This window comes from Benincasa hispida, chromosome 9 (genome assembly GCF_027475165.1).
Source record: "Benincasa hispida cultivar pf3 chromosome 9, pf3_genome.v1.1, whole genome shotgun sequence".
NCBI lineage: Eukaryota > Viridiplantae > Streptophyta > Magnoliopsida > Cucurbitales > Cucurbitaceae > Benincasa > Benincasa hispida.
This window is the reverse complement of record NC_143486.1, coordinates 85,668,904-85,740,992: the sequence shown is the minus strand read 5'-3', so window position 1 is coordinate 85,740,992 and position 72,089 is coordinate 85,668,904. Positions and strand designations below refer to the sequence as shown.

Here is a 72,089-nt window from a genome sequence, read left to right as displayed (position 1 = left end):
AATTTTAATGAATTACTAGACATAATATATATCTTTTAATTTCAAAATGTAATAGTTATAAATTCAAATTATAAAAAAGAACAATGATTAGATATACCTACTTATATGTTCTATACTTCTTTACCACATAAAAAAGAAATTAGTAAGAGAGCATCCAATTTTTTTCTCGAGAAAAAAAAAATATGTGTCAGTGTGGTAGAGGTGTTCATGAGTTGGGCTGGGTTAGGTTGAAAGACTTTTTAGACTCAACCTAATTGTTCCTAAATTTTTTCAACCCAAATAACCCTTATTAAAAAATGAATACAACCCAACCCAATCATGAAATATTTGGGTTGGGTTGGTTCAGATTAATCAGGTTATTTATTTAAAATTTTGTTCTAAAAAGAAACAAAGGTAAATATGTAAAAATATAATTTAATTATTTCTATATATTTAATTAAGATTAACGACTCAATTTCAATTTATATAGTGAAATTTTTCTTTCTAAAATGTAAAGAAACTACTTGTAAAAGTTATTGAAGAATAAATTATTCAAAAAATATTGAAATTAAATAAAATAAAATCAATATACGTATAAATAGTTATGTTATAAGTAATAAAAAAAAATTAAAAGTTAATAATAAATTCGGATTAGTTTGGGTTATATTAGGCGAACCATGAACCAACCCAACCCATAAAATTTTCATTTATTTGAACACAACTCAACCCAAATGAGTTGGTAATCCAACTCAAATCGCACGGATTGGATTGGATTGATCGATTTTTTTAGATCATCAGATTTTTTTAACACCCAACGCGTGGAATTGCAAGGAAAGTAAGAAAGATGTAGAAAATCACGACTATTCATGTTTGATTTGATGGGTTTGAATCCTTTTTGACATCATGTTGTTAGTGCTCACATCCTTCGATATTTGGAAGACAAAGGACAATAATATATTCAACGTTATGACCATCCAAGCGTGAGAAACCTAAAAGCGTAGGCTTTAATTCGGATCTTATTGAAGAAGTTAATGGGAGCCATGGGAAATGTCCCACACGTTGGGGTCCACTCTAAAGAGATTTGAAGAGTTATGATTATCCGTAACGTAATAAAGAGGGGAAGGTCAATTTATAAACATTGTTCCTAAACCTTACAATACTTAGTCTATAAACTTTTCTTAATAAGGCGATCAGGACAAGGATTGAACTTTCGACTTTTAGAAGTAAATGTCATGTCAACTAACTAAGATCACTATTATATATGGTGTATAAACTTTTAAAAATATCTACTAGGTTCATGAAATTTTTAATTTTGTGTGTAATAAGTCACTAAATTTTTAATATTAGGTTTAATAAGTTTCTAATCTTTCAATTCGGTTCTTAATAGGTTCTTTATATATTCAACATTTTAAAAAAACCAATCTATTTATATATTCAACATTTAAAAAAAACCAATCATATTAGATAGATCTAGTGAAATCAGAAATTTTGTTTTATGTTTAGTATTTTTTTAATTTTATTTTTGTTTTTAATTATTTTTTTAAAAAGGATAAATCAATGACTTGGTAATACAAAATTGAGAGACTTATTAAACACTCTTAGATGTTTAAAGACCGTGTACATACAAATCTAAACCTAAAAATTGTAAATAATCGTTTTAAATATTTAGGATATGTAAACCCTGGAACTTGAGTTTCTAAGCGCTTATACTTTGAAGTTAACTCTGGCGTTTGTATAATTTAAAATGCATAGTAACTTTAATCTTTGTTGTATAGGTGTGAAGCTTAGTAAAGAAGGATAAAAGAATGAATTCTTTCTAAGTGTTAAGCATGAGAAAATCTAAGTAAATTTTGAAAGAAGACTTAAGGTGGTTAAATGTTCTAAACATTTAGGAAAATTTTGAGGATGACTTGAAGGAAAGGAGATTAGTTGTCAGCTAAGGAAAACTTGTGGTGTAAGCCTTAAGTCCTTACTACTTCTGAGTTTAAAGTTAAGCTTTAATGTCTCATTTGAGGATTGGATAACCTAAGAATCTTCAATGAATTTTAGGATTGAATTAAAGGAGTTCTATAGTGTGATTAATTGTGTTGAATCAAATGGAAGGAAATATTATTGGGTGCTAACTTGAAAACTCGAAATTGTCCAAGTGTTGGAATTAAGTTGGGAAAATGTGTAAATGTCAAGGGGAGAATTTTCTAGGTATTACTATTTGGTCAAGTGGATTGAAGATTAAATTTGGCCAAGTACTTGGAGGATTGAAATGATTAAATAAGAATGAAATGTGAAATTTAAAAGGAAATTTTATGACCGATAAAATTGATTTTTAAGGAAATTCAAGTAAAGATAATTATGTATTTTAAAATAAAGGAAAATTAAAGGAAAATAGATAATTAAGAGTAGTAAGATTGAGTGGTTGTAAAAAGATGTGGCAATAAGTGAGTGGTTGTTGGAAGGTGCAATCGGTGAGGGTCTTAAACTGAATTGAGGGGTTGGCATTTTCAATTCCCTCATGTCATTCTCCATTTTCTTCGACCTAAATTCAGAGAGGTGTATTTGGAAGATGCTCGAAGGCTATCAGAGCAATTGGAGTGCAAGAAGATGGTGTTTTTTTAAATGAAAAATGGAAGGTTGTTAAAAAAATCTGTGAGTTTTGGGCACTTGAGCTAGGGAAGTTGATTTTGGAGGATCCAAGGGACTTTAATGCTCCAAATCTTCAAGTTAGTAGTTAAGACATGGATTTAAAGTTTTATGGAAGAAAAATGAGGTAATATGGTTAAGAATGGATGAAATTAAAGCTAAAATGGTGTAGATATGTTGCTGTTGAAGAATAGGGAAACCACTAGCTGAAGGTTGAAGAATGTCTTGGCCATCGAGCGCGCTTGCCCTGCCACCCTCGCTACCCTTGCACACGCACACGCGCCTCGGCAACCCATTTCGTGTGCCCCTCGCACACGTCAGCCCCATCCCCAACGCTCACTCGCGTGCCTCCATATTCCCAGACACACCCATATGCGTGGTTTGCTGTTTTAGTTGATGTTATGAAGCTCAAGGTGAGCTAGGTATTAACCAAGAGTTATTAATTTATTTTACAGGCCAAACATGTTAGCTTTTTGATTCTTAATTTCAAATTAATTAATTAATTAATATTTTGATGATAACAAACCTAAATTTATTTACTAACAATTTGAATATTTTGAAGTATCTATTGCGTAGAGTTCAGAACAATGATTCCAACGCAATTTAAATCACTCAAATCGGAGTTTAAATGAAGAAGATATATCGGAAACAAGCCTAATAGAAAAATCCTGAGTTAATGATATGGCAAAATCTTTCTCATCAAAATGAACCAATTAAAATGTGTCACTTGGACCAATGGAGAAATGACACATGATGGACTTTTGATTTTTGGATTGGTTTTAGAAAGAAAATGAATTTAAAAATAAAATGAATTTAATATTATTTTACGTTTGTGTCTTACAGCTTTGGACACATGGTAGACATTTGTTTTTTGTTAGGTTTTAAAAGAAATGATTTTAATAGATATACATCATTGTATTACTTTTTGTTTATGTGGCTAGATGAATTTCAAATCTCCACCATTGATTTTTCTTTTTTAAGATCCAATGGCCCAAATTAAATGTGGTTTTTCAACAATTTTTCTTCTTTATTTAAACTCATCTTCTTCTCCAAATCATAAGAACAATTACATATTTTTACAAATTCTTAACGCCACTATTGTTATTCTCTCAAAGCTCATTTTTTTCTTTTCATCTTATTCTTAAGAGATTTATTGTATTGTGAGGATCAATTTGTTGAGTGCTACAAATTGTAAATCCACTCTTTTAGAGAAATTTTCCCATATTGTTCTTCATTTATTGTAAAAGATTACTCTTGAACCCATAACAAGAGTATTGTAACGATTTGATCCTCAATCATAGAAAGGATCGGGTTTGTTCTTACACCTAGAAAAAGAATCTTATAGCGGTTCAACTCTAAGCCGTGGAAAGGGTCAAATTTGTAGAGGAGCTTGGAAAGTGGATGTAGGCCGGTTGTGTTGAACCACTATAAAATTTTCGGTTTAACGTCTCTATCCCTCTCCTACTCTAATTTTACAATTAATTTGTTGTGATATTTTATTGCATTAAATTAATTGCAATATTTGTTCCTTAAATTAATTGCTTAAATGTTTAATTAGGTTGGTTGAATTGATATTTACATATCTCATACCAATCTTTTTATTAAAATCAAATTGGGTGCTTACAAGTGTTAGGATTATTAACTTCTTGATTATTTTGAGTTAATTTATTGTTTAAATTACTTGTTAATAAAAAGTTTGTCGATTTATTTAATTGGGCTCATATTAGGAAAAAAAAATTTAATTAGTTTTAAATTAACCCGATTCACCCTCCTCTAAGATTGCCATACCAATCCTACACTTGGTATCAAGGTGGGTAGCTCTTCTGAATAGATCATTTTTCAAATATTCTATTGATTTTGAAGTATCTTATTCATATTTTGAAAAATTATTTGAAAGCTTAATTGCTAGAGCTATGACAACTTTAAAATGTCAATGTGTTGATACACCTCCTTTCTTTAATGGTAAAAATTTTTATGTTTGGAAAAAGAAAATGAAGACATGTTTTCTTGCTATTGATTTTAATATCTTGTACGTTTGTGAACATAATTTGTCAAAATTAAAATTGAATGATAAATTACTCTCTTTTAATGCTCAAACCATAAATATCATATGTAATGCTTTAGATAGTAAATTATGTGATAAAATTGTACAATTTGATTATGCATATAATATTTGAATTTTTTTTTGATAATATATAGTGTAGAAAATTATCCTTGTAATATTAATGATTTATTTGATGTGAAGGAGAACTATAATTCTCAAAAGGAAGAAAAAATCTATGAAGTGGAAAAAGAAAAATGCAATGGATCCTCCTTATGCATGATGACCCATTCAGATAAAGTTCTAGTGATGAGAGTGGTAAAAATGAGGTAATTCATAAATTCCTTTCTTATGAAGAATTATATGATGTGTTTGAAGATATGCAACATGATTTAGAAAAACTTAGCTCTAAATATGTTAAATTATCAAAGAAGTTTAAGGCATTGTCTCTTGAAAATAGATTTTTGATAGATGAAAACGATTATTTGAAAAATAGAGCTACTAATGTATTGTTGCATAATGAAATTGATGATTGTTGTAATGAGAAAAATGCATTGAATGAAAATTTTCTTTTCTTGAAAAAAGAATGATGAACTCAAATCTTTATCGTGTGAATTGAAACTTGAAGTGAATGACTTGAGAAATAAAAATAAGGAAGTTGAATTTTCCTCTTTGAAATTAAATAATGAATTTGCTAGTTTGAAAAATAAAATTATTGAATTGGAAGCTAGTAATACTTCTCTTAAAAAAGATAAATTTTCTCTTGTTCATAAAATTAAATTTCTTGAGCATGATATTTTTTTTTTTTATAGAAATGAACTTGTTAAAGCTCTAATAGAAAAAGAGTTAACTCTTGTGAATGAGCTTGAATGAGCTAAAGAAAATATAAAGAATTTGACTATAGGTGCACACAAATTAGATAAAATTGTTGAATCGGATATAAAAAGGTATTAGGCTATGTGAGTGAAAATTATTCATCTACTTCTAAGAGCGTTACTTTTGTTAAGGCCACATCTACGTCTCAAAATATCTTATCCAATATGCCTAATTTTATTAAGTAAAAAATTGTGCATATAAACAGAATCATGTTAGATCAAAATGTATTCCTAATGTGAATTTTATGTCTAAGCATGAAAGAGGTAGGTCTATGTACGAAAAATCAAAGTATGTGGTCAAACATTGTTTTGCTAAATCTAAATGCATTCCTAGTGAAAAATGTATGCCTAGACATGTGAATGTTAGAAATGTGCATAGAAAATCATTGTGTCTAATTGTCATTATTGTGGAGTTAAAGGTCATATTAGACCAAACTGTGTTAAATTGAAAAATGTACAAACAAGAATTTCTTAAATAAACATAAGGTGCAAAATTAATTGATTAAAAATAAATTCTTGTCTAATGTGACTTGTTATTCATATGGCAAAATTGATCATAAATCCAGTACTTGTTATTTGTCAAAGTAATGTTGGAACTAATCTTAAAGTCCATGTTTCCTAAGTATGCTAAAAGTGTGAGTTTCTCTCTTGTAAGCTATATGTATCAATGTTTTTAAAAGTATGTTTAATTATGGATTTCTTCAATGATTCCAAGTGTTAAAAGAATGGATTTCTCTTAAATAGCTTAATGTGCTATCCTTTTAAATGGCATGTTTCAAGCGTGATTTCAATAGGCATTCCGAATATGTTATTTAAAGTATCATGTTTGTGTTTATCTATTTCAATGCTAAGTTATTTATGGAATACCCGGTGAATTTATGTTCAAAATATGATTTGTAAATGAATGTTTCATGTACCCTAATTCTCGATGCTCAAGGAGATGAAGGTATCGGGACCTTGATACTCAATGAGATGAAAGTATTAAAGGAATTCATTGTTAACGTATACATGATGGTCTTTGGGACCCACTTTAGTATACATATGGGATTTGGGCAGTGTCTTAGGGTGTTTTAGCCTTTTGGGGGCATTTCTACGTACATATATGATAATTATCAATGCTAATTGTATTGAGAGTACTCTACATTGTTGGAGTATACTAGCATATAGCGGAAGCAACAATGATCAATAAGCATTGTAATTCGTTAATTTTTGCTATAAATTAAACATGCTCATAAATTAATCAGAAGGTTTCAAGACATACCTTTGTAAAACCACTTGAAACTCGAATTCAGCTACAAATCTTCTCCAAATCTTGTTGTGAACCACCTCAAGGTCTTCTCCACTATTCTCTTGGAGCCTTAGATTGAGTTGTGAGACTCAAAATAAGCTTGAGTAAAGGAAATTTAGAGAACAAAAAGACTGCTGCAACTTGAAGAACACATTCTTCAACCTCTTAAGTTTTTCAGCAAAAACTCATGAATTGCAGTAGTTTGCATGCCCGATTTTCACTTCAATATTCTCTATTTATTGCAGGACCATCATGCAAAATAGATAGTTGCATGAAGAGCAGCTTATGCTTTGGAAATTTGACTCAAGATGAAGGTTGGAAATGAGTGAGCTACTACATTGTGATAGTGGAGTTCTCCCACTTTTTCCATTTTCAATTTTTCAATTTTTGAATTTTCAAATTGATTTCCAAAATCAATTTTGTTTTCAAAATTGAAAAAATATTATTAATTTTACAAAATCAATTCATTAATTAATTTTTTCTAAATTAATAATAAATAATTAATTAAACAATTTAATTAGTTCTAATTAATTCAATATCAAATATTAAATTAATTTTACACAAATTCCACCATCATGAATCTCTTTTCATGAACTTAATATTTAAATCATATTTAAATATTAATTGATTCTCCAATTTCGTTTAATTCCAAAATTAAACGAGTAATTAGATCACATATAATTACTAGTTCCCTTAATTTTAATTTGAACGTTTCAAATTAACTTATCACGCTACTCTAAGGCTAATCCATTTACGAGCTAGTAGAGGGACCTCATTGACCTATAAATCACGGGCTCCAACGAACCAAGATTAATTCGTTGAACTCTTTTAATGGGTCACTCCACTAAAGCCCATAGTTGCACTCCCTCATTGTAGATATATTATGTCCACTCGATATAACCATGATTAGTAAGTTAACCTTTCACAGGTTGTTCGTAATAACGGCTGAGCCGAATGTCTGTTTTACCCCCGAGATTACCTCATGTTTCTTAAGTCTTATTGATCCTCTAATGAACAATTGGTTTGTGATCCGATCAATAAATCGAGTCCTTCTCAGGCCAATGAGAGGGTGGAACCCCTTGTTCAAGACCCAGAGTCAGCACTTACGGGAAAACCCTCTCTACTATCCCTGAAAGCGGGTAAGAGTGAGTTCCATCTTGCACCCTATGTCCCCAGCTATTTACCCATTGTTACCCCTGAAATGGAGGTTTATTGAGTCGGTATTGTTGAGCCAACCCTCACCTATAAAAATCTAAGGATAATCCCAAATAAACAGGAGTTCATAGTTAGCTCAGGATTAAGGTCAAGTTACCTAGATCATTGCTTTGAAATAGTCAGTCTTAAACAGCAAACAACGTTATAAAGTAAGAGTGATTTTTTCATGGTTTGATCTTGTACAAACCCATTGCACAAGATGCCCTCACTCCTCATGTCATAACATGTACGGATTAGGATGACATCGTCTTTAGCACTTTACAACTCTAATAACAACTACAGAGTGGGCCGCATCCAATAGTCTTACCAGAATAAGGCATTCGACCTTATTCATATACAATAGATCATTTTCACTATTTACTCGAACCTGATCAACTTTTATGTCTCCACATAAAGTTGAAGTACTCATGTAATAGTCATGGATCTTCTAATTTATTGGATTTATTTCTAAAACGAAATAAGCAATTCATATATTCAATAACAACTTATTGAATTTTTAAAATAAGTTTTATTGTTTACAAACCACGAGCTTTAAGACATAAAACCCAACAAGCTCTCACTTGGACTAAAACTCCATTGGTAACTTATATATCTGAATATATAATACTGAGTTTTTGAGTTTTACAGAGAAATATAATAAACTAGAGCATCACATACCCATGGTTTACCATTTGGTATTCCATACCTGGTTTTTCTCCCACTTGCCCTAGGTTATATTCCTGGTATTCTTAGTCTTACTAGGAGATTCTTATACACTTTAGTTGAGAGAATTGCAACTTGTTACTGTATAATAGACTTCTTATTAAACTATATGGGAAATGCATCTTATTTTTACAACACTTGTTTCTCAATAATGGCTAGGAAATTATACATTTCTCCCACTACATCGAGATACTCTCAACTCTTTGAGTAAAATGCAACTAACCTGTCTAAACAACTTTTGTTTACAGTGTTAGATTCAATCAATAACTCTTTATCGATATATGGAAACAAATAATACAAGGTGACCTCAAATAATATTCCAATAATTGGAATGATGTTTGGGAAAAACAATTAAGGCAATTAGAAAGTTTTCATTGGATTTCATGTTCTATCAAATAGACCTAGAAATCATAAACTTTCTATATTTTGATCCAATCAAAATATTTCGGTTTTATTTTACCTAACAAGTTTTGTACATTTTTAACTTTTCAAGTATTCTAAACTTATCACTTAGGTTTAAATAACTACTTGCCTTTATTGATTTCTAGCCGTTTTAAATATCTGAATATTTGTAAATGACTTTTAACTAGGTTGGTTCTTAACAAAAGTTTCTATGCAGTAGAACAAACATAATTTTCGCTAATGAACATTTCATTTACAAAAATATATACATTTTGTTCTTTACAACAAGATAACATAACAAAAACAGATAAAATTATCTTCAGACAGCAACATCTCCCACTGGTCAATTTGAGGATAGCAAGCAATTTTTAGGAAGTAGTTTGCTTGTTTTGCTTTCTCTGCTCTCTTTTCAACAAGGTACTGAGGCAGTTTCTCTTCCAATGCTCTTCCTCGTTGTAGTGGAAACACTTTCCTTTGTCTGCAGCATTAGCCTTACCTTTTCTACTAGCGGTTTACTTCTTCCCTTTCCTCTTGTTCTTTTTAATATGAATACTCTTTTTTTGTAAAGAAAAAACAACATTATACTTTTTGGAGGACATTCCTCTCTTTTCAGCGGTAGTAACGTGTACTTCCGGTTCCAAACTTTTAGCTCTCATCATAGTCTGGTAAGCCTGTAGCTCATTTAGAAGAGCAGTCAAGCTGTATTCTATTTTATTCATAAGCGCGTTCGTGCAGAACTGCAGAAAACTTTTCGGAAGAGATTCTATAATAAAACTGACTTGACTTCTCTCGTCAACGACATCGTCATTTACTTCCGCCACATGAAATGGACCATCATGTCCAGGACATGTTCGTTAACAGAGGCTTCTTCTTTTATACAGAAGTTGTAAACGTATTTAATAGCATCATGCCTTAGAAGAAAAACGGTTGTCCGAACATCCCATGAAGAGATTCCATAATCTTTTTAGCAGTACCTATAGTATCATGTTTCTTTGCCAAGATATTAGATATGCTGACAAGGATATAGGCACGAGCTTTGTCATTCGACCTTATCTATCTGTCATATGCATCTCGAACAGTTCGGTTTGCATTTGAGCCAGGAATGGGAGGACAATTCTCTGTTAAAACGAACCGTAAATCATCTATCACCAGTATAGTATTCAAGTTTGATTTCCAAGTCGCATAATTATCCCTAATCAGTTTATCAGAGGCCAACAATTGTACTAGTGAACTTGTCATTCTGAAAAATATAAATAAATTTTATCAGTGAATTGCTTTTTAAACCCAATCAAGTTTTAACAAAGTAATAATATATCCGAGATTATTTTTGCAATGATACTACAACACGATATTCTGGACTAAATACTATCTCCAGAATAACTCATATTCCGATTGTCATTTAGCTACCGTTTTTTGTCAAAAATTACTATCTCTTTAATAATTCTGTAAGTGTAACCCTCTATTTTTAGACCTTAAAAGTCGACCCCAACGATGCTCCCGAAGTTGAAAAGTGAAAGTTGAAATCGACTTTTGAAATCCTATCAATTTCTGGAGTTTTAGTTGTTCCGAATCCTATGTTAAAACCCTATGAGTGGATAGCCATTGTTAAACGACTAGCGAGGCCGACTTAAAGACGACAAGTAGGCGCAACATAGGAATCTCATGGTTCAAACCAATAGAAGAGACTGTAGGATATGTTGATACATATCCTTCACCCACTTACTATGAACTACTTCTTCCATTCGCTTTGGTCTTGATCTTATGAAGAACACTTTCCAAATGGAGGTCACTCCCAGGGTGACACGAAGTGCTGCATAGATCTCACGACGGGAATTATCTAGGGATGTGAGAATTGAAATCAATATATCATATATTTTATTTTCCATTGAACAGCTTCCCCTCATTCACCATGATCAATTCACACAAACACTTTCCGAATGAAGGTCACTTCTAGGATGACATGAAGTTTTGCGTGAATAATTTGGTGTGAACATCTTGAGAACGTGAAAATTTAAAATCAAAACGTCACATTTGATTTTAAGGTGAAAAACTTTCCCCATTCACCAAAATCTCGATTCATGTAAACATTTTCTGAATGGAGGTCACTCCCAGAGTGACACAAAGTGTCACATGAATTTCGATCGTGAACTCTTAGGGACGTGAGAGCTAAAAATAATCATATCATACATGTTTATTAATCTCCTACTGAAGCATTCTAACATATCATATACGTTATTTGATTTTCTCTAAAGTGTTCTAATAGCATATCATGTATGATATTAAACTTCTACCGAAGTGTTCTAACGTTAAACGAGGCATACATTTTCTTAGGCTTATTTTAGCTAATTAAACAACCAAAATCTAGGTGTTTATCTAAATATAACATTTATATTTGGATATAACCTACGATATCTAGGTGATAAACTAGTTTCAAAACCTCACATCGCTCACGTATTACCCATAAAACCGGTTAAACACTCGACTATTCGGTCATAATCCCCAGATAAGAGGTGTTCCATAGACCGTCAACTTAAATACCTCCAGCCTTCGATAGGATTATATACTAGTTGAGTTTGTAACCCGAGTTTTACAAGTTTAACGACTTATTTTAACTATTAAAACGAGTAATTGACCTACAATTAACCTACATGAGCATGCATCTATTCTTTGTTATGGATTTTTAAATGTCTTAACCTAATTTTATAACAACTTACAAAATTTTAGACATGCTAAAAATCAACAACATACATCAAAGGCATTTAAAATTTAATATAACATTTGTATTAAATAAAGAAACCCTAAACATGCATACTATATATTATAACACTTTATAACATACTTTCAATGCATGTAACATGCTTTCTATGATAGGATTTAAAATCTAAATGGCATACTGTATGCACATACAAGATTTATTTAATTATAACATACATCACATGTATAAATAATTAAACACATTGATTTGGTTTTAGTTTTGGCATTTTCAAGCAAACAACGCTTAATTATTAAAAAAAACAGCTCCAAAACTCTTTCGGACCGCTCAAACAGCTCCAAACCAGACCTAAACAGCTTGAACCGAACTTGAACCACTTGAACCAAATCAACCAAAACCCTTTTGAAGCTGAATCGGATTGGACAAGAAGAGAACCGGTCGAACTGGCTCAAAACTCACTCACTTGATCGTTAAACTAGACCAGAACTCGCTTCCTGCTCGGTCAACGCTCGTCAAGTTAGTCAAACTCGTCTGGTTCAGTTGAAACTCGATCCTCGACGGCTGGTAGAAAGAAAAACTCGATCCTCGCTCCACCATAAGCAGCGTCACGACGCTCAAGGGCAGCGTTGCAACGCTGCCTGAACAGAAGTTCACGATCCAGTTTTTTGCAACTCGGCTTTCTTCACTTCTTTCTTCAATTACAACTTAATTTCAACTCTAATGACTCCAAATAAATTACAGACTCTTGAACACACATATAAGCTCATTAAACAAGAGCCAATTACAAATTTAACTAAGAAATCAAAGAGAATTAAATGCCAAATCTCAAAAAACCATATCAGTGCACCATTTTCATATAACTCATGAAAAAACACCCAAGCTATGGAATCGATCGAGCCTGTTCCTAGAGAAGAACAATCAAAATCAAAGTCTAGGTTGGTTGGTGTGAGCCCCCCACCCGTTTACGCTTCTTACCAACAACCCGGCGTACCCATTCCCTTGGTCTATCACTTGTAAAGCATCCCAGGTAGTTCCGCGGATGGTGGTCATGGTAAGTTCGAGGATTTTATGCGGTGGCACTAATACTAATCAAAGACGAAAAGCGAAAGTCAGAATTCTAAATTTTTCGATAAATATTTGTACTCGAAGGAAAGCTCTTCACTACCATTGCTATCCATCTGTCTACAATTATCATTCTTTTCGGCGGCATCCTTCCTCATTGGCGGCACTTTTTTTACCTCTAAAGTCTTACTATACACCACAATATCATCTTGAGCTAGCTTCCTTGAAGAGGCTTGATGGGAAAGACCAACCTGGGAACGGAATCGAATCCGCCCTTAGCAGTGGAAATGTTATCGCCGTACCAGAAAGTAGAATCCCTAAAGAAAGAAGAAATAGGGTTCTTTTCACCTTTCCCTCGGGTTCAATCCGTCCCCTTTTAGACGAGAGAAGGGCTACCCTTTGAGCGATGATATAAGAAGAATTTGGATTCCACCGCGGAAAGTGCCACCCGGGTTTATAGACCAATCAACCAGGGAAAGATTTCGTTGCAGTGTCAGAAATTTAGAAATTTCCCAGTCGAAAAGATGCTTTTTTTTTTAACTTTTTATTCAACTCCTGGATCCCTCTTTAAGGTTCGTCGATCCTCTCGACGTTTCTTATCCCGTTGCTTCAATCAAAATGTCGAGAAATTTCTCCCTATTCATCCGGTCAAAGAGTTAGGCCGATCGCCTTGGCTAAAAAAGAATGAATCTTAGTCAATGCCAACTAGCTCAAATAGAGAGAACGAGGCTTTTCAAACACACCAAAATTAAGCCAAATTGAATGTTAAATGATGCTCTGATACCAATTGTTTTATCATGCAGCAGAAGTAACAAGAATCAATAAGCATTCTAATTCATTAATTTTGGCTATAAATTAAACATGATCATAAATTAATAAGAGGGTTTCAAGACATACCTTTGTAGAATCACTTGAAACTCGAATTCACCTGCAATTCTTCCCCAAATCTTGTTGTGAACCACCTCAAGACCTTCTCTACTATTCTTTTAGAACCTTAGATTGAGTTGTTGGACTCAAAATAAGCTTGAATAAAGGGAATTTGGAGAATAAGCAGACTGTTGCAATTTGAAGAAACCTTCTTCAACCTCTCAAGTTTTTCAACAAAAACTCATGAATTGGATTAGTTTGCATGCTCGATTTCTACTTCAATCTTCTATATTTATTGCAGAACCATCATGCAAAATAGATAGTTCCATGAAGAGCAGCTCATGCTTTGAAAATTTGACTCGAGATGAAGGTGAAAAATGAGTGAGCTACTACATGGTGAAAATGGAGTTCTCCCACTTTTTCCATTTTCAAATTGATTTCTAAAATCAATTTTGTTTTCAAAATTAGAAAATTTTATTAATTTTATAATAAATAATTAATTAAACAATTTAGTTAATTCTAATTAATTTAATATCAAATATTAAATTAATTTTATACAAACTTCACCATCATGAATCCTTTTTCATGAATTTAATATTTAAATCATATTTAAGTATTAATTGATTCTCCAATTTTGTTTAATTTCAAAATTAAATGTTTAATTATATCACATATAATCACTAATTCTCTTAATTCTAATTTGAACGTTTCAAATTAACTTATCATGCTACTCTAAGGCTAATCCATTTACGAGCTAATAGAGGAACCTCGTGGACCTACAGATAACTGACTCCAACGATCCAAGATTAATTGGCTAAACTGTTACACCGAATTAACCCTCATTCATTAACTAATGGGTCACTCCACTAAAGCTCATAGTTGTTTTTCCTTCATTGAAATATATTATGTCCACTCGATATAACCATGATTAGTAAGTTAACCCTTCACAGGTTGTTCGTAATAACAGTTAGGCCAAATGTCTGTTTTACTCCCAAGATTACCTCTTATTCCTTAAGTCCCATTGATCCTCTAATGAACAATTGGTTTGTGATCCGATCAACAAGGCCAATGAGAGGGTAGAGCTTCTTGTTCAAGACCCAGAGTCAGCACATAAGGGAACAACCTCTCTACTGTCTCTGAAAGCGGGTAGAAGTGAATTTCATCTTGCACTCTATGTCCCCAACTATCTACCTGTTCTTACCCCTGTAATAGAGGTTTATTGAGCCGACACTCCCTCACCCATGCAAATCTAAGGATAATCCCGAATAAACAGGAGTTCATAGTTAGCTCAGAATTAAGGTCAAGTTACCTAGGTCATCGCTTTAAAATAGTCAATCTTAAACAATAAACATCGTTATAAAGTAAGAGTGACTGATTTCGTGGTCCGATCTTGTACAAATTCATTGCACAGAACGCCCCCACTCCTCATGTCATAGCATGTACGGATTAGGATCATATCGTCTGTAGCACTTTACAACTCCTTGTAACAACTACAGAATGGGTTGCATCCAATGGTATTACCAGAATAAGGCACCAACCTTATTAATATACTATAGATCATTTTGACCATTTACTCGAACTTGATTCACTTTTATGTCTCCACATAAAGTTCAAGTACTCATGTAATAGTCATGGATCTTTTAGTTTATTGGATTTATTTCTAAAAATAAATAAGCAATTCATATATTCTATAATAACTTATTGAATTTTCTGAATAATTTTTATTGTTTACAAGCCACGAGTTTTAGAACATAAAACCCAAAACTACATCAGTTAAGGTTATCGACATTGAGTCTATCGAGCTTGTTCTACCTCAACTAATGTAAAAAGGGTACAAGCTATGTATTGATGTTTTATGAGGTTTTCATAAGTCATGCTATGATTTCAAGGTTTTGCTTATATTTCCACGTGATGTTTTAAGGTTACAAAATTCTTAAATTTCAAAGCATGTTTATAACTCTGAAGTATTGAAAATATTTATGATTTAACATAGTTCACTTAATTAAAGATAAACTTGTGTTGATCTATATTAAATTAATCACTCACTAGGCTTCCTAGCTCAAGATTTTAAAATGTTTTTCCTCCCTAGGTAGCGATCGAGTTCCTGGTGACAGTTTACTGCTATCAGTTTGCCACACCACTGCTAAAAGATTTCAGATAGACCAAGAAGTTTTTTTTTTATCTATATTAAGTTTGAAATATTTTGTAACCATGTACATATTAGTTGGGGGAAAGGGTAGAACCCAAGTCTGTAATTAAGTTTTTGAACCTTGATATGTATATATGCACGTAAAGTTTGTGATGTGTTAAAACGAATTCAATTGTTATCTAAAGTTCTTGATGCCTTATATATAAATAGGAATATATATACATATTTTGGGTTATGTGTCCTAAAACTCGTAGTTTATAAACTTTAAACATATTCCTATTTATAATAAAGATGTTATTGAGATTATTTCAATAAAATTGTTATTGAATATATAAATTACATTCATAAATTCCTAAATCCAATAAACTAATGAACCCATGGCTATAACTGCTAGGGTTGACACCCTAAATCTCGTAGTGTCCTCTAGTTTGTAATTGTATTGTAGAAACATTTTATTTATTTAATAAAATATGAGATGTTTTATTTGAAATTTAGTAGCATTAAACCCACAAACCAATTAACTAACATCCAAGGTTATCATCTATGACTTAAACATGTATGTAGAGACATACGGGTAGATCATATTTAAGTGATAACCTAAATGGTCTGTAGTGGATGGATAAAGCTTGATACTTTATCCTGGTGATACTACGAATATGACCCACTTTGTTGATGTTACAATTGTTGTAAAGTGCTGCAAATGATCTGATCCTGATCATTCATATGAAGACATGTGAGCGGGTTATTCTATACAAATGATTTTATATAAGATCGGACCACGAAATGACTAGTTTTATTATATAACGTCGTTCATAATAGAGATTTACATTTCACTAGGATGACTATAGGTGACATGATCTGAATCCTAAGTGAGTTATAAACTCCTGCCTATGAAGGCAGTCATTTGATTTGTATAGGTGAGAGTGGCCAGATCATTGACTTGATAGACCTACCATTTTAGAGATTCGTCTGATTGGGGAGTTGGGAACACAGCTACACAAGACGAAATTCACTCTTTCCCCGAGGTCGAGGTAAGTAAATAAATTGCTCCCTTAAGGGTTGGTTCCAAGGCTTGAACAATGTAGTGTCACATCCTCTCCTAGCCTAATATTTATTATTCATTAGAGGGATGTGGTACTTAAGAAGTTAGATGTAACTACAATGGCAAAATGGTAATTTTGGCCTAGTTGTACTTACGAGCAATTTATGAAGGATCATCCTTGTTACTGGGGTATAATGTATGCCCTAGTTTATTGTATTTTGTACTTTATTTTTATTATACATTAGTCTCCCTAAGCTTTAGGACAAGTGGGAGATTGTTGAGAATAATATCCTAAATCTCCTTGTAATTTCGTATTTGTAAACTCTATATAAATATATTGTTGTTAATAAAAATAAGTGTTATTTTATAAGCATATACTCAATTCAATAAACTAAGATCCGAGGTTATTTCATGTAATTTAAACAAGTATGTAAAGACTTACAAGTGTATCTTGTTTAAATAATAACCTAAATGATTTGTAGTCTCTTTATATAATGCCGTTAATAATAGAGACTTAAATTTCACTAGGATGACCATAGGTGACATGACCTGAATCCTGCGTGAGTTGTGAACTCTTGCTCATAAAGGCGGTCCTTTGATTTGTATGGGGTGAGAGTAGCCAGATTGCCAACTCAACAAGTCTACCATTTTAGGGATTCGTCTGACTGGGAAGTTGGGAACTTAGCTACACAAAATGGAATTCACTTTTTCCTCGATGCAGGGGCAAGTAGATAAATTACTCCCTTAAGGGTTGATTATGGGTCTTGAATATAGTGGTCACACCTTCTCCTGGCCCAAGAGGACTTGATCTTAGTGGGACTATGACTTATTGTTCATTAGAGGAATCAGTGGTACTTAAGGAGTTAGATGTAACTACAGGGCCAAAACGGTATTTTGATCTAGCTGTACTTACGAGTAATTTATGAAGGGTCATCGCGTTGTTGATTAGTTATATCCAATGGACACAGAAATTTATCTGCAATACAAAGAATGCAGCTGTCAGTCTTTAGTGGGCCGACAGTTAACGGATGTTAGGTAATTTAATTAAAGAGTTTAATTATTTATCTGAGTACTATTGAAGCTTCAATCTACAGGTTCATAAGGTCTCCACTGTAGCTCAACAAGGATTTAATCTTTGGATTAACTTGAAGTGTTCAAATTAATTGAGAGAATTAATTATATATGATATAATTAATTATAATGTATTTGATACGCTGTGAGAGGAATTTGAATATGATTCAAATACTAATTATATGAATGAGATTCATTTAATTAAATATAAATATGATTTATATTGAAAGGAATAAAATGGTTGGATATTATCAAAATATCATTTATATGGATGAGATTTACATAAATGTGATTTATATTAAATGTCATGTATAGTTAAGAGAGAATAAAATCTATAGTTTATGTTGTATTTGATGCAATATAAAACTATGGGCTTTATATTGATATAACATAAAGTGTATATATATAATAATGTAGTTATTATATATTCTATTTTTATTAATTTATTTGAAATTAATAAAAGGGAAGGAGTTCCCATTATTCTCTCAATAACTAACTTGTGATAAAAGAAGTTGAGAGATCATCTTCTTCCAAAAATTCTAATAGAAGAATTCACAATCTAAGAGAAAGGTTCTCTAGAGAAAAAAGAAGAAGAAGAAGAAGAAGGAGGAGATCTGCGAGGAATGAGTTCTGTTCGTGGCTTGTATGAGGAATTGCTTGAAGAAAGGTTCTTCAAAGGTGAGGTTTCTTGAAACCTAATTTTTATCTAAAAGCATGTTATAATTCCTTGAATGCATATCTTTGTTTATGTTTATTGTAAATTTTGTATTTAATAATTAATGAAATTTGGACGATCTGCTTCCGCTCAAGGATCTAATCATGTCAAGTTCCCTTCAATCGTCCTATTGACTGATTATATCCAATGGACATAGAAATATATCTCTAGTGCGAAGACTGCAGCTGTCGGTCTTTAGTAGAGTGTCTGTCAGTTAATGGATGTTGAATGAATTAATTAAAAGAGTTTAATTTATTATTCAAGTACCATTGGAGCTTCAATCTACAGGTCAATGAGGTCCTCTCATGGTTCAACAAGGTTGAAATGAGAATCAATTTTGGATTCATTTAAATTGTTCAAGTTAATTGAAGGAATTAATTATATGTGATATAATTAATTTAATTTAATTATATATGATATAATTACTATAATGTATATGATACATTATAATATAAAGTTTATTTGAGAGGAAATAAATATTTGAATATGATTCAAATATTAATTATATGAATGGATTCATATAATTAAATGTAATATAAATGGGATTTATATTATATAGAGAGATTTAAAACTATAAGTTATATTGTATATGATACAATATTAAACCATAGGTTACATATATATATATATATATACATACATACATACATATACTGGGATGATCCCTTTCCGCTGCGAACCTTTGCCGATTCCTTCTAGTGGTATTATAGCGAAGGTTTTTTTATACTATTTTTTTTTTCATAATTATTTTACAATATTTGTGGGTTTATGCATTTTGTATTCTTGTGATGAATATTGTGTTGAATGATTTACAATTATGGATGTTTTCGGCATTGACCATTTAGAATTTACTGCGTTTATTTACAAATTGGTTTGTAAAGGCCCCAGTTTTGAGCACATTCTATGCGATCGAGTATGTAATTTATTGTTTTTTAGTCGATCATGTTTATTTTGGTGTGTTTCTGGAGAAACCGAGGTAAAAAAGAAGGGAATTTTGAAAAAGATCACGGTTGTACAATATTGTCTGTACCACAAAGTTGCAACGTTGTGCCCTAGCATTGCAACGTTGCAGTAAGGAAGAACGATTTGTTCTTTCTGTAGCATTGGAACGCTCCGAGACGGAAAGAACAAACAAGTTCTCGCCCGGTTCAGTTCCTAATCTGATTGGTTCACTTGCAGTTTGGTCAGTTCGAACGGTTTGGACCCAGTTTGGTGGTTGGGCGGTTCGGTTCAAGTGGTTCAAGGCCCGATTCACTTGTTTTCAAACCAATTGACTACTATTATGTAATAGTTAAATTTGTTTTCAATTAATTAAATTAATATAAGTATTATATTAATCTAATTAATTGTCTAGGTGTCCAATCCTTGTCCAATAATTGTTTTAAATCATGTATATGATGTATGATTTATTTTTATTATATATATATCATAATGTATGTCATATAGTATAAAATCCCACCATAAGTTACGCATTTAATTTCATGCATCATTTATATTATAAATGTTATAATATATAATTACATGATTTAATTATTATAGCATGCTCATGTATCATATATATAAGTGTTATAGTATATGTTTGCATACATTAATAACATAGTCATGCATCATTTATATTATAAGTGTTATAATATATAGTTTTATGTATGTATGTACGGATGTTATTAATTATTTCATTACTTTATTATATAAGCGTTATATATAGTTAGTAATGAAATGGAATTGCATGAAGCATGACACTACCTCAGGTAATTTATAATTGTTATAATTTACTAAGTATGTCAATGAATGTAATTTTATGATTTTATTTTATTTCATTTATTTTATAAAAGTCATAATTAAATGATATTATAAATTAAATTCAATAATTTAGAATTGCATGCAAATCTTATGATAAAATTATTTTTTAAAATAGTTTTAAAATATGATTCACATAGACCTAAAAATTGGATGCCTTATGTTGGTGACACTACGAGTATGACCCGCTTTGTAGATGTTACAATTATTGTAAAGTGTACAAATGATTTGATCCTCATCATTCATGTGGAGATATGTGAGCAAAAGTATTCTATACAAAGGAGTTTGTATAAGACCGGACCACGAAATGACTAATCTCATTATATAACACTGCATAATAGAGACTTACATTTCACCAAGATGACCATAGGTGACATGACCTGAATCTTGAGTGAGTTGTGAATTCCTGCCTGTGAGGGCAATCCTTTGATTTGTATGGGTGAATGTGGCCAGATCGTCAACTCAACAAGCCTACCATTTTGGGGATTTGTCTGATTGGGGAGTTGAGAACACAACTACACAAGACGGAATTCACTCTTTCCCCGATGACGGGATAAGTAAATAAATTGCTTTCTTAAGGGTTGATTCTGGGGCTTGAACAATGTGGCGCCACATTATTTCCTGACATGAGAAGGGTTTGGTCATAATTGGACTATGACTTATTGTTCATTAGAGGGATTCGTGGTACTTAAGAAGTTAGATATAACTGTTGGGATTGGTGTCCTAATTCTCCCGGAGTCTCGTAGTTTGTAAACAGTCTGTACACACTCTTAATAATAAAATAAGTGTTATTTTATTTGCATTTACTCATATCCAATAAACTAAAATTCGTGGTTATTTCATGTAAAATTAAGCATGCACGTGAGACATACAAGTGGATCATGCCTTAAGTAATAACCTAAATGGTCTGATGTATAAGGATAAAGGAGGAAAACCTTACCCTAGTGACACTACGGATACGACCTACTTTGTAGATAGTTACAACACTCAAAGTGGGTCGTATTTGTAGTGTCACCAGGATAAGATATGTTGTAACGTGCTACAAATGGTCTAATCCTAACCATTCATATGGAGACATGCGAGCGGGGGTGTCCTATACAAAAAGTTTGTATAAGACTGGACGACGAGAAGATTAGTCTCTTTATATAACACCGTTAATAATTGAGACTTACATTTCACTAAAATGACCATAGGTGACATGATCTTAATCTTGAGTGTTCTGGGAGCTCTTGACTATGAAGGCGGTCATTTGACTAGTATGGGTGAGAGTAGTCAGATTGCCAACTCAACAAGCCTACCTTTTTGGAGATTCGTCTGATTGGGGAGCTGGAAACTCAGTTACACAAGACGAAATTCACTCATTCTCCGAAGCAGGGGTAAGTAGATAAATTGCTTCCTTAAAGATTGATTTCGGGTCTTGAACATAGTGATCATACCCTCTCTTTGGAAGAGAGGACTTACTTATAGTAGGACTATGACTTATTATTCATTAGAGGAATCAGTGGTACTTAAAGAGTTAGATGTAATTCTAGGGGCAAAATGGTAAATTGGACCAACTGTACTTATGAGAGATTTGTGAAGGGTTATCGCACTGTTGGTTGGTTATATGGACACAACAATATATTTGTAGTGAGAAGAGTGCAGTTGTTGGTTTTTAGAGGAGTGCCCGACAGTTAACGGATGGTGGATCTCGTGACTAAAGAGTTTAATCAGATATTCACGTACCGTTGGAGCTTCAAGCTACAGGTCCATAAGGTCCCCCTGGTAACTCAATGGGTTCAAGTTGAGAATTAGATTTTGGGTTAGTTTGAAGTGTTCAGATTAACAAGAAGAAATTCAATTATATATGATATAATTGGTATGATGTATTAGATACATTAATTGGAGAATTTAATATAAATATGATTTATATTAAGTACCATAAAATATAAAAAGAACTATGGTTTATATGTTTCATATGATGAAATATTAAAACTATAAGTTATAAATATAATACGATAAGTTGGTTATCATATTTATTTATAATATATTAATTATATGATAATTAATTCTTTTTCTCTAATAACCGTTTGAGTGGGAGGTTATTGGAAGTTTTATGGTAACCATGAGATAAAAGAAAAATTGTTTTGCAAAACTAATAGTTGTTCCATTCGGAAAATTCTCACGAAAAAACGCTATTGAGTAAAAATAGTTATTACTAAGCGATGGCCGTTGAAAGGTTACACGATCGTTTAGAGTTGACTATACGATAGTTACTCAGTTGATCGTTGCTACACGATCGAGTAGCTAAGTCTATGCGATAGACTGCCGTTTACCAAACGATCGAGCACATCGTCTATACGATAGACAGTGTTTCATCTCCCACTTACTCGATCGACTATTCGATCGTCTACCTCCTTCGTTCCTCAATCCAAGATCATACAGAGCCCACAACTCTAGGATTCTCTATCAAGAATACCAAGGTAACACTCGTAGTGGTGTTTAACATCTGTTCATGAATCGAGTTGGACTCGATTGGGTTTGAGGAGCATCTGGTGGTTCGTGCTGTTAGTGTTATGTTCGTTGCGTTCGAGGGCTGCGTTGGACACGTTGGAGACTGGTCAAGGGATTGAAGAATGATTCTTCAAAGGTATACATACTCTATCCTTTGTATTCCCTTATAGCATGCTGTAATTTCTATTAATGCATAATCTATTTGTTTCCATTTAAGATTGTAATTGTTGTGTTCATTCGAAATTGAATTTGGAACAATCCACTTTCGCTAATCATGGAGATCTATGTTTATGATTTCCTTCAGTAACTACATGGGAAAAACAATAATTTTGACCTAGTTGTACTTACGAGTAGTTTGTGAACGATCATTGCACTGTTGACTAGTTATATCATTTTGACACATAAATATATTTATTGTGTGAATAGTGCAGTTGTCGGTCTTTAGTGGAGTGTCTGACAGTTAATGGATGTTGAATAATTTAATTAATTATTCAAGTACCATTGGAGCTTCAAACTACAGATCCATGAGGTCCCCTCTGTAGCTCAACGGGGATTAAATGATAATCAATTTTAGATTAATTTGAATTATTCAAATTAATCGAGGAATTAATTATATATGATATAATTAATTTAATTTCATTATACATGATATAATCACTATAATATATTTGATACACGATAAAGTTTATTTGAGAGGAAATAAATATTTGAATATGATTCAAATATTAATTATGTGAATTGGATTCATATAATTAAATTTAATATAAATGGGATTTATATTAAATATCTTTGTTGAGAGAATTAAAACTATATGTTATATGTTATATATGATATAACATATAGTTATATACATATATATATACATATAATAAGTTGATTATTTTATATATATATATATATATTAAAATTAAGGGAACATACATGAGTTAAGGTTAGGAGGTCTTCATCTTCTTCCTTGTTTTGACAGAGGAGAGAAAGACACGTAATCTTTTTTGAGAAATTTTTCTCATTCTTTCTTCTCTTCTCTCAATTCTCATTCTCTCACCAAAAATCACAGAACCCCCAAACTCTTGTGATTCTCATCCCAAAGAATACAGAAGGCTCTAATTGGTTGTGTCTAAATTAGGTTTCGCGTTCGTGGTCATTTGGAATTCCTCTTGATTGTGATTGTTCTAGATCGAAGAGGATTCCTTTGAAGAAGGGTTCTTCAAAAGTAAGGGTCTTCTTATCTCTTAGCTCCTTTATTAAATTGAATTTAGCATACATAATTTATTTTGATGCATAATGTATAATGATTATGTAAAATTGTGCATTCTGTAAAAATTGGGATTTCGGACCGATCCCCATTTATGCTCAAGAATCCTTACCGGTTTCTTCACATTGGAGACTTGAGGAGCAAGATGTATTATAGGTGTAAAACGGTAATTTTGACCTAGTTGTAAATACGAACAACCTATGAAGGATCGACTTACTGATTATGGTTAAATCAAATGAACAGAAAATATATCTACAGTGAGGAAAGTGCAACTAGTGAGCTATAGTGGAGGTAGTTAACGAATATCGATTAATTCGTTTTAAAGAGTTTAACCAATTAATCTCAAATTATTTGAGCTCGTGATCTGTAGGTCTATTAGGTCCCTCTACTAGCTCGTAAAAAGATCAAACCTTAGAATTGCGTGTTGAGGGAATTTGAAATGTTCAAATTCAGTTTAGGGTTTGAATTATTATATTCGATATAATTAAGCGCTTAATTGATGAATTAAATGGTCTTGGAAAGTTATAAATATTTAATTGAGATCTAAATATTAATTACATGAATAAACTGGATTCATGTTTTGGATTATGGTTTTCATTAATTTAATATTTGATATTAAATTATTTAATTAATTAATTAATAATTATTTAAAATAATTTTGATTTTGATTTTTCAATTTCAAAAAAAAAAAAACTAATAGAAAATCAATTTAAAATAGAAAGTGGGTTTTTCCCACTTTTTTCATTTGACTTCCACCTATTTCACTTAATTAGTAGAAGATTGAGAGATTCTCCTACTTTAGTCAGGTTTACATGTCCAAATTACATAAATACATATTAATTTGAAGAGGATTTATTCATGCAATCTAATTTTGAAAGTGAAAATTCTGAAATATTTTTTCTTTCACTCCAACTCTCAAACCCACACCAAATATCTCTCAATTTGGGTTCCATCACCCAATCTAAGGTCTGATATTAGTAGAGATGACTCTTGTGGTGGTCTACTTCAAAGATTGAAAAAGAAACTGAAGGAGATTTGAAGCATTTTAGAGGATTCATCAAAGGTTGTATGTTTAAAACCCTATTTCTATTGTTTTAAGAACTTGCATTATAATCCACTAAAATCAATGTAATTAGAGTGTTTAGGACCCAAATTTCTTCCACTCCATCAATATATATGTGTGTGTGTAAATATGTATATATGTTCTTGCCTACCAGGTTATGCAAAGGTGATGATATAGGTTACAGGTATCAGATGGACAACAAGTGTCATGAGAGGGTTGACATCTACTGTATTCACATCTCTTTCTGGGTTAAGAGGGTAGCCTGGGAGTGGGTGTGACATGATATCTAATTTATATATAAAAAAGGGAAATAAAACTTTTCTGTCCTTAAGTTATGGGTCTAGTTTTATTTGGTCTATAAGTTTCAAAATGTTAGACATGTAGTACTTAAATTTTAAGTTCACTTTTTAAAATTAATATTAATAGTGAAATTTAATTAATAATAATTCTTTTAAATTTATTAATTGATATAAACATTAAAAGACGAAAATGAGTATTTAATAAAAAATCAAAATTAAAATAGTAAATCATAAAATTTATAGACTAAATTGAAACAATACTTAAATATTAAGTGTAAAATTATAATATTTTAAAATATATAAACTAAGGTCACGTTTACACCCGTTGAAAAACAATCCATCAATGATAATATAAAAAGTGGATCCTAATTGATTACTTTTATTGTTATTTACCTGTTTTATGTGTAACTATAATGAGATGTGAGGTTCGTCTTGAAATTTATAATCAAATCATGTAATATGATTGAAGAATAAAATCTGTTCGATCTGATTGTGATTGAAAATTATGCAAGACATACTACCTTATCGTTATCATTACAAATATTGTTACGGTAATAATATGAAAATTATGAACTTGTCACTTTTATTATTACATTATCACAATCGTTATCGTTAGGACAAAACGATAACGATAACGATAACGATAATAGTAATAGTAACAATAAAATATCTCATAATTATAAGTATACGCAAGAAAAAAAAAAAACAATTCAGTTATGTCTATAAATCAATCTTATTACGATTCATGGAAACTTCATTCCGATTATATAATTTTTTATTACCAAATGTTTCCTAAATTGAAATCAAAATAAAGTCTTACAATCTTTGAAAAGGGAATTACAGGTATTTTAGGAAAAAAAAAAAAAAAAAGAGAAAAATCCGACACGTCGTTTCTACAAATCACAAGTGTCCTTGAAATTTGTCCGTTCACGTTATGGTCTCCTCAATTGTGTGGTTCAGAGGCCGCCTTACTCTTCTAACCAAGCAATCATTCTTTTTCAACTCAAACCTATGTTCATCTTTTCTTCACCTTCCCTCCAAAACCCTAATTCCTCTTCTCCTCTCTCAACTCAACCTCCCCCATGGTTTCTCTCCGCCCATTTCTTTCCCTTTCCTCTTTCTCTCACGCGCGTAACCCCACGCGCCCCACGAATTTTCTTCTTCTTCGCGCTCTGTCCTCTTCCTCGTTCAAATCAGTCGCCACTAAAAAGAGTTCCTCGGTGCGCACCGGTGCCGTCGCAGACGCCGAAGCTGCATCTCCGAGCGGCGATCTGAAGGACGATGACGCTCAGGTGGTTCTTTTGGGTCCGGCGACCGTCGAGGAGCCTGGCGGTGAAGCTACGGCGGAGTACGAGTGGACTGAAGAGTGGTACCCGTTGTACTTGACGCGGAATGTGCCGGAGGATGCTCCGTTAGGGCTCACTGTGTTCGATAAGCAGTTGGTTCTTTACCGCGATGGAACCGGCGAGCTTCGCTGTCATGAAGATAGGTGCCCACATAGGTAATCTTAAAATCCCCCAAAAGAAGTAAAAAAAAAAGAAAGAGAAAAATGGCCCATGCAGGTTTCGAACCTGCGACCTTCGCGTTATTAGCACGACGCTCTAACCAACTGAGCTAATAGGCCAGTTGAAATCTATTATTTTATTTCACGGTATATCAATGTTTAGGCTATTTTTGTTTCAAAATTTTCTCTCTGTTCTATTATATCTCTGTTTTTTCCCTTCCTCTGACACATCTCCAATTACCTTTATTTTTGTTTTTTTTTAAAAAAATAAATATATTTTAAAGAAACGATTATTCTAGGGATCATAAGCATAATTTTGTCACAAGTTCAGTTTCTTAATTTGACTTATCTGTATCTATTTGGTTAAAAATGTTTAATGAATCTCCAAATTTACAATTTTGTGTCTAGGTATCTATTTGGTTCTGTAGAGCATTAAAAGTATCTACAAGTTTCTGAATTTACAATTGTGTCTAGTTGATCGACTTTTTGTGTCTATTTAGTTCTCTCGTGTCTAGTAGATCGACCTCTTGTGTCTATTTGGCCAGTTAAAACTTAAAAGTGTCTAATAAGTTTCGGAACTTACAATTTTATGTTTATAGATCTGGGAATTTGAAAAGTTTAAAGATTAAACTTGTTATTTTGATAGTTTAGAAGCCAAATAGACCTGAAGCGAGGATTAGATTTGTCATTTTGAACCTTCAAATTATAACTTAGATTGAATCTTCTTGGGTGGCAGAAGGAGTTAGCAACAAAATCTTTTGAAAGACATTTCTCTTCAGATTCACTCTTATTCCAATCTTATTTTATGTGTCGTTGGAGATGGTAAGGAGACACATTTTTGGAAAAATCATTGGGTGAGGGATAGACACCTCTCATCTGCGTTCCCTAGGTTGTATCTTTTGTCCTCTTTGAAAAATTGCTTTGTGTCGAACTTCTTGGTGTGGTCGGAAAACTCTATTTCTTACTCCTTTGGTTTCCGTTAGTCGTTGACCAATAGGAAAATGACTGAGGTGACTTCTCTTCTTCCCTTGGTCGAGGATTTTGACTTCAGGATTGGGAGGAGGGATGTTCGTATTTGGAGGTCCTGACCCATTAGCAGTTTTCTCTTGTAAAACATTCTTCAGGATTTTATTGGATCCTTCTCCTTTTGTCGAGTCGATCTTTGATGGTTTGTGGAGGATTAAGATTCCTAAGAAGGTTAACTTCTTTTCTTGGTAAGTTTTGCTTGGTCTTGTGAATACAATGGATAGAATTTCGAGAAGGATGCCTTTGCTAATGGGTCCTTTTTGTTGCATAATTTGCCGGAAAGTGGAAGAAAACCTTGCTCACCTTCTTTGGGAGTGTCAGTTCACAGGATCTTTTGAAATCATTTTTTTGCAAGAGTTTGATCTTTTGATTGCCCGTCAGAGGGAGTTCCTCCTCCATCCACCTTTCAAGAGAAAGGTCGGTTTCTTTGGTCTGTTGGGGTGTGTGCTTTATTGTGGGATCTTTGGGGGGAGAGGAACAATAGAATGTTCCAGCGAATGGAGAGGGGCCGTAGTGAGGTTTTGGTCTTTGGTGCGGTTTCATGTATTTCTTTGGTCTGCTAGGTCATTTGTAATTTATTTGGGCTTTAGTTTCATGTACTCTCTAGGCAATACTTCTCCCAGAAACCCTTTCTTTAGTGAGGGGGTTTTGTCGGCTTGGTTGTTTTGTATGCCCTTGTATTCTTTCATTTTTTCAAACTAAATATAGTTGTTTCAATTGGAGAAAAAAAAAAAAAAAAAAAAAAAAAAGCTTAGAATGAATCTTCGTAACTTTATCCTACTTACATAGTCTGGTTTTAGGCTAGCAAAGCTCTCTGAAGGCCAATTAATCGATGGCAGACTGGAATGTCTTTACCATGGCTGGCAATTTGAAGGCAAGGGGAAATGTGTGAAGATTCCTCAGGTAATAGAGTCTGACTATGAATTTGTTTGGACTAACTTTCTAAGTGTTTAAAAATATATTCTTTTTACCTAAAAATATTTCTTAAATACTTAAAAAGTCATTTCAAAACAAGTGTATATAGCTTGTACGTTCATATTGGTGCAATATAAAACTTGGAGGGATGCAAGGAAGAATTCTGAGCGTGATTTTGATATAATTTTTAAGAGGCGAAAAATACCCCTAGAAAACCTCAATTACTTTCTTTTTAGCTTATTATTGTCTAACACAATATTAAAAAACACTTAAATACACCTTACATAATTTTTGTCTAGAGTAGTCTCTTTAGTTAGTACAAGTGTTTCTAGGAACTAGAAAGTATTTCCAATTAAAAGTATTATTGCCAAAAACCATTCAAAACATATTTTTACTTCTCTATGCGAAGTAGTTTTTTCATAATTATATTGCCTTTTTTTATTTTTTTTTAAAAACAAGAAAAGCAAATTGCAAAAAGTACCTCTGAAGTATGGTGGTAGTTGCAATTGTACCCTCAAACTTCCATTGTAAAAATTGAACCCTCAAACTTACATAATTGTAGAAATTGTAATAATTATAAGTTTTGAGTGTTCAATTTTTATTATTTAGGGGTCCAATTTCTATGGCTAGTATTGAGGGTTCAATTTTAAGACTTGTATAAGTTTGAGGGTGTATTTGCACTTATGACCACATTTTAGGGGTGCTTTTTGCAATTTGCCCAAGAAAACAATCATATGAATTGTCTTAATCCATCCTCGACTTGGCTGAAAACTCTGCAATACAGCTTCCATCAGATGCCAAGATTCCTAGATCAGCATGCCTAAGAACATATGAGGTAAGGGACTCACAGGGAGTTGTTTGGGTGTGGATGTCGTTGGAAAAGCCTTCAACCCTAAAAAAGATACCATGGTTCGAGAACTTTGACCGGCCCGGGTTTCGGGACATTTCGACTGTTCACGAGCTTCCTTATGATCACTCAATACTTCTCGAGAACCTTATGGACCCTGCACATATACCTATCTCCCATGATAGAACAGATTTTACTGCCAAAAGAGAAGATGCTCAGCCACTTGGATTCGAGGTTACCGAGCGTACAAATCGTGGTTTTGCCGGTTGGTGGGGCCGTGCTAAAGATCAGTCATTGGCAAACTTCTTAAGGTTTGAAGCACCTTGTGTCCTTCAGAATAACAGGGAATTTCCCAATAAAAAAGGTGAAATGGATTACTTTACAGGACTTTTCCTCTGTAGACCTACAGGCCAAGGGAAATCCATGCTTATAGTGAGATTTGGTAGCACAAGATCATCTCTCTTGGTAAAATTGCTGCCTACATGGTTTATGCATCAAAATGCTTGCAAAGTTTTTGAGCAAGACATGGGATTTCTTTCATCCCAAAATGAAGTCCTAATCAAAGAAAAAGTACCTACCAAAGAACTCTATCTCAACTTACGATCCTCTGATACTTGGGTTCTTGAGTACCGACGCTGGATGGACAAAGTCGGGCACGGGATGCCATATTACTTTGGACACAGTACAATATCGTTGCCCAAACTACCTGCCATTGTTGAACACGCCCCGGCGGGAATAGTTGCTGGAGCTTCAGCATCATCTCCAGCTAAGGGGGGAATCGGAACTATGCATGCTCCGAACTTGTCGAATCGGTACTTTCGACATATCATTCATTGTAGAAGTTGCAGCAATGCCATCAAATCTTTTCAAACTTGGAACAAGGCTTTTTCTGCCATTGCTATCACATTGGTTGCATCGGCAATTTTGGTGGGTGGAAGGCAATGGAAGGCCCTCATTTTGTTATCAGCAGCATTATTCTTTGGTGGAGCTTATGCATGCTCGGCTATTGTGGCTTTAAATACAACAAATTTTATAAGAACTCACAGAAGGTTGTAAGTTATTGGATATAGATTTTAAAATAGTATACTGATAATACATACTTTGGGAGAGCAAATGCTTTGTAAATTTTTGTTGTTTGTTGATTTCCAAATAACAGAGTGATTGACCATATGGAGACCCTCTCTAGATGGTTTCATGATTATGAATTCTAAGTCAAATTTTACCCAAAAAGAAAAAGAAAAAACATTTTTTAGTTTTCAAAACTTGTCATGAATTTTAATAATAATAAACTCGGGAGTGAAAGTAGGTTTATAAATTTAATTTTTTAAGACTCAAAATAGTTATAAGTTTATTTTTATAAACCAAATGTTTGTTTATCAAGATTGATTGATTTTAGTTCCTTCGACTGTCAGAAATAAAACTGGAGCAGCTGAAACTGCAAAGTGATGTAAAATGGGCACAGAATTTGGTATAAATTTCCCATGTGATTTGAAGACTTTGTAAGATAAGAAAATTGAATTAATATTGTAGTTTTTAAAATTCATTAGCCAAATATTGTTTCAAAACTATTTAGAGAAATATGGTAGTTTTTTTTTATTTGACTTGTATACTTTAAGGTACTCTCTATATTTCTTCATTAAGGATGTTCTCGTATTTCTTATAACTCATCATAGAAAAAAATAAATTCACATTCATTTTTCTTATGTAACTTAAAATTAATAAAATATAAATTAAAATGTTTATATTAATACAACGATTTCATGTATCTCACTCATTAAAAACAATAATAAAAAAAAGCGATGTATGACACAAGGCGGACATCGTCGATTTCAAGATGATTGTCGTCGTCGACTCTGAACTTGAGGTTGCTCTGGTTTCTCTTGATGTTGTTTTGGTACCTCTACATGCGTTTTTCATAGTATAAATATTCATTATGCTCTTCATGGTCGCACCCATGTCCATGCAGGTATAAAGATGATGGGCCGGCCTCTGAATCATAATATCCTAACCAAATATTGGCATCATCATCATCGGACTAACATAACCAGTCTGGCTCTGCATCTGCATCATAGAAGGTAATTCTTCCACATTGTGGGCGACCTCATTAAACTCATTTACTTCTACTCGAGTAGGTCTCATACGTTTCAGAACTGGTGGATGAGCAGTAGATTTATCATACATATAATGTATCTCTTCCATATAGCTCTCATTGTTACCACATGTAGCTAGGGGTGTACATAGTTCGGGTTGGGCCAGGTTGGAAGATTTTTCTAGACCAACCCAAAAATTCGGGTTGGCTAATAATGAACCCTATTAGTTCTTTTTTAGAGGGTCAACCCAACCCAAAAATTTCGGGTTGGGCCGGGTTGGGTCACCATTTTTTTTTTTAATTTGACTGTTTTTTTTAACTTTTATATATATATATTCGGGTCGGGTCGGGAATGGGTAACTCGAGACCCAACCCGAATTTAATATTTTTTTAACATTTTTAACCCAACCCAACCCAAAATAAAATCTAACCCAACCCACCCCTTGCAGTTTAGGCTGGGTAGTCCAGGTTGGTCGGGTTACCGGATTTTTTGAACACCCCTACGTGTAGTAATAACCTGGTTTGGATCATTTGCAACATCACAGAGGCAATTTTTATTTGATCTCTGTGAATTATAAAATGATTAAACAATATTTGAAATAAATTTAAATTAAAAATAATTGGACAATATTTATTTAGGTACCAAATAACCCATAGTTGCTCTCTGACAAGTAATGCAGCGTCTTGTAATATTATTGTACCAATTGATGTAATTTGAGTGGCATCCCTATCAAATTGCCCAATAGAAATCCCTACTGCAATAAAGATAATGCTATCTCACTACCAAATGTGCAATTTTTTCCAACCAAACTCTAGTTCTTAGGTCGACGTCATGCAGTAGGGGTTCAGTATTACAAGGCGATGAGACATCATGCTGGAAACCAAATTGTCTCATTACACTGTCAGGAAGATGTCACTCACCAATGTGAAAACATATGGGAGGACTTATCGTCCATTATATATTTTGACCATTTTGTACAAAAATTTGGCAAAATGTCCATGACAGTTTTGTAAGGCTCCCAAATAATCTGAAACATGAAATATCTTATTAAAAAATATTAAAGACGGATGCATTAAAAGTTTGTATAAAAATTTCAATTTGGTTCAATATTAATGTATCTGATCAGGTTGAAGCGGATCAAACATGTATCTGTACTGATCAACTACATGTGTAGCTGTCCTAGTCACACAAAATTTGTCTCTCCACCAATATTTTTAAATTAATAATGTAAATTTTAAATTAGCTAAATCAGTCATATAAAAATATTTGTTAAATTAAATTGAATTAAAATAACATATTGAGAATCATAGACTCATCTTAATTGATCGTCATTTACATTTCGAAGTTGTGGAGCTATTGTTGGAAGTCGTTCTCAAGCCCATAATTGCAAAAGTATCGGAGATCCAACGATTTCACGAACTTCAAGTTTTATTGCTTTGCATAGCTATCTATATAGCCATGTCAAACATGCTCCACCCCAAAAATACCGTCTTATATCATATAGGTAAGCTAACAATAGTAGAAACATCATGTGAACAAAATGACTTGATTTGTCAGAAAACAGACTTTCACTCGTTATCTGTAGTATATATGCTCGTGTATATCTCAAGACGGCTTCCTCGTCTGTATCATCACCAAGCTCACGAAATTGTGTCCTTAACCATGTAAAACTTAATCTCGATCCTTTAATTTTATCAGCGGGTGGGGTCACAGCGAGTAAACTGGCCTGTCATCATTAGGTAACCAGAACAACACTTTCATGTCATATAGAGTGATAGTGCACTCTTCAGTGGACACATAAAATGTATGCGTCTCAGGCCTCTATTTCTCGACCAGTGTTGTGATGAGGTACCAATCTAGCTGAATGAATCCCAATCTGACAACTCCATAAAATCCAAACATACGAAGTAATTGTAGTATTCAGGGTGAAGAGGGATAGTGCGATGAACAACGACCTCTCGACGTCTACAAGATATCTCGCCAGTGGTATGATCTTCCCATACAATTGATGATCAATGAATTGACTGGTCGTACAGAACATCAGGATCAATCGGTCCTGGATTTAAAGTCATGATCTAGAAGAAAAAATTATTTATTTCTCGAGTAAAACATAACAATAATATACAACTTAATAAATTATAATTAAAAAAATTAACTACACAATAAAAATAGTATTTACAACATAAAAATATTTAAAATAAAAATCCCTAATTGTCTGGAGCCTATCTTTGTAACGAATGGTCTAACTGATTACAAAACCCACATCGTAGTCGAACGTTTGGTTCTATCCAATCCATCTCGTTATGGTATCATGAATTCTTTGTCTATCAGATTTCCTCAACAACGATGGGTCAACATGTAAGACAGGCATTTTAGAGTGCGTGATCCAGTAATCTTCATGCAATACAGGTTTAAATTGAGGAGAGTAACATACAGCGTATGTTGACAGTTTATAGTAGTTCGCAATAAAATGTTTGTAGTTCATGTTAAAATGTGAGCAAACTGTCATAAAATACGAGCATGGAATGCCAAACACTTGTCACTTGTTACATAAACAATATTGTTCGTACCTGTTTACCCTAAGTATTTGAACATTTCTTCCTTTAGCATTGAGGTATTGATGTCCGGTCTTCACATGAAACACACCTTCATATCGTATGATTGTATTTCATGTTTACTAGATCTTGCAACCCATTTATTAATTTTTTTTCGTGTGTGTACCTGAATATTTACTCACTTAGTATTACAAATATATTTGAAACAAATTGTTGATGATTAAAAAAAATCATTACTGGGTGTATTTATCTTGACGCTCCAAAGCAGCTCTTACTTTTTCTTTTTTCGAAATAATTTTCGCACTTGTAGAATGTTATTTGAACAAGAGCATTTATCGGCAACATTCAAGCTCTTTTGAGGACTCCATTTATGCACTGATAGATTTGTCGTCATCCATCCATACCTGACCCTCCATCGTGTGCTTAAGTCCATTGCTCAATACCAATGTTGTAAAAAAAAAAACTCAGACAACTCCAATTTATTTCTTTGATGTCCTCAATGGCTTTATTAAACTTTCGAATTTGGAATTGACATCTAGCACATAAATACAATTCTTTAGTATGTTGAATTTGTATTTTTTTATTTTATTATTAAAGTTGCTGACAATATATCTTAAGTAGAATCAATGATGACATTTTGGTCTCATCCAACCATTTGCTGGATTGTTTACTATTGAGATAATGCTAGTATGTCGATCCAAAATTAAACACACATCTTCGTGTGTAACAATTTCTCTCAGATGTTTCAAGAACCACCCCCATGAGTCTGTAGACTCATCATCTACAACGATGAATGCAAGGGGAAGAATATGCTTGTTTGAATCAACTGATATAGAAATCAGTAATTTTCCTTGATATTTTTCATACAAGTGAGTATTTTTTATTTGAATCATCGACCGACATCTATTAAAAGATTCTATACAATGACCAAATGCCCAAAATACAGAAGTAAGGATGACATGTCCTTCAGTTTACGTTTGTTTCACTATCCACTCCATACATGTTCCAAGATTGGTCTCTTTAACTACATACAGCCAACTGGGTAACAATTTGTATGATTTGTCCCAATCACCAAACCCTTTAACCAATGCCTTTCTTTTTCCCTCCTACACCCTATGGTAAGGAACATGATATCCAAATTTTGTTTTTTATGTCGGATTGTAGTTGTGCCGCACTGGTGGATGGTTTTTCTCTTACGGCATCACAAAACTCTAATGCAATCATCGATGAATCTAACTGCACATGACTTTGACTAAGTTCCGAGTAAAAAAATGTATGTTGGTTAACATACTTAGTTATCTCAAACAAGCCATACGATTTTTCTTTGTTGCACAAAGTCTCCATTTGCAACCTTCTTCCCACTTCTTACACCAAATTGGCCAAATCGTCGATGTCGATTCCACAACCTCATATGGTGCATGATACTTAATAGCAAAATATTTTGTTGTAGCATTCATTTGTCTTGAAAAATCACATCTTATACAATTGGGTATTGTCAACATCCACATGGGCTATAAAGGAACTCGTATGAGAGAACCTTGAGTGGAAGTGGATCAACCAAATTTCATAAATTATCGAATATAAAGTTTACAATAAATAAACAACTAGATATGCATTTACAATTAAATTACAACATGCTTTACAAGAAAATGTTTCAAGAAATATTACCTGTGAAGACCTTTTTCTTCACCATTCTCCCTCGAACAAAATCACCAACTTCTTGAAGACCTTTTTCAAGATAAACCTCGAACCAGAAAACCCGAACACTACCAATATGAAGCCTTGATATTCTCAGGTTGAGAACTTCGGAGTGGTGGGCTTTGACTATTTTGGTTAAGAGAGAAAGGTTAATATGGAGGAAGAAGAAGATTGAGAACTTTCACAAGAACACTCAAAGATACAAAACACTTCTGTCTTTTCTCAATCGTTCAACCAACAAAAACCAAGAAGAAGAAAACCATTTTCTTTTTAACTTGCCATAAAATGACCACCACCCACTAATGTGGGTGGAGAGAAAAGATAGGGAAGGGAGTTGTAACTCCCTTCCTTATTATCAAACTAATAATAATATAAATACGATAACTAACTTATCATATTATATATATATATATATATATATATGTTATATAAAATATAACATATAACCTATAGTTTTACTTGAAGGAACTCTTATCAAAGAGTACCTATGAGCGGAAACAAGATCGTTCCAAAAACATTGTGACAAAAATACAACATTCACAAACATACATACAGGTTATGCATCAAAAAATAAATTACGGCATGCTTTTAACAAAATAAATACAAAGGACAGAGAGACTCACCTTTGAAGAACTTTTCTTCTCTTAATCTCTCGCTCTCGTCAATATCAACCCCTCTCGCTATCACTGCACTGTCAAGCCAATCGTCTACCAAATCTCGCTGTCGCTCAGCAAACGAATGGTCTTCTACATGAACAGGTAGCAACTTGGACACCACCACTCAGTGACCTTGATATTCTTAAAGTGAGAATCCATGAGGTGTGGGCTTTGTTGGATTTGGTAGAGGGAAGAAGGAAACACGATCGTATTTAATGACCAAACAAGTGAGAGAGGTCTGGAGTCTATAGACGGGTGCTTCATCGTTTAGAAAAATGTGCACGATCGTTAGGTAATCAGGTATGATCGTTTAGACGATCATTTAGGTAATCTCGCTCTCGTGCATGATCGTTTAGTAAAAGCTATACGACCGTTTAGATCGACTACGCGTGTACACGATCATTTAGGAAAACTTAAGCTATCGTTTAGGCTCTCGTTAGTTATATGATGGGTAGTGTACAACTTTGTGAAGCGATAATCCGATCTTATGCAAAAAATGAAAACTATTTTCATTTTATCCTTCAGTTATCAAAACTGAATGCAACCTCCCACTTTCACGTACAGTTATGGAGAAAACTACCAATAATTATCTTATAATTGTTTAATTATAAATAAATATAATAACTAACTTATCATATTATATTTATAACATATAGTTTTAATATCACATCATATGCAACATTTAAACCATAGTTTTTTTCTCCTCCACTTGATATAAATCATATTTATATCTTTTTCCTCCAATTAATGTATCTCATACATCATATCAACTATATCATATACAATTGACCAGTTTAATCATATCATATGTAATCAAACTCCATCTTGTCAATTTGAACACTTCAAACTGACCCAAAAAATGATTCTCAATTTGAATCCATTGAGCTACCAAGGGGACCTTATGGACCTGTGGCTTGAAGCTCCAACGGTACGTGAATAGTTGACTAAACTTTTTAGCCATGAGATCTACCATCCGTTAACTACCAGACACTTTACTAAAGACCGATAACTGCACTCTTCTCACCACAAATATATTTTTGTGTTCATTGAATATAACCAATCAACGGTACGATAGCCCTTCACAGATGCTCGTAAGTACAGTTGGGCCAATTTACCATTTTGCTTCTGTAGTTACATCTAACTCATTAAGTACCACTGATCCCTCTAATGAACAATACAACATAGTCCTACTATGTATCGACACCTCTCGGGCCATGAGAAGGTATGTGGCGCCACATCGTTCAAACTCCAGAATCAACCCTTAAGGGAGCAATCTATCTACTTACCCCTACTTTGGGGAATGAGTGAATTCCATCTTGTATAGTTGAGTTCCTAGCTCCCAAATCTGATGAATCCCCAAAGTGGTAGGTTTGAGTCGGCAATCTGGCCACTCACACCCATACAAATCAAATGAACGCTCTCAAAGGCAGTAGTTCCCAACTCGCTCAGGACTGAGGTCATGTTACCCATGGTCATCCTAGTGAAGTAAAGTCTCTGTCATGAATGGCGTTATATAACAAGACTATAACACTTCTCTGGTCTTATACAAACTCCTTTGTATAGGGCGCCTCCGCTCGCATGTCTCCACATGAATGATAAGGATCGGACCATCTGTAGTAAGTCACAGCACTTGTAACTCTCTACAAAGTGGGCCGTATCCATAGTATCACAGGATTTCGTTCCTATATCCATATACTACAGCCCATTTTGGTTATCACTTAAGGTATGATCCATCTGTATGTCTCTACATACATGCTTAAGTCACAATGACAACCAGGGATCTTAGTTTATTGGTTCGTGGTAAAGCAATTAAAACATCACATGTTTCATAGACAGCAGTGAAGAAAATATCATATATCATTACATCACAAGCGTTTGTTCAATACAGTGTATACAAACTACAGGACCCAACGAGAGTTTAAGGCATCATCCCAACATTAATATTGTATCACATACAATATAAACTATAGTTTCTTTTCTCTATTATATGACATTAATATAAATCATATTTATATTAAATTTAACATCTATGAATCTCATTCATAGAAAATATATTTGAATCCCATTCAAATATTTATTTTCTCACATTAAGCTATAATGTATCAAATACATTATGACAATTATATCACATATAGTTGAAATAACTTAATTATATCGTATATAATTAAATTCCTCTATTAATTTGCAAATTAATCCAAAAACTAATTCTCAACTAAATCCTATTGAGCTACCAAGGGGACCTTATGGACCTGTAGCTTGAAGCTCCAATGGTACATGAATAATTGATTAAACTCTTTAATTATTCACCATCCGTTAACTGTCAAACACTCCATTAAAGACCGACAGCTGCACTTTTCGCATTACAGATATATTTATATGTCCATTGGATATAATCAATCAACACTACGATGACCCTTCACAAATTGCTCGTAAGTACAGCTAGGCCAAATTATCGTTTTGTCTCTGTAGTTACATTTAACTCCTTAAGTACCACTGGTCCCTCTAATGAACAATAGATCATAGTCCAACTAGATTGAACCCCTCTCAGGCCAGGAGAGGATGTGGCGCCATATTGTTCAAGACTCGGAATTAGCCCTTAAGGGAGAAATTTATCTATCGGGGAAGGAGTGAATTCCATCTTGTGTAGCTGTGTTCCCAACCTCCCAATTAGACGAATCCCCAAAATGGTAGGTTTGTTGAGTTGGTGATCTGGGCACTCTCACCTATACAAATCAAAGACCGCTCTCATAGGCAGGAGTTCAAACTCACTCAGGATTCAGGTCATGTTACCTATGGTCATTCTAGTAATGTAAGTCTCTATATGAACGGTGTTATATAATGAGACTAAACATTTCGTTGTCCAATCTTATACAAACTCCTTTGTATAGAATATCCCCACTCGCATGTCTATACATGAATGATCAGGGTCATATCATTTGTAACACTTTACAATAATTATAACACTTACAAAGCAGGCCATACTCGTAGTGTCCAAGATAAGGTACCCAGCCTTATTCATATGCTACAGACCTTTTAGGTTATCACTTAAATATAATCCACCTGTATGTCTCCACATACATGTTTAAGTTACAAAGATAATCTCGGATGTTAGTTTATTGGTTTGTGGTTAATGCAACTAAAATATCATATATTTTATAGACAATGAATAAAATATCAAATATTTAATTAAATACATAAAGAGTTTGTTCAACAATATGTACAAACTATATGACCCTACGAGATTTAGGACATCAACCCAACAGACTACAATTGGATCGTATTCTCGAATGTTATCTATTACATTCATATCTACATCGTTGAGTATATTTGAAGGCAACTCATGTTCATGACCATCAAAATCCAACTCTTCAAATTCATCATCGGTTTTTGTTCTAAAACCCTTGTATTGATTGTTAGCCACCATATCTCCATAATCACAAGGTGGTGCAACTGATTCAGGATCAGGGTCAATGGGTCAATATATTAAGTCGGATCTTCAAACTGACTAAAGGGCTGTGTATTTAAGTTTATATCCAGCCTTACCTTACTCACATTAATATATTAATGCACTCAATTCGGGAGTGATATCGCGATCGAGAACATCAAGTTCATTGTTTGTTCATTAGGAATGGGGAATGACATAAACCTTACCGATCCTTATAGTAATAGATTAGGATGTATACTGTTTCTAACTGATTTGCTCTCATATCTACTATTGGGGTTGATGCTCTAAATCTTGTAGGGTCCTATAATTTGTAAACATTGTTGAACAAACTCATTATATATTTAATAAAATATCTGATATTTTATTTATTGTCTACAAAATATGTGATAGTTGCATTAACCTTAAACCAATAAACTAGCATCCAAGGTTATCTTTCTAACTTAAACATATATGTAGAAACATACAAGTGGATCATGTTTAAGTGATAACCTAAATAGTTTGTAGTAAATGGATAAGACTGGGTACCTTATCCTGATGATACTACGAGTATGACCCACTTTGTAGGTGTTACAATTGTTGTAAAGTGCTACAAATGATCTGATCCTCATTATTTATGTATAGACATGCGAGCGGGGATATTCTATACAAAGGAGTTTGTATAAGACCGGACCACGAAATGTTTAGTCTCATTATATAACACCGTTCATAATAGATACTTACATTTCACTACGATGACCATAAGTAACATGATTTGAATCCTGAGTGAGTTGTGAACTCCTGCTTATGAGGGCGGTCATTTGATTTGTATGGGTGAAAGTGGCTAGATCGTCGACTCAACAAGCCTACCATTTTAGGGATTCGTCTGATTGAGAAATTGAGAACACAGCTATACAAGATGGAATTCACTCATTCTAGATAAATTGCTCCCTTAAGGGCTGATTCCGGGCCTTGAACAATGTGGCGCCACACCCTCTCCTGGCCCGAGAGGGGTTTAGTCATAGTAGGATTATGATCTATTGTACAGTAGAGGGATCAGTGGTACTTAAGGAGTTAGAGGTAACTATAGGGGCAAAACGATTATTTGGCCCAGCTGTACTTACGAGCAATTCGTGAAGGGTCATCGTATTGTTGTTTGGTTATATCCAATGGACACAGAAATATATCTGTAGTGTGAAGAGTATAGTTGTCGGTCTTTAGTGAAGTGCTCGAAAGTTAACGAATGGTGAATAATATAATTAAAGAGTTTAATTAATTATTCATGTATTGTTGGAGCTTCAAGCTATATGTCCATGAGGTCGCCTTGGTAGTTCAATAGGATTTAGTTGAGAATCGGTTTTTGGATTAATTTGAATTGTTCAAATTAATAGAAGGATTCAATTATATATGATATAATTAAGTTGTTTCAATTATACGTGATATAATTGTCATAATGTATTTGATACATTATAGCTTAATGGGAGGAAATAAATATTTGAATGAGATATAAATATAGTTTCTACGAATTGAATTCATAGCTGTTAAACTTAATATAAATAAGATATATATTAAATGTCATATAAAAGAGAAAAAAAAACTATAGTTAACATTGTATGTGATACAATATTAAAACTATAAGTTATATGTTATATTTGATATAACATATAATTTAATATATATATATATTATGATAAGTTAGTTATCATATTTATATTTATATTATTATTATTATTTTGATAATAAGGAAGGGAGTTACGACTCTCTTCCTCATCTTATCTCTCCACCCACATTAGTGGGAGTGGTTATTTTCAATGGCAAGGAGAATAAAAGAAAAGTTTTTTTCTTCTTTTTTCGAGACATAGTTGTTAAACAATTGAGATAAAGAAAGAAAATATATAAGTGTTATGTGGTTTTTGTCTTGGTTTGGCGAACATTCTCAATCTTCCTCCTCTACCTTTTTTTCCCCTCTTAACCAAAAAAGTCAAAGCCCACTACTTTAGCGTTCTCACCCTGAGAATACCAAGGTAACTATTGTGGTAGTGTCTGGTTATGTTCAAGGTTTATCTTGGAGAAGGTCTTCAAGAAGTTCGTGATACGTTCGAAGGAAAAACGCGAAGAAAGGTCTTCAAAGATGAGGTTTCTTGAAACCTTTTATTTCTAAAGCATGTTGTAATTTAGAATTAAATACATATCTTGTTGTTTGTTTACTGCAAACTTTGTATTCAATAAAAGTGGAATTTGGTTGATCCGCTTCCGCTCAAAGTTCTAGAGTTCCTTCATACACGTATCATTTCAATGAATTGTTAAAACCCCAACATGATGGTTGGTCACATTCAATACCATCAACACCATCAATCACATTACAATTTATAAATAACATAAATTCCAAACATTTGTTCGCAATTTTCTTTAAAAAAAAATACAAACAATACATTATTAATTATCAAACATAAATACAAACAAAAACATAAAAAAAAAATATATATTTTAAAAAATTAACTTAGTTTGAACATCAAACTTATTAAAAGCTAAAAGAATCAAATATTATTAAAAAAAAAAAAAACAAGAATACTAAACTTTTTATAATTAAAAACTTTAAACATCGAATAAATAATTTGTATTAAACTATAAACTAAGTTTTTTTTTATTAAAACATTAAAAAAAAATACCTTTTAAACTATAAACATCAAAGTTAAATACAAAAAAAAAAAAAAAAAAATATTTATGTCTTCTAATGTCTTCAGAAAAACACTAAACCCTAAAAACCCTAACATTAATATTATTTAAAATGCAAGAGAAAACATTAACATGGTAGATTTAACATAATATAAATAAAAATATTAAATTATAAAGAAAAAAACTACTAACATCATATATAAATATTATTGAATTAAGACTATTAAAAAACTATTATTGAATTGAGACTAATAGATCTAAAATATTAACATAGTAGACTAACATTAACATGGTAAATCTAAAATATTATTGAATTTGGACTCGTGTCAATATATAACTAATATAAAAAAAACTATCAACATCAATATATAATGAATTAGAATGATATATCTAGCATAAAATAAATATAAAAAAGTATTAAAAACAAAAAAACTAGTAATAAATAAAAGTCAAACTCACAAATTTAATAGTGGTTTTACTCTTTTTTCCTTTAAGGTGACAACGGTCTCCTTTTTTTATTATTATTATTTTTTTTATTTTTTTTGTCATCTGACAAAAAAAACTACGAAAAAATAATATTAGAATTTATAACTTATTTTTTAATTAGAAAAATAGGAATTTAGTCGAGTGAACGCATACCTCATTTTAAATCTTTGTTGCTCGAACAACAATAAAAACTATATAAAAAAGAAAAAATAATATGAGAATAGGAACAAAATTTATAATTATTTTAAAAAAGTATAAATATAATAGAATGAATGAACAAACATGTATAATTTGTGATCGGAGAAGGCTGAAGCGTGGGGAGAAAGGATTCATACGAAAGAGAAGAAGAGAATAGGAGGTAGAGAGTAAGAGACAGAGCGAGTGTGTTATTTGTGATATGAGAAAGGTGAAGAGGGGGTTTAAAAGACCATAGATTGAGTGTTCAAAACTCGACCTACAGATTAAAAGCAGTAGGTAGGCAAGTGGAGCAACATAGGCTTTAAAGTTCAGGTTTGCAGAGGCGAGGTGATGATTTAGCATGGAGGTTCTCGAGATAGCAGGCGCATGTGAGCGACAAGATTCGACCGGTGCAACAAGATGTCGAGGGTTGAAGATTCAACCTATGTAGGTCGAGTTTTGAAGCCTCAACTTGCTTTTTAATTTTTTTAGGTCGAAATTTCAACCTTCGACTTACTTAGATCGAGATTTCAACTCTCGACTTAATTTTTTAATTTTGTTAACCCTCGAACTTTTCAAAAAGCTGACACACTACTATAAATCTCTAATACTCTTAAAAGTATCATATTTCACTAATTATTTTTTCAAACTGTAATATTTAAATAAAATGTCCTGCAAGATACTTCATTTTACCATTTTTTTTTGGACAATAAATAAATAAATTATTGTTGTTATGATTATAAATAGCTTTTCCCCTCTCTCTTTCATAACCGACATTATATTAATGTGAATATTCATATCTCTAATATTTGAGTTAAGGTAATAATATCTTACAATTCTAATAAGTAAAAACCTTTTCCACCCTCAAATAGCACACATGTGGTTGTGCATAAATAGAGAAATCATATAATTGTGCCGTTGGATCTGATTTTATTTACAAAATTTGTATCTAATCGTTATTAGAAGTATGGAGATTATTGTTGAAATGATATAAGATTAAATTTGTCTTTATCTATCAACTTAAACGTTTGGGTTAATTGACGATTTAAGATAATATTAGAGCAGAGATTGGTTCATGATGTTATGTGTTCAAATTCGTACTTGGTGATTTTGGTTCATGATGTTATGTGTTTAAACTTGTACTTGGTGATTTTTCCTATCAACTTAAACTTATGGGTCAATCGGGGGTTTAAGAATTATTGAGATTCAAATATACTTGAAAAACTATTTCGAATGACCGTCAAATACTCTATTTTTTTTTTTTCAAAATGACTTGTTGAAAATAAACCCTTAGAAAATTTATTTAAAACACACCCTTTATTCAAAATGTTTTAGCAATTCTGCAATAGTCATTTCTTTGATTTTACAACTTATGAAGGCTATTTTCTGAAAACCCTTGAAAGATATTTGAGATTAATTTTCTTAATTTCGAGGCAAAATGGATAATATAACACGTGGCGCAATGTAAATGCATCCATCACATCAGCGAAACTTTCATTTGAAAGAAGGCAAATAAAAAGAAGAATCTATTGGCGCGGAAGGAGCTTCAAATTGAGAGAGCGCGAAAACCCTAGCAGAGAGAGAATATGGTTCTCGATCATCTTCACCAACATCATCAAGCGGCCGATGGATTGACGAACTTGTTCACGAAGGCCAATCACGATCTCTCGGTAGTTCAGTACAGGCTCGAGAAGGAGTTTCAGCAAATCTATCCGGAAAGCGTAAGAGCAACACGATCTTTTTCTTCTTCTCGTTAATTGAATGGAGGCACTAATTAGTTTAAGGAGGGATTTATCGGGCTTGAAATGAATGTTGAATTGTTTAAGACTCTTTACGGTGCTAGTGTTTCACAGTGCCAGTGCCAGATCTTTGAGCTTAATGTAGAATTACTTCAATCAACAGCGTAAGAGCATCTAGGCTTTCTCTATCTTCTTAATCGAGCCACTGATTGGTTTGAGATGTCAAGATCTGGACCTTAATGTTTAACTATTTCGTTCTCTCTTTGCTGTTGTTTTACTGTAACAATACAAGATCACGAGCTTAATGTAGAATTATTCAATTCTACTACGTAGGAGCAAGTAATCTATCCTGACAGTAAGAGCCACATACGTTTTTCTTTTTCTTCTTCTTCTTCTGAATGGAGGCACTATTTGGATTGAGGAGGACCTACAAGTTCTTGTACTCAATACTTTGGCTATTGGCATTTCACAGTAGTATCACAAGATCTTGAGCTGCTCATGAGCTTGATGTTGAATTATTTCGTTCTACAGTGTAAGAGCAAGTAATCTATCCTGATAGAGCTAGGCAACATAATTGTTTTTTTTTTTTTTTTTTTTTTTTTTTTGGTGTCGAGGTTCTATTTGGAGGAAGAAGTAGCTAGATCTTGAGCTTAACGAAGAGTTATTTCATTCTTCTATTAGAACGGCAGTACTATTGCAAGATTTTGTGCTTATTGTAGAATTGCTTCCTTATCTCTTGCCAGACAGTTTATTTCATACTGCTAACCAACAATTTGTTGTGGTTCTTGATTTTATAATGTTCATTTTGCAGTATAAATATTGTTGTTCTGAGAATGGATTATGGAATTTTCAGGTCGAAGTTTTCTGAAAATTTGATCACCCATAATTTCTCTTCATTTTCGAATTTCTGATTCTAGTGAGCTTTTTTGATGCTTGGTAAAATGTCTGATTATTGCCCTTTTTTTTTCCGATAATGTTTGCAACTATGTGGCAATGAAAATGGATTCAAACACTCCTAATGTCAGAGATTAGTCTTTGTTAGACGGTTGAGATTAGAAATCCTCTTTGAACATGTAACGAGTACGAGGCTGGAATATCTCGATGTACAAAGTTTATGTCTTACTGGAAAATACGAATACAAATTTATTGTTGCTCAAGTTGTGGTTTTCATTTTGTTTGCAGGCGAATCCAATGAAGTTAGTTTCTAGGATAAAGAAGATACGGGATGATATATCAACATTGAAAGAGCAGTGTCGTGAAGTTTTGATGGCCAAACAGGTATTTTTCTTGATTTATTTTCTCCAGAAAGGTATTGGCTAGAGGAAACACACGCGTTTGAACTGCTAGATCATGCTCTGTATGTACCGACGTTTTTTCCCCCCAAGAATTAGATCTGCAACTCCATTCCACTTAGATCCCATGTGATGGAGTATCTCAATAAATTCCTATAAAAAGGATATATTATATCTCAATAAATGAAATACGATGTTTGAAAATATGATGACTGATGGTAATAGGATGAATGTATTTGGTGGGTGGAAACGTGATCTATATTTTTATCATATATAAGTTAAAATGTAATTGTATGTTTCATAATATTTATATCGAGAGTATTTTATTTTATGTATTATGCACACTGAATTTAAAAATTATTTCTAGTAAATAAATTCTAACTCAATAACCATTTGTTTTTTATTTTTATGCTTTTGAAATTCATGTTACTTTCCAATTTTCTTGACATGGTTTTCACCTTTCTTAGTGAAACATTTGGATTTTTAGTCAAATTCTACAAACAAAAACTACTTAAAAATCACTCTTTTTTAGTTTTCAAACCTTGTTTTTGTTTTCCAAAACACCAAGTAGAAAGTGGATAACAAAATAAAGAAACTTGTATGTGGTAAAGTAATGTTTATAAACTCAATTTTTAAAAACCAAAAATTAAATTCTAAGGCTAGCTCCATTTGATAATCGTTTAATTTTCTATTTTTAGAAAAATATACTTATGAACAACACTGACATTTTTTTAAAAAATATTCACTTACCCATGTCCTTAAAAAACCAAACCAAGTTTGGAAAACTCAAGAAACAATGAAGTTTGGTTAATGTCTTGGTAGTTGGTGCCTCTTTTGCTCTTTTATCGGAGGACAAGGATTGAAAATGACATTTGTACATTGAGGAACGGCTTTGACATGTATGCTATTTTTTCTTGTTCTGGAACTGAAGTTGATTTATCTCGATACCTATTACTAATTTTTTTAGAGGAATGACTCTGACATGTACAGTATTTGTTCTTGTTCTGGAACTGAGACTGAATGATTTCAATAAATATTGCTAATTTATGCAACGATGATGTGCTGTTCAAATGCAGGATGTAATTGATAAGGCTCGGACAGTTCTGGTTGGGAACAGAAACATGCTGCAAAAATTGCAAGCATCCATGGGCGTACCCTTTGTCAGCGATCTCGATGATCCTGCATTTGCTGAATTCAAGCAGGTATTCATCGTCAATGCCCCTTGGTTTGCATTTTGTGGTCAGTACTGGTGCAACACATTGCTTATTCCTTTGGCCTAAGACCGAATTTCATTAGGTTAGGGTACCTCCTAACAAGAAATTACTCAAGAACAAGGAATGGATTCAAGATAATCAAATATGGAAATATATGAAAATATATTAAAATATGCTATAATCTCATAAGAAAAGTAACAAGATAATTCCTAGCCTATCGAGAGGGCTAGTCTCTCCCAAATTCCCAAATTAGGAAATCCCACTACATTCTTCATACTTTCCTCCAACCCCGCATTCTATTTATAACTAAAATCCCTAACAAATTTCATGTCTAATTACTCATATGCCCCTTCTAATCACCCTACTAATATTCCACTAATTATCCCGATATTCCTAATTAGAGGCCTTACAATATTCCGCCCTTCGAAGATATCTTGTCCACAAGGTTACAAAATATGATCCCAAAAATTGGGTTTCTTTTTTCTTTTTTCTTTCTTTTCTTTTCTTTTAAAAAGGGTTGAACAAATAGAGCATGGGCTCCAATTTCTTCATTTGGATTCAGCCTATTAATCAGCCCATGACCCCACATTCTCCCAGTAGCTCAATTTTTTTCTAATGGACTAGGCCCACGGTCAACTTGCTATCCAAAATTAAACTCCAGCTTACTCTTAATCAAGATCCACTGTCCATTTTTAAAGAAATCACATATTGGGCCCCTTCTTGTTGGGTTGGCCCAATCCTTTCAAAACCTAATCGTCTACCATCCTTCCTTCCCAGCTTTTTATATGTCACTGTCCCACCTCCTAGTGACCATTGTTCTTCTTGAATAGAAGGAAATAAATGGGCTTGCGATCCCATCCCAAATACACTCACGAAAAATAGGGTCTCATGTTTTGCAACAACCGGTTCCACCTCTTGACATTTCACGTGGGCAGGAAATAATTTTCCCACGTAATCACGAATTTTGCAATGGATGGAGAAGACGGTTGGGAAGGGTTGCAAATATCACGGCGTACCACCTCTCCTTTGCACGACCGTCAATGATTGTCAGCACTAACTTCTTCGCCTTCATACCTTCTCTGCCCTTGATGACCGTTGATGAGATTTTCTTCCCTTCGATGTTTCCTCTGCCGCCCGTCACCCCGTGATGGCCAAGTAATCGCCAACATCTTCCTTCTCGTTGCGACCATTCATCCTCTATAACTCCTCGCAACAACATATTCTTCATCTCCGTCTGTTTTGTTGATTTTCCTTGCCTCATGGATTCGACTTTCAGCCACTGACGAATTTTATAATGATGTGGTCCTCGAAGCTTTCACTCCAGCCAACCAGATCCTCGCGCTGCCAATACCGGCCTCCTTCGATGTCATCTCCAGGGTTGTCATACTCCAATCTCTGTTGCCCTTCTTTTCGAAGCTTGCATCGACGCCTTCCCTGACGATTCATCTTTGGCCATCCATGCCATTGCTGTCAGTAATGACCTCCCTCGATTCGCTTTCCTGTTTCTTTGGTTTGATCACGTGTTCGTTGGCAGGTTCTTCTTCCTCTTTCTCTTTCGGCCCTCGTCTTGCTTGTTCCCCTATTTGACCACTCGATCGTTCTTCCTCTGTTTGCCCCTTCTCCTCCGCACTCGTATTTTACTCCTTCCCTTCCTCGTCTCACTAACTTTCAACATTTTTAGAGTTCGAACATTCTGGCCTTTCCTTTCTCGTTGTGTTTTTGACTCCGCTGTTGCCGATTCTTCTTTCTTTCCTTCCCTCTTGCCTTGCCGATTGGTTCCCCCTAACTTTTTTGGGAGGGATACTCGGGTATGATCGTCGTCTTCCCGCCACTCTTCGAACTCAACTAGATAGCTTTCGAATTAGGTTTTCTTTCTTTGCTTTGATGATGGCTAATCTTCTCCCTTCTCTTTCGGCCCATCTTTGCTGGGAATCCCTGATCCTTTGCCTTATTTCTCTCATGTCTCTCTGTATCTCTAATAATGCGTCAATTCCTTGATCATGATCTATAATTAAAATTGGTATTCCTGGATGAACGACCTTATACCAATTTGTTAGGATGCCTCCTAACAAGAAATTACTCAAGAACAAGTAATGAATTCAAGAACAATCAAATATGAAAATATATGAAAATGTATTAAAGTATGCTATAATCTCATAAAGAAAGTAATAAGATAACCCCTAGCATTTTGAGAGGACTAGTATCTCCAAAATTGCCAATTTAGGAAATCCAACTAAAATATGGAAATATTCATCTTCTTTAGCTATATGAAAGATTAACACAGTGAAATGGACATTTTAACCATTTTTGTCTCAACTGCTCTATCTGCTTTATGTGATTTAAAAGGGTTGCAATTTCCAAGTGGTGCTTATAGTATTTGTACCATTTGCCAGCAAGCAACCAATATTAAATATGCAAAAGCCTTTCTTAGGATTGGATATCCACATTGATGGTAAGTGGGTATCTCGATCCCTTGGATAAAGCTTACACGACCACGTGTCTCACCCTCTCCATGTAGAAGCTTAGTGTTTTTTAAGTACTTGCAAAGTCATTGTTTAATGCTAAACCATATCCTGAAATCGTTTCCTGTAGATCACTGAAGAGTGGACAAGACAAGTTCAATCAAAATTTGGTAAGGATTCTTTTCAAGCTTTATATGAAGCTTCTAATGCAAGTAAATTGTCTGTGCCTGTTTTTTTTTAAAGGGGAATATATATAGTTCGTTACTTGCTGCTTGTGAAATCAACCATACAAGCTTTATGCCAATTGAATTTGCTCATGTGGGGATTGATCACATTTGTCTTTTTAGACCAACCGTATGTATATAATTTGATATTCGATACCATGGCAACAACTCCAAAAATTCAGCAACGGTTGGATTTGCTGCAGCATAGAAACTTGAATGTTCGGGTCTCCTGTCTTGCTTCACCTTCCCCTGCATAGCAGTTTTAGTAAGATTTATAATATGAGGGTTTGTAGCTTTCCCCGTCTGCCCTGCGGTGGGTGGTGCTTGTGTCGGGTGTGCTACACCTGAAACTTTTTCTTTCCAACTCTTCTGAAGTGGAAATTGAACCATCCTTTCAAATATATGTTTAGATGTATTACTTATAATGCATATTGTGTATTGGTGCCAATGCAGGGGAAGATGGGCAAGAGGACGCCGACTATAACGACGTCAACAAGTTGCTATTCTCGGCCGTAGTGCAGGCTTGATGGGTAGAGTTCCGAGAGCAAAATTAAGTTCCAAGTGTGCAGGTATCTCTCTAAGCTAAATTCATTATCCCGCCCTTCCGTCTACTAAAATCTCTATTATCTACATCTTTATCGACATTGACTAATTTATGAGGGGAAAAAATCTATGAAGCAAACTAGTAAGTTGTAAAATTGAGGAATAAGACGAGTTACATGAAAATATGAAGATCGAAAAAATATAATAAGATAAGATAAGATAAAGTATAAAATAACTAAAATTGAAATTATGTAAATAAGAAAATATGAGAAACTCTTTAATTTCTCACCCGTGGACAGATCTCTACCAAATGTCATTATTGATAGGTAATTTGGCCACTAGAATGTGATAATGGGAGAATCACTTTGGTCTTTAAAGGCACTATGGACGTCTGTTTGATATAAATGTTATTTAAAATTAATAAATAAGCATGTACTTACGTCATGGTAGTGCTCATGAAGTAGTAGGATTATGATAAGTTAGGGTATTATGGTCAAATCCTTGGGATTAGTTTCCATGATTGATTAGAATTAGGATTAGTTTCCTTGGTTTATTAGGATTGGGATTAGTTTCTGACTAATTAAGATTAGGATTAGTTTCTTTGATTAATTAGGATTAGGATTAGTTTGCTTTCCAATTCTCTATAAACAGAGAGATTGTCTTCTTGTATTGACAACTTTTGATTCATAATAAAGACTTTGATTTTTATTATTGGAGGTTTCTCTCATTTTATCTCGTAGGCTACATCAATTTGGTATCAAAGCAGCCGTCTGGGCTAATGCTAACTGCCACTGGTAGAAGATCGAGAAACTCTTGGCGATGTCGATCGCAAGAGGGAGCTTCGTGAGCTGTGCTCATTGTTGAATAGTCCATATCTATATAGGGGAAACCCTTTAAATTTTAGAAAAAAAGAAGATACTGAGATTTTTTTTTCAAGATTTTGCTAGAATGGACTATTATCGATCAAAGATGGCAAAGAAAAAATATAGCAGTTGGTATAGGCAAGAAAGTCAAAATTTCTCCCAAAAGCAGTGTTGGAATTTTGATTCTAGTTTAGAAGAAGAATTTCAACATAATAATTTTGTCCGTGCTCGGTTTTCTCAAAGAACCTATCATTATCCACATTTGAAATTTGATTATAGTGATTCTAGTGATTCTGATGAAAATTCTAATGTAGTATGGATTAGAATAACAAGGTGACATTATCAACAAAGAGCTCGACAATCTAATCAAATTGGTTTCTCAAGCAATTGATGTAAGAATTGGAAGTTAGGTGATTCAGAGTATGAAAGAAATTATGGTCACCAACATCAAAAAACATGAATCAGTGCAGCACAAATTTAGAGGTTGAAACATTTTCAAGAAAACAAAAATACTCAATTAAAAACACCTATCAAGAGAACTTTCGGAAGAGAATGAATGAAATTTGGGTTCTTTTGGAAAAAATTCAAGACAATTATAATCTTCAAGATTTTTCAAGAAACCATCAGAAGATCAAGAACTCAGCCAAATGGGTTGTGAAATTGTGCAAAAAATGAATGGAGTAGAAAAGAAAAAATCAATTGAAGATGAGTTGAGTAAGAAACGTAGAAAAATTGAAGAGGAGCTTCCATTGGAAGGAAAAAAAAAATCGATGGGACTAATGTGGAGGTTGCTCAATTCAAACTAGATGATGAGGAACTATTAATTGATGAAATCAACGATGGAGGTGTTGAAGAAGATGAAACCACTACAAAGAATGTGTCCAATTGGTCAGATCAATTAACTAAGCCACGCAACCAACCACAATTACCTCCATTGTGAGATAATATAATGGAAATTAGCCTTGACCACCAAGAAAGACAACAAGAGAATTGACTACATCTATGGTATGCAAAAAATGTCTAAGATTTACCAAGAATCGTTCAAGAACAACAAAGATCAAGGTTATATCAAAGAAAGTATTCGGTGGAATTGTGGAAAAAAGATACTTATGGGCAGCCTAATTCGAAGAAAATTGAAATTTTTTTCCATCATTCCTTAAAGAGTTTGCATATATTTTAACAAAGGATTTTTTGAACAACTTAATCCTTGAGATCATTGATAGAAATAATTTTCCGTTTCAAGAATCAAATATTCGATATATTGGCGTGACTCGTGAAAATTGAATGTTATTGATGCCTGATGTTCAAAGATGTGTCTGTTCGAATAGCTTACTTTTTTATTTTTATCCTCATTTTCGTTTTAAAACTCAAGGATTGTATTTTTGTTTTATTTTTTGTTTTTTTTTCAGGGATAGAATGATGTAGTAGAATTAGGATAAGTTTGGATATTATGGTCAAATCTTTAATTGATTTAGATTGGGATTAGTTTCCATAATTGATTAGAATTAGGATTAATTTCTTTGTTTTGTTAGGATTAGGATTAGTTTCTTTGATAAATTAAGATGATTAGTTTACTTTTCACCTTTCCATAAATAGAGAGATTGTCTTCTTGTATTGACAACTTATGATTCACAATAAAGATTTTGATTTTATCATTAGAGATTTCTCTCCTTTTATCTCAAGACTACATCAACGCATCTTTATGTTAATAATAATTCTTGTGATGTATAAAAATTTTAACATCGGAGCTTCCATTTACAAATGTTTTCGACACAAATACAAATACTTCTAAATCTTTTTCTTCTACACATGATCGTGTGTTGAGATAGTGAATCTCGTCTTATGAAATCATGAATCATCTTTAAATATCACTATTTGTTAGAATTCTTGGAGGTGTCCATTCTTTAAAGAAAAAAAAAATTCAAAAATCTTGGAGGTTATATTTAGCATGTCTTGAACTTTTAGATGTTTCACTTTTTAAGATTTGAATTTATCCAAATATTCTACAATGATCGTTTTATTTTTGGTAACCTTTCATATTCTAGAATAAGGTTTATTTGATGCCCAAAAATATTTGTAGTTTTAAATTCTAGAATAATTTAAGGTTTAAAATTGCATTTGCCCCTAAACCTTCATAGAATAAATAATTTAGTCAAGTAACAATTTAGTTTTAGAAATTAATGTTAAAGATTTAACGAGATTTATCAAACAAAATACAAACTCAACATGTTCATGAAATACAAAGTAAATATTATAGAAAAATATAAATTATCATTTATTTTTATAATATTTTTATGTTAAAGGATTGAATTATTACAAATTTGAAATTACAAGAATTGATTTGGAACAGAGTTTAGAGACCAAGTTTACAACCAGTTAGATTTTTTAATAATTAAGTAGAGATAATAAAGCTCTTCAACATGCGTTTGCTCTCTGCACTTGCCTCATTTTAAAACTTTCTCAAATATCCCTTCATTTCGAACATAAACGAGTTCTCATTGCAGGAAAAATAATCAAAATATGAATTTTTCAATTGGCTTAAGCAGGTATATTGATGCCATCGTTTTCGTTTTCTGAGACCACGAAGGAGATGCCATCCGTTTGACAAAAGCTAAAAAGGCGTCAAGGTGAATCAAAGCACATATCGTGAGCCAAATGTAATTTCAATATAAACTGTATATTGAACATCACAAATTTTACTATGAAATAATCTTTACATATCTGTACTCACTTGCTACTCAAATACAATAAATGTCATGAGGAAGCAATTTTTTACTCCACTATGAAATAATCTCAACTGCACTATGACCTGGTTATGAGATTAAATAATAACCAATATTTATGAAGAAAAATAGCTGACTTGACAGACCTGGAAGCAAGCGATGAGGCTATTTAGACTTTAGGGATGGGAGGCTCTCCCAACCACTTAGCCCGGTAACCTGTTCCCTTACAGTCGGAGCAACGCATAGAGCCCTGAAAAATAATGGAGTTGAACTCGCTATGAATCCTAGAAATAATTTTTTTTTAAAAAAAAAAAAATTTAAAGATTTTATAACTTATAAAGCTAAAGGCTTCACAACTAAACTTCGCTAGTTATCTCAAATGCTCCATAAATGTCAGAAATAGTTGTTCCTTTTATAGCATAGAAAAAACTGCATGAAGAGTGATTGAGGATAGAAAGTAGAAATCTAATAGAGAAATGGTTTTCATTTATGCTTTGTTTTTGTTTTTCTTATCTAATATCCCCCCAAGGAAAAAAGAAATGGGTGAAGAGAATGGATTGCATGAAGTTGAATTTATAATGGGTTTGAAATAACTTTTGGTGAACACTTTCAATGAAATTACTATTTCTGCATATATATATATATATAAACAAACTTTTCTGTAACTCACAATTAATTTATTATTATCAGTTTTAATTAATTACTTTAAAATGCTTTAAAATTATATTTCTCATTTCCATCTCAATGTTTTGTCAACTTCAAAAAATATATTTTTTAATATTTAAAGCTTCATTATTTTTAAGACCTTAATATTATAATATTAAGATGGAAAGTTTAGATTTTATAATATTTAAAATGACTCATTTAATATAAGCAAATTTAATATAAGCAATTTTATAAGGTTGTGACCAAAAATTTACAAAATGAATAGATTTTTAAAAAATACAAATGGGGAATTTTTTTCCCACGGGTATGGAGACGGGGATTGAAATAGGGGCCACCCCGTGGATATCTCTAATTGTAACTTAATTTCAATTATTTTACTTTGGTGATATGTCCATATTAACAATAATCGTTTCAGTAAATATTAGTTCTTAAAAAAGTACTTTTAATTAGATAAAAACACCATAAATCGTTTTACTGTCAACATTTTATTAAGTATTTATCTCATATGTCTGGATAAAAGCACTTCATAGCATGATAGCACCAGCAAACACACCGTGAAAGCGGTTCAAAACACATCCAATGATCCAAGGAAAAAAGAGAGAAGGTATGGGATCAAACCAGTTTCGTGATTACCTTGCCAGCACAAATGACACAGCTAGTGTTTCTGGAAGGAACTTGACAAAGCATGTTATCTCCAAGAATAAAGAAGCCAGTTCCTCTACACCATTGGCACTCAACATGTCCATTTGAGTTGCAAGAAGAGCAGCAAATAGGCGTTGGTTGCTGTCAACATATAATTAGGATTGTTAGGCTCTTCATGATGCGCATTCAATTCATCCTAGGTTCGTGCAGGAACGCACTGAATAATTTTTCTTTTAAAAGTAGAAATCATATTACAATAACATGATGAACAGGAAACAATTATAGGCTACAATTCCAACGAATTTGAACATTCTACTACTATATTGGTGAAGACGGATGTTAATTCTAAATTGCCATAGCACGACAAAAGAATCAGAGATTAGGAAATTCATCGGTTCCTCCATCTGATCGCGTTACACCAGAAAAAGAACGTTAGTGAACGGGCGCGCGTTATGTTGTGACGACTGGTTTCTTCGATTAGGTTAACAAATGTTGCCATTAATCTTTGCAGACTTAACTAGATTCAGCGAATTAGGATTGAAAATTTGTGGTTCCTCATCCTCATCCACCTCCTGACTACGAAAACAGGAAAGGAATGTGAACGGACAGGCTAGTTGAATTATTATGACTAATTTCCTCGATTAGGTTCCTAAATGTCTCTATAAATACTCACAGAGTGTTAGAGGAAATGAATATTTCAATCTTCGTTAGAAAGAAAGACGTAGCCTAAGAAAGAGGAAGAGATCATCCACTGGTTCTACCGTCGTTCAAAGCACAGGCAGAGAGATAGCTAAATGAAACAGCCATAAAATGAAATGAATATAAGATCGCGAGTACCTGAGAGATCTCCCATGCTTGCTCCATCCTCTTGACGAAATCGGAGTTTCCATAAGAATCCACCATGGAAGCTCGCACGCCACAAATCCTAGACTTGAATAGCCTCGAATCGATGAACGAAACACGATTCACAGCCAATCCAGAGCCGATTGATATTGTTCTCGTAGAAGCAAATCCTTTGCCGTCAATCGATTTCGCCATAATCACAGGCTTCCAACACACAGAACTCGTCATTTCTCACCGTTTCTTCTCGCCTCAATCACGTTCCTCCAGGAAAGAACAATCGGATTCTTCTTGTGCGATTTTGTTTGAAACACGAACCGCCAGAGAAATTCTCTGATATTCAAAGAAAGACACGGAGCCGAGAAAGTGGAAGATATCTTGGAGGGTTTCTTTCGGGCCCGCCCTCATGTTCGGTATTCGGAACGAAAGAAGAATTTTCGTTTTTGAATCTCTCTCCGCTTGATTTCTTCTTCTTATCAATGCCAAAATTTGACCCTCCAACCTTAGCGTTTTGGGCCTGCTTCAGCCCATTAAGAGCCCATCTCTTTCCTTTGGCCCATTAAGAGCCCGCCTTGTTTCTTCAGCCCATTAAGACGTTAAACGTTTGGGCATTTAAAGCTCTCCTCCACAACTTTGAACTTCTTATTCTTCTTTCTTTTTTTGTGTTATAAATTTTGCGGCAAATATCAATTTAAACCTCATTATGTTTTAGTTAGATATATTTATAAAAGTTCAAAATTTTAATTGATATAATTATTAGTTTGAGGTTTAAATTGATACAATCTCCAAAGTTTGGGGTTTAAATTGATACAACCCCAAAATACAAGGGTATAAATTGATATTTACCTAAATTTGAATTTATGATGAACATTTTTTAAATATTTTTTGTAAAAAGAGTTTATGTAAAAATGACTTATTTAGAAAATATTTTTTCTTTAGTTAATCCAAATAGATCTTTAATGTGTCATTCACCGACAGTCATTCTACTACTCACAGAAGAATTTATCTGTTTGATAATTACACGAACTAAAATTTTGTTGTTCTTTATATTACTAGTGAACGATTAATTGTTAAATCACTTCCTATAATTGTAGAACATTTTAGTAACCTAAAGAGGTAGTGTTTGAATTAGATATAATCAGAATTGATTTAAAAATTTATAAAATACTAAATATAATTAAATAGAGGAGATTTCAAAAACTTTCTTATTCTTTCAAAATCTTTGTAATTAGTTGTTGAAAATTTTTAAGATAATTCTTGTTTATCAATATAAATGGGATAGATGGTGATTTGAATCTTTTAGGGACCATTTGGATTGAGTTTTCTCAATGTCCTGGAATTAAGGATGTCGGAATAAAATTACTGGGAATCAAGGATGACTATGTTCGGTTGTGCATAGGAAAACAATTTATAGGAATAGTATGTGGGAATTAAAAAAAAAAAATTGAGATTATGAAAACAAGTCCATGAAGGTTTATGCCTAAAGTGGACAATATCATACCATTGTGGAGATAGTTTGAGGGTCTTGTCCCTATCAAGCATTTGTTGAAATGCCTTGAATCTATTTGTTAGTGCTTCGAATAACCAAGTACGGGGTAGTGCGCTATTCTCTGTAATAATATTGTTCTCCCTCTGCCCGTGGACGTAGCTAATACACTGTTAGTGAACCACGTATATCTGTGTGTCGATCTTTTCTATCTCTATGTTCCCTTTTTTTTTTGTTCGTTAATTATCGATTTCGTAACAATATGATCGTTTAAATTATCTACACGATCGCTGAGTTCCGCTACACGATCGTTTACAAAATACTATACGATCATTTAAATTATCTACGCGATCGTTGAGCTCGGCTACACGATCGCTTAGTTCTAGTACACGATCACTGAGCTCTGCTAGACGATCGCTGAGTAACAAAATGCTATACGATCGCCTACCTAATGCTATACGATCGCCTACTCAATGCTATACGATCACTTACCAAATGCTACATGATCACTTACCAAATGCTACATGATCACTTACCAAATGCTATACGATCGCTGAGTAACAAAATGCTATACGATTTCTCGGCTGGAGGGAAGGAAAATTGTGGTAGGAAGCGGAAGAAGAAATGAAAACCCACATTTCGGGTATGCAATTCCTTCATTTGTGTGGGTAAAAGATACCTAGGAATTGGCTATAAATAAACAAATCCTACCAACCAAACATGGGCTTTGTAAACCCATTCCCATTCCCACCCTCTTTTCCCTCCAACCAAACGGCCCCTTGGGTCAAAGAAAACAACATATATCAATTATCGTTGAATTAAGCTCACTTTAACTTAAAATAGCCTTTTTCGATTTTACCTTTATTTGATCTTTAATTAACTATAACACAGTTTGGGTATGGTACTACCATGTGAAAGTAAACATGTATTCAATTTCAAACTTCGTAATATATGAGGCGCTTGTTAATTGAATGGATATCAATAAAAATATAGCCAGTTGTTAATTTTTAAAAGTTAAAATAGACTATTTAAAATTTTATGAATCTTCGAACCAAAATTGAAAGTTTGATAATCAAATAATATTTTAAAAAGTTAAAAAGATTAAAATAAAACAAACTCAAAAATTGAAGTATGGATTTGAGACTAAAATTATCTTTTCTTCCACGAAAATCAATGAAATAAACAATCGCCAAAAAATAAAGGAATTTGAAACTTCAATAGTTCTTTGTTTCGAAGTATACCAATTTTCAAAAAGAAAACAACTCCCTAAAACAACTACATAAGAAACAACAAAAATTATAGTCCTTACAAGGAGGAACTTCTATTAGAAGTTGGTTCTTTCTTGATCTATGATCTTTCATATATCCATTACATTTTTAGGTAAATTGTGAGAGCGACTCTACCTTTTATTTCAAGAAGAGAAAATACACATGGAATGTCTTTTTAAAAAACATAAAAGTTAAGAGAAAATAATTATAAATTTAAAAAACAAGAACAATTGCCAAGGAGGCCTTTGTTAAACTAAAGAATTCCTCTATAAATTGTTTAGATGAACTAAAATTGAAGTATATTAACGAAAGTCTTAACTTTTTTTATAGGATTTAATGATGTAAATTATTCTGTAAAACTGCTACAAGATGTTTTTTCACTCTTTCATATAGAGAGAGTATTTAAAAATATAGTACCGTCGTTATCAAATAGCCGAAACTATCTATTAAAACAAATCTCAAAATAGAGGAAGTAGTTTTGTTCCATATTTTGGAATGAAGTCTAATTGTGATTTTAGTCAAACTTATAATTAATTTCCTAAAAAGAAAAATAAGCAGATAGATTCGACTTCAACCCAGTTGCTTCTAGTATCCCATAGATGGACAAATAAGGGAATATTAAATATCAATTCTTAAACAAACATTCGAATTTTTAAAAAATAAAAATTTTGGCTACATTCGGTAACTATTTTATTTTTTGTTTTTAGTTTTTGAAAATTAAACATATTTTCTCATCATTTCTTACATGATTTGCATCATAATAGTTGAATTCTTAAACAAATTTAAAAAACAAAAACAAGTTCTTAAAAACTTTTCCCCCCTAAAATTTGGCTTGATTTTCTAAACTATTGATACTTCTAGTGCAATTGGGCTAGAGGGATTCGAATCATGGACTTTATGAATTCTAGCACATTCAGATGCCAATTGTGTTATGATTAGTTTGACAATAAAAAGTAGAAAACAAAAGAAAAAATTTGAAAGTGAATGTAGTATCTATAAGATTAATTTTTAAAACCAAATAGTAATCAAATAGGGTCTAATGATAAAGAATATCGAAATTTTCTAAACCATAGAGCAATTAAAATTAATCCCAAAATTTTCTCATTTAATTATTCTCCGTTTTAGGTTATGTTACACAAAGTACTATTACACTTTGGTGTAGATTTCACATACATGTACATTTAACCTTTGAAAATTTTGATTTTGACCATTAAATTTTGAAATGGTTGCAAAAATAAATAACCTTGAATTTATTATCAAATTTAAATTACAATTAATGCGAACCATATGTAATATCATTCATAGCTGATGGGTTAAAACTGATTATTATGCAAAATGATGATTTTAATAATATCTCTTAAAATTAAATAAATGATGGGGACGATTTTATGTTATCCTATACCCATATATCCCCTTAATTTGCATACCAAAGCTACTGCATCAATTTTCATTCCTTGTTTTAATTAAAAGAAGAAGAAGAAGATTTTTGGAATAAATTTCAAATTTTAAACGTAAAAATAAAAAGTTTCATAGTGTAGACCAATATATTAAATTTAGTCCACGTCTCATTATTTTCATTGATATTACTATATTTTTATGTATTCGACATCGACAAACGGGGTGAATCCACATTTTTATTACATCGTAGAAAAATTCACGAAACATAAGAAATAAATAATAAAAAGTCATTAATGTTTTCTAAAAAAAAGGTTATTAATGTAAATATAATAATAAATAAGCATGTTAACTTATTTTAAGGTCATGTTTACCCCACATGAAACATATAAATCAATTGTACTTTAAAAAGTGGCTCTATTTTATTACATCTGGTTTTGTTTATTTGTGATTCGTACTCGTATTGACATTTGGTGCCAACTTCCAAAGTGATAAGAGAAAAAAAAAACACAATTTGATTGATGAGTGGAGGACGATCAATTCAATTACATTCGAAAATTACGCTATTGTTACTGTTACCATTATCGTTAACGTTTGGGATCAAATGATAATGGTAATAGTAAGTATGACAAATTCATAATTTTAAGTATATTTACAATTGTGACTTATTACGATTGATCTATTAGTGAAATCTTTCTACGATTACACCAATTTTCATTAGTAGTTGCATAAATCACAAAATTTTTATAATTTATCTAGAAATATCTTTGAGTATCCATATAGATATTTCAATTGATATATCGGTAAAATTAAAGTTTTGATATTCTAAAAGTTACATTTAAAAAAAAAAAAAATGAAATAGTAAGTGTGAAGAAAACGCAGGCTGATAGGTACCGTTATAAAGATCATAGTCATTGGTCAGAAAATAACTTCCAAAAAGCTCAAAAGCACTGACTCACTCCTCTTTTCGCACCCACTCCTTTCTCTCTCTCTCTCTCTCTCTCATGGAAAAACATTTAATCGCCGCCTCTTCTCCGCCGCCGTCAACTTCTCCGACCACCTTCGTCCAAGCCGACACAAATTCCTTCAGAGACCTCGTCCAGAAGCTCACCGGTTTTGCCGGTGACTCCGAAAAGCTTCCGGTCACCCACCTCTCCAAGCTTTCCTCTTCGAAGCCCTTCCCTCCCTCCGCCACCGACTACCTCACCGGTCCTCGCCGGTCTCCGTTCAAGCTCCAAGAGCGCCGTCACACAATCCGGAAGCTAGAGATCAACCTCGGCTTCACCGGACCTTTCAAAAACTTGCCTCCGAGTCTTAAATCGCCGAATCCAACTCGCCGGGTCGACTCGCCTGTTCCGAGTCCGGTCACGCCTCTCGCCGCCGACTCGCTGTTTTTTCGAAAGCCCAGCATGGCCTCGCCGCTTTCTCCGCCAGTCACGGCGGAGGATAAGGCCATAGCTGACGGTGGATTTTATCTTCACCCGTCTCCGAGGAGTTCACAGCCGCCGGAGCTCTTGAATTTGTTCCCTACTAAATTCACCAAGTGAGCACTCTCAATATGCATAAAAGGACGAAAAGGGAAATTGTCTCAATTTTTTTTTCTTTAAGGAATGTCTCTGTATATTTTATTTTTTGTGCTATTTTTTCCAAGGATCCTGAAGCCTATCCATTGGAGTTATTGACTTTTATTAAGTTTTCAATAATTTGAAATATAATTAAAATGTGAACACAAAAATAGCACAACTCAGCTGTTATTAAGCTACTAATAGTTCAATTAGCAATTCAATTTAATATTAATTGGGGAAATTCTAATGAATAGAAAATTTTTAAAAATATTTAAAATTTATAACAAAAGTTCTAAAAGTATTTTGTATTTTTTGAACTTTTTATAGAAAAATGTAAATATTTTTAAATATTTTTTATTTTTAAAAAAGTCCCATAATGTCGAATTAAAATTTATCATAAAGCATATTAGTGTATGTATGTAGTAACTGCACATAAGCTAGTTTGGATCATTACATATTATAACCATCCTAATTTTAATAGGAATGGTTGTAATGTCTATAACTTCAGGTGATGAGTTCAATTTTTTTTCCCTCAAAATTATTGAATTTTATTATCTATTCTATTTTGGATTGTGACAATGATAATCATAAATCTGTTTACTATACTTCACTTATCAACTTTAGATTTGTGTATTTTTAACTATTTTTTTAGAAAATATTTACATTTAAATTCATATTAATTTAAGATTTTCAAATATAGAACAATGAGCTAATTTATTTATAAATATAACAAAATATTACTGTCTATTAGTGATAGACATTCCTAGTCATCTATTAGTGTCAATGTGTATATAAATGATAGACTCTGATAAATGTCTATCAATGTCTATGATCACTGTTTATTACTGATAGATCGTGAAATTTTGTTATATTGGAAAATATTTCTAGCAGTTTTTTCGTTAAAAACAATTACTCCTATATTAGTTAATTAAATATAACTTTGCACTTATTTTTTTAAGTACAATGAGGTGGGAGATTCAAACCACATACATTTTGATCATTAACACATATTACATGTCAGTTAATCTATGCTCGCTTTTGACAACTTTGATTTTCCACTTTGATAATTTTCCACTAATTAAATTATACAGAATAACAAGAATCTTTAGATAAATTTCAACTTCATAAGTTTGATTTAAGACAATTTTTTGTTGGGAGAAAATTGTATATATAGAATTGAATACACTAATAATCTTATTATACCTCAACTACTAGAAAAAATACACTCAATGTATAATATTCAAACTCAAACGAAAGTTAGTTGGTGTAACAAGACTTAGATATGAAAATAACCAAAGACTTGAAAGAACCTAAAAAACTTTGGAAACTCCAAAACATAGTCAAGACATGCTTCTAATAAGTGTCTAAAGGCAATTATTCGTTCTACACTGGGCTGCAAGTAGACTACAACGATCATCCAGCAGGATACAATGAATAATTATAGTAGAACCGCAACCTCGAATTACTCACATATGGCAGAACTCTTGAAAACTTGCTCTTAACTCAACTCAAGAACAAAAGGAAGAAAGAACTAAATGAGAACACTTCAATTTGAAATGAGATACTACAAATGAAAAACTAAGTTGCTATTTATAGGCTAACAACTTATAACTCTCCAAAATACAAAATAAAATCAAATAAATACAAAAATTGAAGTAGTTGTCAAATCTAACTCAATTGAGTTGTTATTTGACATAAATCAAATATAACTCATTCAAATTGAAATAACTACAAATTTAACTTTCATACATGTTAAATTTGTACACGAAACATCATTTCAATTTAAAGTTCCAATCCAATTTGAAAGTTTCTAAACAATAAATCTAATCTACACAATTAAATCCATTTTATGTATCAAATCTTCATAAAATTTTCACTTTCTTTCACTATATATATCCAGCAATTCCACACATGAAAGAAATTGAGAAAAGCAAACAAAACCGTGGAGAGCAAACAAACCAAGTTATGCATTAGGAGAAGTGTCTTTTGAACTTGAACCCTTAGTGAATATCCATCAAATTTACTGAAGAAACAGTGAGACTAAGCTTTGGAACTATCATTCTCATTGGTGAATTGAGACAATAGATATCACAGACCACTCATCTTGTATCTTTTAGTTCTATAAATTTGTGTCTGTTTTGGTCCTGGACAAAATCTTGAATTCACGAGAGTTTTAGAGAACATAAGCCATTTGAAAAGTTCTCATAGAAACGATCTTACTTCTACTCTCATATAGGTAATATTGATTAAGAGCATCTTGCCATTACTCCTCTTGTAAAATAAGATATCAATATAACTTTAACATCAACAGATCACATACTCTAGAACACCATAGAAATAGAAGAAACTACAAGTTTCTTAGTGTGTCAACTATGAATCATCCAGCTAGTTTGCTTATTGAACTTAGATCTTGGAATCTCCAGTCAACTTAGTGAGGTTACCACCAGATAACTCATTTCATAGGCTTTAGCCCCATTCCCTTCGATGTATATATGATTTGCTCTCTTGAAAATCCTTTTGTCAAAGGATTTACAATATTATCTTTTAACTTCACATAATCAATGTAAATTATTTCATTAGAGAGCAATTGCCTTATCGAATTATGTCTGCATCTAATATGTTGTGACCTACCATTATAGACATTATTCTTGGCTCTCATAGAAGCACCTAAATTGTCACAACAAATATATATTGCACTTATAGGCTTTGGCCATAGTGGAATATCTTCAAGAAAACTTCAAGACCATTCAACTTCTTCTCTTGCTTTATCAAGAGCTATAAACTCTGATTCCATAGTAAAACGTGCTATATACGTCTGTTTTGAAGATTTCTATGATATAGCTGCTCCACCCATGGTAAAAATATATCTACTGGTTGATTTAATCTCCATGCTATTAGAAATCCAATTAGTATCACTAAATCCTTCTAGTACATGTGGATACCTCATATAATGCAATCCACAGTCTAGAGTATACTTCAAGTACCTTAAAACTCCGACTAAAGTATTCCATTGATCATGCCTATGATTGCTGGTGTATCTTGCTAACCTTCTTACTGAATAGGCAATATCAAATCTTATGCAATTCATTATGTACATTAAGCTACCAATAACTCTAGAATATTCTAGAGAAGGTACACCTTCATCGTTGTTTTGCTTCAACTTACAATTTGGATCAAATGGAGTAACAACCGGCTTACTCTCAAAATGATTGCCCAACACTTTCTCTATATAGTGAGATTGAGAAAATATGTATCAACTTGGATTTCTTATTATTCGAATTCCAAGGATAACATCAGCAAAACTAAGGTCTTTCATATCAAAGTTGGATTTCAACATCCTTGTAGTGGAATCAATGACACTTCTAGTCGTGCCTATTATTAACATACCATCCATGTATAAGCATACAATGACACATTCTTGATCTATGATTTTAACATAGACACATTTATCACACTAATTTATCTTAAATCCATTTGATAACATAGTGAGATCAAACTTTTCATGTCACTGTTTGGGTGCTTGTTTCAACCCATAAAGAGACTTAACAAATTTACAAACTTTATCTTCAAGTCCTTTAACAACAAAACCTTCAGATTGTTCCATATAGATTTCTTCATCTAAATCTTCATTTAAAAATGCATTTTTTTTTTTACATTCATTTAGTCTATTTCCAAATTTTATAAAGCTGCTATTGCAATTAATATCCTTATAGATATAATCCTCGTTATTGGAGAATAGGTAGCGAAGAAATCTAGCCCTTCTTTTTGGTGAAAGTCTTAAGCTATCGGGCTTTGTACTTCTCAATAGTGTTGTTAACCTTTAGCTTTCTCTTAAAAATCCATTTACTCCCAACCGGTTCACTTTCAGGAGGTAAATTAACCATACCCATGTATTGTTATGTAACATGGATTCTAACTCATTATTGATAAATTCTTCTCAATAAGGTGCATTAAGAGATGATACAACTTCTTAAAAAGTCTGAGGCTTACCTTCTATCATATAAGTTATGCAATCAGGTCCAAAAGAAGTCGCTTTCTTAGCTCTTTTGCTTCTTCTAGGTTCAGAATGTTCTGATCGTCTTGACCTTTCGAAGAACTAGTCTCATTAATTCTTTTGGCACCAATAATTTTGCATCATTCTTTCCTCAAAGGAAATATATCCTAAAAAAATCTAGCTTCAATAGATTCCATTATGGTATTATTATTAATATCATATATATTTTTGTTTAATTACCATGAATCTATAAGCATCACTATGCATTGCATAGCCTTTAAATGCACAATCAATTGTCTTAGGTCTAAGTTTGGTCATTTTTAATAAAGGAACTTGTACCTTTGCCAAACACCCCCACACCTTCAGCATTTTACAAGGGTAACTTTCCATTCCACACTTCATAAGGCGACTTATTAATCTTCTTATGTGGAATTCTATTTAGTATAAAATTTGTTGTCAGCAAAGCTTCTCCCCACAAACTGTGAGGTAAACCTGAACTATTTAACATGCAATTAACCATGTCTTTTACAGTCCGGTTCTTTCTTTTAGTGTATAATGTGTTGTAGTTTGATGGATGATATCATTCACTTCACAGAATTCACAAAGTGATGATAATTCATATTTACCACCTCTACCTGATCTGAACACCTTTACTTTCTTCTCAAGTTGATTTTCAACTTCTGTCTTACATATTTTAAAAACATTAAATGTTTCATCTTTACTATGTAATAAATATACATAATAATATTTACTACAATCATCAATGAATGTGATAAAATATCTCTTACCACCTCTTATGGAAATACTTTTCATATCACATACATCATTGTAGATTAAATCAAGTAACTCATTACTTCTTTCCACAGATGAAAATGACTTTCTAGTAAACTTTGATTCAACACAAACTTCATATTTGTATCTATTATCTATTAAAGACGTCCAATTTCCTCATGGTGGGGCCTACCTCGAACGGGGTGGGGATTCCCCGATTAGGAGGCGAATGAGGGAGGGAATGGGGGAAAAATTCCCGTTGAGCTAAAAGGGGACGAGGACAAGGTAATCAATATGTTACATTTAAATATGTTAGATTCCATCCCCGCCCCCACTCCCACCCCATTCTCCGTCCCCACCACGGTTAGCCTCTATTTATTTATTTAATATAATTATTTAATGTTATGATATTATTATTATTATATAAACATTACATTTAAATTTCAAGTTTGATTGTTTATTCGTCAAGATAATGAATATGTTTAAATTGAATATTTACATTTAGATTACATACGTGAATAATTTGATTTATATTTATTTCTTTCTACTAAAAAAGTTGATTGTTTTTTTAGGCCAAAATTTGAGTAATTTATCTTTAAATCCAAATTATCATGTAAAGCTAATCATAATAAATAATTTAGTGATAGAGTTAGTTATTTAATTAAAATTTGTCCACATTAATGATTTAAATTAATTAGTTTTTTTTTAAAAAGCTAATGGGAAAAAATTTTCCACGAGGAATCCCCGTCCCAATTACCGTGAGGAATTTCATGGGATGGGAATGGGGATGGGGACGGGGAATGGCATCCCCAGCCCCATGGACATCTCTATTATCAATGTTAAAATTCGACAATAGTCCTAAGCTTACCATTCTATTTAAAGAATGATAATTAATATGCCCCAATCTAGAATGTCAAACATTGCACAACTCAACAATATAAGTAGAAAAGTTGATATTATTATTATTCTTTGGCATTTTTGCGAGTACATTCAATTTGAACACGTCATCACTTAGATAGTCTTTTCCCACATACATATCCCTTTTCAAAATAAATTTATTTGAAACAAATACAAGCTTGAACACATTTTTATTAAGTAGGGTTCCTAACACTAAATTCTTCGAATCTCTAGTACATACCATACATCATTGAGGGTAAGTATCTTTCCAAAAGTCTATTTCAATGAGATCTTCCCTTTGCTTTCCACAGAGGTGGTTGAAGCATTTCCCATGTACAACTTATCTAGCTTCTCATATGTAATGACAATGACTTGTCCTTACAAATGTGCCTAGTAGCACCAATATCAATCCACCAACCTTCGATGTCTGAAGCCATATTTATCTAAAAAATGACCGCAACCAAATCATCATTTTTCACAACGTTGGCTTGATTGTTGGAACTTTGTCCCTTATTGTACTTGCACATTGTAGTAGTATGGCCATTCTTACCACAAACCCAGAAATTGACTCGAATGCGCTTGCTAGCATCATTCCTTGATCCATGATTCACATTTTTCTTCTTGAAATTTTGCTTTATGGGTTTATAGTTTGATGCTTCAACAATATTAGCATTGGCTTCGACTTCTAGTGGAGTTTTATCTCCTTTTCTGTCATCCTCTTCTATTTGGAGTTTCACTGCAAGGTTCTCCATGGATAAATCCTTTCATTTGTGCTTGAAATAACATTTGAAGTCTTTCTAGGAAGGAGGTAGCTTCTCAATCACAACAACAACTTTGAATTGCTCACTAATTTCCAATCTTTCACTTTGCAAATCACTGATGATAATTTGCAATTCTTTCATCTGATTGACTACTAACTAGGTATCAATTATCTTGTTATCTATAAATTTTTTCATGAGGAGTTTCTTATTACCAACATCTTCCAGCTTGTACTTCTTGTCTAATACCTCCCACAATAGTTTTGATATTTTGTAGGCATTGCAATAGACATTATACAAAGTGTCCTCAAAATCACTAAGTATATAATTACGACACAGGAAGCCTGAATGCATCCATGCTTGCTTCGCAGTTTTTGTTTCAAGAGTTATAGTTTCTAGTAGGGTAATTAGGCAATCTTCCTTCAAAATATGAGCAAGATTCAATTTGGTGAGATAGAAGATATCTTCTATTACCATCTCATAAAGTTATCTCCCCTGAATTTCTTTAGTTTTATAGCATGGGTTTGATGAAAAGGAAAATTATCTCATTTTTTTCATTTTCCTTTTTTTTCTTCAAGAAATGTCTGTATTTTTTTGAGTTATTTTTTTAAAATTTTCATTGACCCTGAAGCTGATTCATTGGAGTTTTTGAATTTTATTTATGAAGTTTTCAATAATTTGAATTCTAACCAAAATGAGCACACAAAAATAGAACAACTGAGTTGTTGTAAAACTACTAATAACTCCACTAGCTTAAACTTGTATTTTGACCACTAGGTTGGAAGAACATCATGATTTTAATATGAGAGATTGTAACGTCTAAAACTTCAAATGATCGGTTTTTTTTTTTAATCAAAATTATTGAATTTTATTTTCTATTTGATTTTGGATTGTGAGAGTGATCATCTTAAATCCCTTTACTATACATCATTTATCAACTTTAGATTTGTTTATTTTAACTATTTAAAAAAATATATTTACGAAATTCTTATAAATAGAGAATTCCTAAAAATATTTACACTTTGTAGCAAAAAGTTCCAAAAATGTTTTGTACTTTTATAACTTTTTGCAATAAATTATAAATATTTTTAAATATTTTTTTATATTTAAAAAGGTCCATTTAAATTCATGTTAATTTAAGTATTGTTTTCAAATATAGAAAAATGATCCAACTTAATTATGAATATACAAAATGTCACTATCTATCAATATCTATTAGTGATAACCATTTCTAATGTCTATCAATATCTATCAGTGATAGACAATGACAATGTATAATATTGAAAAATATTTCTAACAGTTTTTTTTTCTATTTAAAACAATTATCTTTAATTTTTAATGTAATATAATTTTACACTCATTTTTTTTTTCAGTACAATAAAAGTGGAGGATTCAAGCCACATATATTTTGATTGCAAACGCATATCACATGTCAGTTGAGCTATGTTTCCTTCGATAATATCAACTTTCCACTTTCATAATTTTTCACTAATTAAATTCTACAAAATAACATGAATTTTCGGATAAATTTCAACTTTGATAAGTTTGATTTAATACAATTGAAATCTATCGTAAAGGTTTGAATTATTTTGGGTGGATATTTTTTCTGTTACATTTAAGGTTAAAAATTAGATCAGAACTCAAGATCATAGATTGTGCTTTAAACTGATTAAATATACAAATAGTAGATGAAATATATCTTAGATCTAAATGGTAGGATATTTTGCTACAAATATTGATATAATTAAATTCATCATAAATTATCAATTTAAGCTTTTAGATTGATGTGTAATTTGTAATTATTTTTTCAAGTGTTTAATAACATTTTTAACATTTAAAAAATACTTTTAAACACTTAAAAAGTCAATGAAGAATATAAGTCTTTTGTTTAAACTCTTGAAATCTTATTTCCTCTCCAATAAGTATTGATTTTTACTTATAGTATATTTTACACATTTTTAAAGCCTACACATGGGAAAAAATATTTAAAATATTGATATAAATAAATTTATATTAATCTATCTATTTAATTTTATGGCTTATTTGTAATTTAAAATCGCTTTTCTCAAACAAAGAAGAAAAAAAAATTATTTTGACAGTTTGAACTTCAAACATTAAAAGAAAAGTATCTATCAATTATCATTAAATTAAATCACCTCGTAAAATAAAATAAAGAACAAATTATAAAACTATCTCTAAAATATGGTAGTAATTATAATTTTACCCTTAAACTTCCAATTATAAAAATTGATCACGTAAACTCATAAAAGTATTAAAATTGGACCACTAAACTTAAATAGTTATAGAGATTGTAATAATTATATAAAGTTTGAAGGTTCAACTTTTATCATCTAGGAGTCTAATTTCCAAGACCATTATAAGTTTGTAGGTTCAATTTTAAATCTAGCATAAATTTATAATATTTATTTTTTTATATTTTAAAATTTGAAAGTATAAATACAATTATTATCATATTTCATAGTGGATGAATTTTGCCCTTAAGAAAAAAAAAAGTGTTTAGGGGGACACAAAAATTCGTCAAAGAAAGAAATAAATGTGACAATAGACATTGAAAACAAAAGTCCACGATGACACTATATTAGTGGGTCCCACTTTTAGCTGTAAGAAAGAACATCGACATGGTTTTGTAGTGGGTTGACTTTGTCGTTCTCGTAAACGGCATATATGCGTTATGGTGACCATGAGCCGTTGGATGGGTTCATCGAACGGTGGAGAAGCCGAATTTGTTGGCGGCTGCTTTGTCGAAACAGCACGTGTACTGAAGGGACCGTCTGAGTGCTCGTAGCTTATCCTCCAACCTTGACAAGCACACCCCACAAGTATACATTTTATGTACACGTGTTGATTTCCGTATGGTCAGTGGCAAACAAGAATTCCCCACGGAGAAGTGACTCCAATTCTTCACCCTTTTTCAACTCACCGTGTTTTTCTATTTTTCTTTTTAAATTTAATAATTTAAATAGTATTTTTGTCTATTAACCTTTGAAATTGGTTTTTTTGAACTTTTAAA

At 32.6% G+C, this 72,089-nt stretch overlaps 4 protein-coding genes and 1 non-coding gene across 6 annotated transcripts; 3 read left to right on the top strand and 2 right to left on the bottom strand.

Annotated features, from left to right (window-relative positions):
• The first annotated feature begins 26,575 nt into the window (after positions 1 to 26,575).
• Positions 26,576 to 31,125, top strand: TIC55-II (translocon at the inner envelope membrane of chloroplasts 55-II). The gene is made up of 3 exons (XM_039041732.2): positions 26,576 to 27,166; positions 28,996 to 29,098; positions 29,895 to 31,125. Exons 1-3 carry the CDS (start codon positions 26,748 to 26,750, stop codon positions 31,011 to 31,013), a joined length of 1,641 nt encoding a protein of 546 aa, XP_038897660.1. The 5' UTR covers positions 26,576 to 26,747; the 3' UTR covers positions 31,014 to 31,125.
• TRNAI-AAU (transfer RNA isoleucine (anticodon AAU)) lies at positions 27,216 to 27,289 on the bottom strand. Its single transcript has one exon. It is a non-coding gene; the product is annotated as a tRNA-Ile (tRNA).
• Positions 31,126 to 45,114: 13,989 nt separating the features above from the next.
• LOC120085930 (spindle/kinetochore-associated protein) lies at positions 45,115 to 54,833 on the top strand. Of its 2 annotated transcripts, none has more exons than XM_039042255.2 (6): positions 45,115 to 45,437; positions 46,638 to 46,733; positions 47,824 to 47,949; positions 50,554 to 50,593; positions 51,101 to 51,216; positions 51,931 to 52,356. In XM_039042255.2, exons 1-5 carry the CDS (start codon positions 45,303 to 45,305, stop codon positions 51,172 to 51,174), a joined length of 471 nt encoding a protein of 156 aa, XP_038898183.1. In that variant the 5' UTR covers positions 45,115 to 45,302; the 3' UTR covers positions 51,175 to 51,216; positions 51,931 to 52,356. The 2 variants fall into 2 exon arrangements, with proteins under 2 accessions (XP_038898183.1, XP_038898184.1); XM_039042256.2 differs by lacking the exon at positions 51,931 to 52,356 and adding an exon at positions 54,600 to 54,833 and having other exon boundaries at positions 45,246 to 45,437.
• LOC120085931 (DnaJ/Hsp40 cysteine-rich domain superfamily protein) lies at positions 54,682 to 57,381 on the bottom strand. Its single transcript, XM_039042257.2, has 3 exons — positions 56,922 to 57,381; positions 56,076 to 56,225; positions 54,682 to 55,026 (listed from the first exon to the last, which is right to left on the bottom strand). Exons 1-3 carry the CDS (start codon positions 57,153 to 57,155, stop codon positions 54,946 to 54,948), a joined length of 465 nt encoding a protein of 154 aa, XP_038898185.1. The 5' UTR covers positions 57,156 to 57,381; the 3' UTR covers positions 54,682 to 54,945.
• Positions 57,382 to 61,803: 4,422 nt separating this feature from the next.
• On the top strand, positions 61,804 to 62,808 carry LOC120086482 (VQ motif-containing protein 4-like). The gene has a single exon (XM_039043157.2). The coding sequence runs from the start codon at positions 62,078 to 62,080 to the stop codon at positions 62,618 to 62,620; it is 543 nt and encodes a 180-aa protein (XP_038899085.1). The 5' UTR covers positions 61,804 to 62,077; the 3' UTR covers positions 62,621 to 62,808.
• Positions 62,809 to 72,089: the final 9,281 nt, after the last annotated feature.

Excerpts from the sequence above, each read along its gene's own strand:
- LOC120085930 (XM_039042256.2), top strand. The coding sequence starts at position 45,303 with ATGGTTCTCGATCATCTTCACCAACATCATCAAGCGGCCGATGGATTG. Across the intron at positions 46,734-47,823 it reads AAGTTTTGATGGCCAAACAG|GATGTAATTGATAAGGCTCG; the intron begins GTATTTTTCTTG and ends GTTCAAATGCAG. Across the intron at positions 50,594-51,100 it reads ACAAGTTCAATCAAAATTTG|GGGAAGATGGGCAAGAGGAC; the intron begins GTAAGGATTCTT and ends GTGCCAATGCAG.
- LOC120086482 (XM_039043157.2), top strand. The coding sequence starts at position 62,078 with ATGGAAAAACATTTAATCGCCGCCTCTTCTCCGCCGCCGTCAACTTCT.
- LOC120085931 (XM_039042257.2), bottom strand. The coding sequence starts at position 57,155 with ATGACGAGTTCTGTGTGTTGGAAGCCTGTGATTATGGCGAAATCGATT. Across the intron at positions 56,226-56,921 it reads AAGCATGGGAGATCTCTCAG|CAACCAACGCCTATTTGCTG; the intron begins GTACTCGCGATC and ends ATATGTTGACAG. Across the intron at positions 55,027-56,075 it reads GTGTCATTTGTGCTGGCAAG|GGCTCTATGCGTTGCTCCGA; the intron begins GTAATCACGAAA and ends ATTATTTTTCAG.
- TIC55-II (XM_039041732.2), top strand. The coding sequence starts at position 26,748 with ATGGTTTCTCTCCGCCCATTTCTTTCCCTTTCCTCTTTCTCTCACGCG. Across the intron at positions 27,167-28,995 it reads GAAGATAGGTGCCCACATAG|GCTAGCAAAGCTCTCTGAAG; the intron begins GTAATCTTAAAA and ends GTCTGGTTTTAG. Across the intron at positions 29,099-29,894 it reads AATGTGTGAAGATTCCTCAG|CTTCCATCAGATGCCAAGAT; the intron begins GTAATAGAGTCT and ends TCTGCAATACAG.